Here is a 72,089-nt window from a genome sequence, read left to right on the forward strand (position 1 = left end):
TGGAAGCGCTGTTGGTATAACCATCGAATACAATTATAGTTGTTGCTCCGAAATGGTTTTTCACGTAGTTTATGTACGTGGCGCAAATTGACCGGTACGTCTGATTTTGATGCCAAATTACGCGGTGCAAGAGATACCCACCGTCAATGACATGTCTGCAATCATTGAAATTCACGCAATCGCGCGACTCTTCAAGAATATCGTACAGCGCGGATTTTTTAGTCTTCCGCATACCCGCCTCATTAAATAAAGAAAGTGGGTATGGTGCCAGTTCGTATTCAAGGTAATCGACTAATTGTTCGTCATCTTTCTTTGCAATAATAATTCTTTGAAAGAGCAACAGAGGATCGATTGGCACTATCACGTCGTGGATTTTGATAGCAGAGTTAATTGTACCCAGAGGATGAACTTTATCAACACGCTTAAACTTTACGTCTTTGAAATTATTTCCGATGATTTTCTTAATCCCGTGTACTCCAATTTTTAATGCATTGTAGCAATCTATGGTGCTATCGCCGACAACTCCAGTACTAATCGAAAAAATTTTATCAGAATTCGGGAAAGGATCGTGAGAAGACAGCCAGTGCTGCAGTCGATTTACGTCTTCATTATCTCGTTTCATTCGTGACTCCCTTGAATCGACATGCTGCTCTCCACTGACAAAGGATAAATCGCAGAATTGTTCTAACGTGTCACAGATGTCTAGAAGGGCAGGCATTGCCAAAGTCCATTTGCCAAGAATACTGTCTGTAAAACCTCGACCAGTAAGACCGCCGACAGTTTTCATGCTTCTCATCAAGGTTTGCTCAATAACCATGTCCGACCAAGTTCCAGACCAAAATTTGTCAATCCGTCTGATTGTAAAAAATCCTTGCTCTACAAATTTACGGTATTCTTCAGTATCTATATGAGATTCCAAATTGAACATATCTTGAAGATACAGATGACATGCCTTAGCATAAAGGATGTGGCCACTAGCATGGAAGAATGGCAGCATATTTTGTATAATCTGCAAATGGGTTGTCCAGTCACCTTCTCTCTCAGATTGTATAAATTGCTTGATCAAAGTCACCATGTGGAAATATTGAATCCACAATTTTGCTGTAGGACCTTTGCCTTCTACCTTCTGCAATTGTAGCGTGAGTTTCTCGTGAATCTGTTGAATTACAGGCTCTGCTGTAATTGATGTCAATGTCGGAGGGTTATGATTAAAGTCATGCAAAATATCTCTGATAGCCTCACGTTCTTCGGTGTTTAGATCGATTTCTTGTAAAATAATTTTTGCCAGAGCCAATTGAACCAATAAGTGCCCTTTAATTGCTCGTGCATAAGCATGCCCTGACAGTATTTTTTCGACCGACAGTGGGGCATATATCACACTCAATAAATCTTTTAGGCCGCTACCTGCCATAATAAAGCCAAGAAATGACATTAAAAGATGAAATCCTCTGAGTCTTGGTACGACATTACCCAAGTCTGAATCTTTACCCATCGCCGCGACTATATCCCGTGCTTTGACGTAAAGGGGTTGATCGAAAGTGACAAAAGTAGTTTTAATGCTCAATTTTCGGGATTTTTCGACAGCTGCACATAATACGGTATAAATAGTGTCATAGCTGCTCGGTGGTGAATTTAAAAAAGGCAAATAAATTACTTTGGACCGCTCAAACTTTTGCTCAATGTTCAACGTTTCCATAAACCCTCTCCATCCAGGGATATTAGCAACCTCGCCAAACTTTCCGCACATCCAAAGCACGTCAGATAGTGATGGCAGTTGGACGTTTTCCTCTAGCTTCTCCAAGCATGGCAGATCACCAATGACGATATTCTTCAATCCTCTTCCATTTATGTTTTCGAATGTCTTCAATGATATCACACCGTTTTCCAAAATCGGCGGCCGTTGGAATTTTCGTAATTTTAATGATCGATGGCTTAGGAATAATTGCTTCAGAAGGAGTCACACAATTAATCCCGCCCATACTATGGAATGTGTTCAATCCGTCAATGGTGCAAATGTTGAAATCTGCATTATCAAACACAAATTGGCAAAATACTCCCAGTGACACTTCAGCGACGGGTTGTAAACTTGCTGAAGCTTCCAATAATTGTGCCTCATGATATGATGCGCTGAAGCCTAAGTTAGACAGTAGCGTCACTAGATTTTTAGAGCCAAATTTCCGGCATAAAAAAACAGCAACGCTGATTAAAAGTGGTGACAAGAAAGATCTTGGCCTGGTCGCCAACATAATAACGTGCGCTATTGAAATGCATTTTCGTTTGAGCTGCTGCGATTGGCATTTTCTTCCTTTAGCTATAACGTTTTCCAGAAAAATATCGAGGGATTCCGGTATGCAGTCTTTTACATCTTTCAAAAAATCATCGCTTGAAGGATATACAGACGTGTTGTTGATTCCGTCGGCGTTCTTGGTGTCTTCCCTCGTTGGGACCGGGGTCGCTTTCGCTTCCCCCTTGCCCTTAGGTTTTTGCTTCCTCACCTTCGGGGGAGTGCACTTGGCACTCATCCGATGGTTCGCCGGTCTTCCCGTCTCCGCGCAGAGTGCGCACTTTGGCGGGTTTCGGCAACTCTTGGCTTGATGGCCATCCTCCCAACAATTGTAGCAGGCATTCCTTCTGTCTACTTTGCCACTACAGTGCTCCTGAACGTGTCCTTTTCCCATGCAGCGGTAGCACTGCAGTGGCCTCTCCTTTAGCAGTTCCACACTGGCAAAGATCCAGCCAAATTGGATTCTGCCGACCCCGAGTATCTTTGTGCGGGCACGAGTGGGCATCTCGCCCACACCGTACCCATAGTCTTCTGGGCGAACCTTATGGTGCCCACTTTTATTTCTTCGGGGCTGCATCCTCCTGTCTTGGCCAGACCCGCCTTCACATCCTCCACAGATGTTGCCTCGTCAAGACCGCGGACCCTAATCTCCGCCGTCTTGACTGGCCTCGCTATCTTGACACCCTCCACATCCTTGAGGACTTCCTTGAGCTTCTCAGCAAACAGGTCCGCCTTAGCTCCTCGTTCCTCCCCGGTTACCTCATAAACCATCGCGCCAGTGACGCCTTTGTGCGCCCTGACGCGAGGTATACCTAGGTCGGCCAGATTTATCTTATTTCTGGCCAGACCAATTACATCGCCATATTTACCCGGCGGGCAGGTGAGTGTCACCGCCGCCGACTTCATGGCCTTCTTCCCTCTAAGATCTCCCTCCTTGGACTTCTTCTTGACCGCCTCGACATCTGCCCTCTCCTTGAGAGGGAGGGAGGCGGTAGCGGTCTTACCGCCAGAGTTTCCAGGTTGGGCAAAGAATCTGAAAACCTAAACTAAGGTGAGTCAAATACTCGAGACTAATAATTATATAATAAAGGCGAAAAGGCCGGTATTCTTGCATATCATTACGTAAAGCGATAAGTGACCGATTACACATGAACGTGCGCGTCAGCGGAAGTTACAGTCGGACAAACACGAGGCCGAGCGGTACGTCGAAGGGGCATCCGTTTGGATAAAATTGCATCGACGCAGTGACGCGAGTAGACGCCTTAGCAAAAAGATTCATTTGGTATACGAAGGTCCGTTTCTTATTGTGCGCGAAGTGCGTCGGAACGCATATGTGTTGGCTAATTTCGAGGATAACGTGGTCGTCACGTTCAACTCGAGACAGTTACGTCCGCATCGAGATCCGAAATATAAGAACGAACAAGTGCGGATTGACGTGTTAACGGTGCTGAGAGACACTGCAAGTAAGAAAGCGCGTGTGACGGATAAAGATATTTTTATTCTACACGATAATACAGTGACACGACAATATCACGAGCAAAGTGCGAGAGACAATATCACGCGAGAGGTTAGAATTGACAGTGACAAGGTTCAGATCGAGAGTGTCGCGGATGAAAAAAGAAACGAGTGCCATAAATTTGAAGAGGACTCGTTATCCATTAGACCGGATTTACGAATTTGGAAGCCAGACATGTCGAAGAAAAGAAATCATCAAGACCACACTTCTACATGGAAACTTCCTCAGACGGGAGAACCTATGCCCATCACGGAGAAAGGAATGAGACATATGAGCCGTTTATTCAAGGTCATCCAAGGAAAAAAGCCTATGTTCACCGTTGAAGGAAAAATAAATGAAATAACAGTTACAATTATTTTTGACAAACGTGGAGATTTCGACGTGATGACATCTACAACCTTGCAGGAATTGAAAAAGAACAGTTCTGATATTACGTTTATAGAAAATCCAGATGACATTCCGGCATATTTTAAACAACAACGAAGAATGAAGTTTCGTGCCGTGGAGTGCAAAGTGAAGGTAAATGGATACTCCATTCCTGTCAAACCGATGATTGTACCTGGAAACCTGTCATCCGTTATACTGGGAAGATATTCAACGGAGAAAATTTTTCTTGAGTTTGCGAAGAGTCATGGTTATAATTATACAAGAAGAACAATGTTATTAAAAGGCCAAAAATTAATTGAATTTTGGGCACGTAAATCTTCATCGAAGGAAGGTCCAGTAAGAGAGATCCAACCGAGTCAGCGTATAAGAAGATCAAGAGATAGAGTTAAAATAAGTTACTCTGAGATCAGCGATAGTGACAGCGAAGTGTCTGTCAAAAGAAGGAGAATTTCTTCTTCCAAAATTAAAGCTATCTGGTCATCGGAAGAAGAAGAATCTTGTATAGATATAGATTCTATTCCGCTGTCTCAGAATATTGATGAGTCACAAGAGAAATTAACAGCAAATTTTGTGACAGCGAGGGAAGGACAGCCAAATCTGAAACAAGAAGAGAAAGATGATGAAAAAACAAGTAATAACATTATATCTGACTTACCTGACGTATATGAAATACCAAAAATAGAAAAGAACATCGGTGACTCAGCGGAGAAGGACGAAGTTACACGTGAAGATTCTACTTTTCATCCATCGATGAATCAGAAGGAAAATCAGTCTCAGACTATTGAGGAGGTTGAAAAGGGCGAACTGAGTAATGACGTGTCATGTGGTGAAAGTTTTAGTGCCGGGGTCAATGACGTTGACAGTGAACTGAAAAATAAAGATTTAATAACTAAAAATGACAGTACGAATAAAGTATGTGAACTAATTAGAGAAAAGAAATATAAAATTTGATCAATCTTAGTTGAGGGTTCTCAATCGACCTTGCCGACTGATGAGGAGGTCGAGAGTGAGAAGGTCGACAATGTCAAGCCAAGCGAGGTTAGTGACATGCAGGAGGGGGAAACTGCGTGTAGGATCGTGATCGATGACGGCCATCATTCTTCCACGGAGCGTGATGGTGGCGACACGTGCGTGCGCAGCGAAAATAAAGTGGTTGTGTGAAGGACAATGCAATAATTCAGACGGATAAAGATTATTGTCTGACGAGGGACAAGTCTTTTATATTGAGTGAAGCTTTTTGTCAGTTAGTGAGAGAAAGTGTCGCGGAAATGTCACAAGACAATGCGAATAACCGCGATCGCGATGGATATGTCCGCCGATTCGTTGTCGACGAGTGAAATTTCACGCCTGTCTCAGGAGATTCGAACGCGAATTGCAAGGAGGTTAGAGGCCGTGGAGGAGAGGAGAGAGGCTGTGGAAATGTATAAAGCGCTGTGCTTGGCAGAACGCAGGTTGTCCCAGGCAGTTTCTCAACCGATAGAAAACGTGGATCGTCAGGAATCATCGAAAATAAGTGAGGTTATGGATGCTGTAGTAAATAGTTTTCGTCACTCTGCTGCGTCTAAAATAATTACGGACAATGTAGAACTGAAGGATGAAGGAGGATCTTCGTTGTATTCTGTTTCCTCAGTTATCGCAGTAAAGAATTTGCAGAATCCCAGTGATTATGTCAAACCGTTAAATCTGCAATATTTTTTGAAGGACGGGCGAGTTTTCCGTTCATATAGCACTAAAAATCCATGCTGCGAGAAGGATGAACAACAAGAAAATAATACGAGGATGGAAAATTCACAGCCTAAACCGATAGAGGATTTCCAGTTGGCAGTTGCATCTACACCGTTGCAAAATAAACCGAGAGTATCGAGTAATATACAACTCGATCCTGCAGTAACAGAACCTATATTGCAGGAGATATTTGATGCCGAGGTCACGTCTGAGGGGATCGAGATTCCATCTCCCAGTATGCGGTATGCACATGAATACTCGATTGAGTATTTCATTCACAAAATCCTTCCTCAGGGATCCAGCGTCGAACAGCTGGAACGTAGCATTCATGAGGAGGTCGTGATTGCTGAGGATCAACCATCCACATCTGTAGTGGATTGGAAAAGACCAGCGCAGCAGCAGGTCGAGAATGTTGCAAAGCGCCTTAACATTTCTACTTTGAAAGCGACTAGTCACTCATCCTTGGAGTCACGACAAGCCCCCTTGGCCGGGGAAATGCAACCGGTGCCAAAGATGGTCCCGACGCAGTCTCAACGCCCGTCAACTCCGGGTAGAGATATTCAGCCTTGCGTAAGGCTGGAGAGAACACCATACGCTTCCAAGAAGGAAGGAAGTAAAACGAGGAAGGCATCATCCGGCTAAAACGATTCTTGATGTTTTCTACGGTAAAATGTGCTTGAAGCACGACAAGAAAGACTGAACATATATTGCGTACATTAGTTTTAAGTCAGTTATATACTTTGTCTGATATTTAGATATATCAATTTTGTTATTTTATTAGTTTCTTTAGTTTGTAACGGTGCCTTTCGCGAGCTCGGGAAAACGCAGTCGGGATCAGGGCTCGTGAAGGGTGAGACAGCGAACGCGGTAATTATAATGAAACAAAACGAACTTTATTACATGTATGTGTAGTTATGTACAAGTGGGCGTGTATGGGTGGTGTGAAGATATGTGTGTACGTCGCACGCGTCTGTAGATGTCTTGCGATCAGCTGACAGCTGTATCTCGGGCTTTAAATCGCCGCGGTGTGTGTGTGTTTGTATCGAATCGTACGGTAGTGTGTATCAGTGTCGGCTCGCGGCGCGGTTGTGTTTACACGACAGCTAGGCGCGGGTGTCGGTGCGACGCGAGGGGCGGCCGGAGTTTTGCCGGCGCGTGCGTCAGCGCGTATAGAAAAACCGCGTCGGGCGAGAGCGGCCACTCTCTTCGATATATCGAAGAGAGCGCGGTCGAACGGCACGCTTATAATATGAGGCGGGCGTCGCGCGGTGTGTTCCGTGGCGCGGGGATCCGCGGAGGTTCGCGGATATCGTAGGGACGGCGCTCCACGGCCGTCCACTAATTCGCTTGTGAGCGCGCGAGGCGGGAACGCAACGGCGGCCGAGAAATCTCGGCAAAGGTGGCGGAGCTCCACCTAACTGCCGCCGATGCGCTTGGTGCGAGAGACAGAATTTATATATCTCGAGACAATCTCGGGAGAGGCAGCGGACACGTCTACCTCGGATACATAGGTTTTCAGAAGCCGGAGGTTTGAGTGCGAAGACTATCTTCGCAGAGGCAGCGAAAGCGTCTACCTCGATCTCTATTCTTCGGTTTGGAGGATTCGGTGATACGGCAGAGTCGGAACGATATCTGAGCGAGCTCTCTTTTTATACGGGGCCGGATGCTGGATCGAAGGAGAGGGAGAGGGGGAAGTGGTAATCGGGTTGTTACGGCGCGCGTCGGGTGTCTTCGTTCTCGAGGCCGTTTTCGGTTAACCGTGTTTAACGGTTTGATTAATTTTGGCGCTCGGCGCCTGCTGTCCTGCCCGGCCGGTGTTCGCCGGGCGCAGCCTTCCGACGGGTGGACGGTCGGGAATGACGCGGGGGTGTCGTTACAAGTTTTGACAAGAAAAAATTAGTAATGATTTACTAAATAAGTTTATATGATGTTACGTGCAATATTTTGCAAATGTTATTTGACTACGTTCTCTTATTTTCGTCTAGTATATCTTTCTAATAATCTTTCTAGTCCGCGCCAACAGAATGCGATATGTTTGTACTATGCGTAGAAGAAATTTTATTTTGCTTGAATGTAAAGTTAATATATGAAGGAGAAATACTATTATATAGCAGCTGCACATTAAACCTTCCTGATTTATAATAAAATATATGTATCAATAAAATGTGTGTAATTACCTTGTGTGACTTTGTCGATCCTGACCAAGTGGGGGTTAATTATGTCTATTCTTTTTATCCTAACCAATATTTTAAACTATTAAGGACAGACAAAAAGACAATTGGGGATCAGATTGAAAGAACACAAGAATAACATCAAATTAGACTCTGCGAGACATTCAGTCGTTTCAGAACACATTTTAAACGAAGGACACACTTTTGATTGGGACAATACGAAAATTATAGATTGTAAGAAAAATTATCATAAAAGGTTAATATCCGAAATGATACACATTAAAGAACAAAAAAATAGCATTAACTCAAACAAAGACACTGAGTTGCTCGACGAGAGTTATTTTGACATTCTTGGAAAATTGTCTGAGTCATAGTCCATGGAAACATCGAGAAACAATTCTTGGATAAATATAAACATTCTAACGCTGGTTGTTTTATCACTTCCATGTCTGACCATACACATGTTCAACCATACACATAATACCGCTATACAAACGAACTTTTATAATTGTTTAATAATCTGTAAGTAATTGTATATATATAATTTGACTGTTTGAATTCCTAATATATAAAGATCATTAAACAATTCCACAGTACAATTGTAACTATCTGTGCAGTTGTCAACTTTGGACTCATAGAATTGTGTATAAGATTCATAAGAACAAATTGACGCGATAAGAAAATTGACCAACACATTCTTCGCCTACCAACGACGAATTTTGTTAACAATTGCTCATTTAAACTCATTGTCCAGCGACTGTTTTTTATCTTGACTTTATTCTAAAATAGTATTTGTGATTTAAATTATTCTCGGGCTACAGTCCGTTGCTCACAATTATATAATGTCTTATAATTGCGAAAAGACATTTCGTTATTACTTTTGCTATGTCAACGCATTTTTCTGCTTACCGTTAGTAGATCAATGGTTTTTATTCTTTTAAAGATCACACTTATGTAAGAACATGTTATTTTGCTGTTCCTATTTGCGCAGATTTATATGATTTTTTAATATGTAAATCACTGATTTTATTATGATTCTTGTTATTTTGGTATTGAAGATGACTGATGTTACGTCCGCGCGGAGTCGCGGGGTATAATTCGCGGAGTATATTTTCGCGAACAACGTACTCGGACTATTGCGCAAGACAACGTCGCTTTTCGGAGATTTACTTCCAGGGATTGCCCGCGACGGAGGCTATCCGAATATATGGTCACGCGTCGAGAATGGATAGATACGAGAGTGAGTAGGAAACACGAATTTGCGTTGTGTAGTTAAAGGTATTCTGGGTACCTGTCGAACGAATTGTTAATCGCGTGGAAAACAGTCACTACTGTATTGCCGTCACTGTTCGTGTAGGGAGTTTCTTCTCCGTCGAGATACTTTAGATTGACACATGAGACAGTGGTGGTGTGGATCGCGAGTTTGTGTCAATCTGTTCAAATTACACACGGAACACGTTATTCCAGTGGACAACTCGCCAATTATGAGGAGGTGCTTTACTGAAATTACCCAATTAGATTTTTCGCTTGTGCTTAATTTGAAGTAACAACGTATGCACAACGCGGCGTCCGTACCTAGATGAATGTATCCGGTGGCACGTTGACAATAAATCGTCTCGACAGTCTCGATTGTTTCGTATTCCTCCTCAAAGGGTGGAATAATATAGTTGGAGAAACTACGCGGACACATGAGTAATATATTGTTTAAACAATTACAGCGTGTTAATATTGGAAAATATTCGTTCTCTTATTCGAGCATGAAAAGTGAAACCAGCCAAAGAATTTGGAAAGAGAAATCGCTCCCTTGTTTTTTATGACTGACCCTTTTTTTCTATCAGACCCGAGTTTCACTTTTATGACTGACCTTTTTTTTCTATCATGACCCGAGTTTCACTTTTATGACTCTGTAGCTACGTACTATTTTAGTTTGGTTTGCCCGTTGAAGAAGTTGTTCATTTACAGTTAAAGTAGAACGTTATTGTTATTTTTAAGTGAGACCGAAGGATCATAAGTTGACGAGAGATATTTCTTTCACTTACCTTTTAGTCGAGCTTGTAGTTGGTGGGTGGCAGTTCCATGATGTTTTGGAGTGGCTTCTCGTATTGCTCGTGCAAGGCTTCAGCTCTGCGTTGGAGATACCCGGATTTGCGGGGGTCGTTTTCTGGGATGTCGACTGGCGGGGACTCAGGTTTTTCGATGTTGATTTGCGATAATTTCGCGGGCCACTCTCTTAGTAGCACGTGTTTGGTGAATAATGCCTCGTATTCAGGATCGTTGTAATAATCTGTGCCAATAATAGCTGAATATTCGTTTGGTTTTGCTGGGTGGTAATAACGCGCGATTATTCGACGAAGCTGATTCTTCCTTCCTGCACGGCGTGTCTTAGGCATTATAAATCATATAGAACATTCTGGAGACTGCGTTACTTTCACAATAAGTCGACGTGCGGCGGTCCTCACTGTCGGTTATTGTTTCGGTGTATAACTGTGAGCGGGTTGTCCTCTCGAAACAGTCACTACAGGTTCCAGAATTTAATAGAAGAAGTGAATTGTTTAGCAACGATGAGCGGTTCGTCCTCTCTAAATCGCAGCCTAGAATTCGTAATCGATAATAGTTTATTTAATAAGGAACCATACGACACGTGCACGCTGGAGAAACAACTGAATTTAGAGATTTTGAGAATAAATGTAAGATGTAGAACTAGAAACGCGTGAGGTTAAAGATGAGGTTGTATTTTCAAATAAATATTAGAATTGTTAATATAAAACACACAATTTATTTAAAGTTAACACTAGACGCACTTAATACAAGAAATCAAATCTTAGAGTTAGAGCTTATTATTAGATTTAGAATTAGAGTTAGAATTCGAACTAGGATTTAGAGTTAGAGAGCGTTCGGAGTAGAACTGCTCTGGTTGGAGTCGCGATTAGAACTGACTAAGTTTGGGACTGATCTTAGGTCCTTCGTTTCGGCGGCTCGGCGTTGCGGCGGCCATTGGTGGGGGACGCTTGCCGTAGTGGGAACGCTCGCCGTGGTGGGAAAGTTCCTAGGCGCTACGCAGCGCCACATTTAGGCACTAGGCGGAGTTAGGCATCATGGCCGTCGCTGACGCGCTTTTCAAACAGCGCTTAAGGGACTTAGAATTATTTGTATGAGAAACATAAGAAAATGAAAAATGTTTAGCGGCCGGACGTGACACTGAGTACTGTCGAAACGTTTACAAATTTTTTAATAATAATACAAATTCAAAATAACCAATAATCACCTAAGATTTAATGCTCGTTTAGTTCGCCTAAATAATATTTCACTCCTCAAATAATTTGTTAATTTATACTAGCCTATTATTATTTAATTTTTAAACTATTAATTTCTTTTGTTATATAAAACAAATTTTATTTATACTTACCTTAATATTTAAGTAATTTTGCAAAACATATTTTATCTTAGAATAATATTATACTTACTTTTGGAGAACATATTTTATCTGGGTTGATGAATACTTACCGAAAAATGATCCTGATATTTGTTGGTCATTCCTGTTTTGTTTTGTTCAAAGTGATGCAATTTTTTAAGAGTATTATTGAATATTTATACATTATTTATTGATATTAACCTATTAGTTTATATACGCGGATTTTATGAACGGGCTAGATAATATATATATGAATGTTATGAGATGTTGAATGACGTAAATAGAAAGGCATGCATATGTTTGGAGCGTTTCTGTTTTTCTGCAGACTTATGTATGCGGTTCTGTGGAATAATGATATAACATGATACTTCCAATTTTTCTTTTATAATGATACAAGACTGATTTTGCCCGGCATATTATAATTGACATGTTGGATCGAGATTGACATGACATAATTTATATTGTCATTATTTGTTGTGGGTCATGAATGACATATTATATTTTATACTCGATATTATTTGAGGGGTTATCATTGACATGTAATAATTTATACTCGATAATATGTGTGAAGATCAACATTGACATGGATTATTTAATACTTGATAATTTATGAGAGATCGAGATTGTCAGTGTGAAGGTCAAGACAGACGCGGGTAAATTTTGTCGCGTATTAATTTTGTTCACTCGGATTCAGAGTGTATGCACGATGGCGATGCTCCGTAGCATAATGAGGGCGGAGCTAAACATTATATAAGCTAGGACCACGCGTTGTTCGGGGTCAGTCGGCGTAATGTCTGAGTAGCGGGTCAACCGACGTAAAGTTGGTTCGTACGGGAACTCATAATATTAGCAAGACAGTCGTTGTCCCGAGGATACGTTCTCGTTAAATAAAGCTAGTTAGCTGAACGTGTCAGTCTGGTCGATTCGGAGATATTTTTCTGCCGGTTTCTAACAAAGCTGGATATACTTTCGGGTCAGCATAATTCGTGCAACCGCGAAGCGAGTGTTTGTCTGCCTCGTGCATGGACTCCGTTCTATATTGAATCGTCACGCTTTACCGCGGCGCTGAGCGAACATATTAATAAACGTCGTCATTGTGACGTACGTATACATAAATCGTGATCATAAAACGTGAACTTCCCGTGTGGAAAATAGTGTTGACTGTAGCGAGACGTCGCACAGCATCGTCCTTGGGGTCAAGGTTACCCTGTGTAAACATTGTGGATCCAGTGGATTCATATGAGAGGAAAATTTCCTCATATATAATAAATAATATTATATTTACTGGAATCGAAGTGCGTGTTTGAACTTTTTCTCCCTGCTGAACCTTTTACTGTCCAGTCCTTGTCCGTCGTTAACTTATATTGCGGCATATGGTGAGAGGGAACGACGGTGATCGAGCGAGAAGGTGTACGAGAACTCGGCGCTTATACTCGAGGGGAAATTTGTCGGCGTGGCGCATTGACGTTCCGGTCCAACCTTGCAGTTTGGTGGTCAAAACTGCTGGCGACATAAAGAACCTGAAAGGGAACATTTGTATAAGGTGAGTCAGAGTACTTGATACCTCGTGAAATAAGCCAGAGAGGCAAATATTATAAAATTGTTGATTCGAGTCATAGTCAACCGGTCACAAGGTAACAATAGAATCAGAGAAAGGAACATCTGAGTTGGCTAAAAATCTTCTGCGAATTATTTTAACATATCCAACAGGTTTCCAAACATTTCACATTATTTATACGATATCGTAATGAGCCCGTCAAGTTGGCAGACACTCTCTCCAAACATGCAACTCGACGACAACATCATAAATTGTTTCTGCCTGCTTGTTCAAGATATCGCAATAAACAATGAATTTAATATACAAATTTTCGAAACTTTTGTTTCTGAACAATTAATTTTAAACGGTAAACTGGCCAAAAGTTTCACTAAATGGGCCGATAAAGCGATAAAGGTGTGGAAAACTGATGTATGGCTACTCTCAGTGCACATCCGGCAAAGGTTACACTGGACAATGTTAATTGTTAATTTAAATCATAAATGTTTTCTTTATATTGATTCTTTGCTACAGGAACCGCCGAATTTGCTTCTTGACGGTATTGTCGCTTTCATAGATCATCACTGCCGGCCGCATCGAGAAATTCGGTGGGAAGAGTGGAAATTATTTGCACCCATCGATATTCCCGATCAAACAAATTCCTCTTCGAGAACAGTAAATAATTGCGGCACGCATATTTTAACATGGGCCTATATTATCGCGACGAGTTCCTTTATTTCTTTCGACGAAGATGACATGCCGTATTGCCGCATGGGCATCGCCCAATTATTAAAGCAATGTGAAAAATGTCAGAGAAACAAGGTAAAAGGTTTGAGGAATCTTATTTTCGAAGACGATGTAAGTCACCAAAGCGATAAAATACCGATAATACCAATTGCTAGGGCTCCACCAATGGAATTCCAAAGCACATTGGAATACTGTGCGTTGCTTACACACCTAATGCCTTATGTGAGTCCACATTTCACTCGCAGTCAGAAGAATTGAGGTTAAAATCATTTTTAAAAATTTATAATTTTAAAACTTTTTTAAATACAAAAAATTTTAAAAATATAAAAAATATAAAAAATATAAAAAAACAAAAATAAACAAAAAAAAACAAAAAAAACAAAAATCTTTCTCGATTTACATCTACCTTGACACGGTGAGAAAGCTTTAATACTAAAAGATGTAAAAATATTAAAGTATACATTTTTTAAAATTAATCTGAAAGTGATATGCCCCCCCTGGAAAAAATTCTGCGGACGCCCATGACTATTCGATTCAGAAATCGAAAACTATAAGAAACTATATTTTCCATAATTTATTTTTACTGCAAAAACATCGAACAAGACATGCAAAGATTGATGAACGTGTACATTGGCATACGCCATGTCGGTTATTTGCTAAAAAACATTAATAAATTCGTTCAGCTCCCAATTTTAACATACACCAATCGATTCAGAAGATCGAAAACCATAAGAAACTATATTTTCCATAATTTATTTTTACTGCGAAAACATCGAACAAGACATGCAAAGATTGATGAACGTCTAAATTGGCATACGCTATGTCGGTTATTTGCTAAAAACATTAATAAATTCGTTCAGCTCCCAATTTTAACATACATCATTCGATTCAGAAGATCGAAAACCATAAGAAACTATATTTTCCATAATTCATTTTTACTGCGAAAACATCGAACAAGACATGCAAAGATTGATGAACGTCTAAATTGGCATACGCTATGTCGGTTATTTGCAAAAAACATTAATAAATTCGTTCACCTCCCAATTTTAACAAACACCATTCGATTCAGAAGACCGAAAACCATAAGAAACTATACTTTTCATAATTTATTTTTACTGCGAAAACATCGAACAAGGCATGTAAACATCGGAGAACTGGAATGCCGTTTATTCTCTTAAAACGTTAATAAGTTTATCTAGCACCCGATTTGAAGACTGTTCGATAAATTGGATCCATAACTATAAAAATGTGTATTTATTTTTTTATTTCCTTTAGCTGCAGAAAATTATACCTGCAAATTCAAACATTTGTGACTCGCGATATACACGTTACACGCGTCTGACTCGCTGCGCCGCGCCGTTGCCACTTCAGCGGCGCGGCGGCTACTACAAGGCGGCTAGTTTTAGCGTCATTTCGCTTATAACGCGCTCAAAATTTTCATTTTCGGTTTTCTCACAAATGCTTGAGAGGCGCATCTTATCCTTTTACCCAATATTACTCGACATCAATACCTACCGCTACAACGAATTTCGTTCAAATCGATTGGTATCACGTCGTAATGTCCCCTTGTCAGTCTCCGTAACCCCAAGGTCCTCGCTCCACTCTATAGGTTCCTGATCAAACAACTCGGGAACCCTTTCCGCCATCGGAAAAAGGGTCGAGAGCGTTTCTTCGAGGACCCGAGGGTCCAGAGACTCCGTCACTGAGGGCGCCCAATATCTTAATTTGCCCATGACAATTTTGTATGGGTGCCCCCAGGGGTCTGAGTCTAGGGTGAGCATATGCTCATCCCATGCCTTTGCCTTGGCCTGTCTAACGGCGGCGCTTAGAGCGTTCCTCTCTTCGCGGTGACGCTCCAGCGCCTCCTCCGTGATCTCGGCGTGGCCGCGCCTCCTCGCTCTCGTTAAGCGACGCCTGGCTTGGACGGAGGTGCGGCGAAGTTCCGCTATCCCCTCCGTCCACCAGTACGCCGCTCTGCGCGACCTCGGTCTGGCCCGGGGCATGGCGAAGTCGCATGCTTTCACCATGATGTCCCCGAGCCATTCCACCTGGTCGATTACCTCTAGCGGCGTTTCTGTGCTCGGCCAGGTTACCGAGAGCACGGAAGCCACTAGTCTGTCCGGATCAAGCTTTTTTAGGGCCCACCTTTTTGGCTGGGCTCCATCCCCCTCTTGGGCGCGGTTGAGCACTCACTGGCGGGCAATGTCCACCCTCATTCGGATATATAAATGATCCGATAGGGTCTCCTGGTCCATCACCCCCTAGTTGTCAATCCTGTTTGCCGCAGAGGGTGATGCCCATGTCAAGTCGACAATGGACTCCCCCTGCGGACGTACAAGGGTGCTCCTCGTGCCTTTGTTTATTATACAAAGGCCGAGTACCGCGGCCCAATCCTCCAGGACTCTGCCCCTCCGATTCGTGAGCCGAGAACCCCAATGGCCTGACCAAGCATTAAAGTCCCCGGCCACGATAATCGGTTCGGGGAGTTTCCTCTGGACGAGTTATGCTATCTCGTCGAGGATATCCCCGAACTGGGCAGAGTCCACACTTGGGGGGATGTAACATTCCACCAGCCATAGTGGGCCCCACTCGACGGCTATGTGCCTCCCACTGCTCACTTTCAAGCAAGGGGGAGAGCCCGCCTCCTGCCTCCACGTAATCGCCACCGAGCCGCAGTCGTCCGCCGTCCAACACGGATGGTCGGGGGGGATTTTGTACGGCTCGGCGGCAATGTCGACTCCACATCTCTCCTCTGCAGGAACAAGTCCTAGGCCCTCACACAATGGTTTCAGTTGGTCTGGAGGAGACCTATCTTGCTCATTTTATTTATGAGCTACTGGCCTCCTCCCTGACAACATCCATGGGCTCCACCGTTTTCTCGGACGGGGGAGCCTTGGCATTATTAAGCCCCTCCGGTTTTTTGGCCGGTGGAGCCTTATTCTTCTTCACCTCCTTTTTCTTATCCAGAGAGACTCCTTTCCCTCTGAGTTTTCTCTGAGGTTTAGGAGCCTCCACTTGAACTTCTAAGGAGGACTTGCTGGGTGCTTGCACACCCTTCTGGCCCTCCTTTGACACCTCCTTGGGAGGAACAGGCTTTGCGCCCTTCTTCCTTTCCTCCTTCTTTTTAGGGTGGCAGTTTTGACTGCCCACCCTATGACTGGCCGGTTTTCCGGCCTCTGCACACAGAACACATCTTGTTTTCTGTGTGCAAGTATTGGCCTTGTGGCCGGGCGAGCCGCAGTTGTAGCAGCAGCCACTGCGATCTACTGGGCTACTGCACTTCTCTTGTACGTGGCCCCTCTCCATGCATCTATGGCATTGGAGGGGCCGTGTCTTAAGCAGCTCTATCCCGGCCACTATCCGCCCGATCTTCAGCCACCTTTTCGGCTGCCGTCTTCGGGCATTGGACCCATAGGGTCCCCATAGTTCCCGGTAAAAACCGGATATTACCGGTTTTAATCTCGGAGGCCTCGCAGCCTCCGATTTTGATTATCTTCCCCACCACCTCTTGTGTGGTGATGGACTCATCGAGCCCGCGTACTCTTAGTACGCCCTTTTTTACGGGGCGGACTACGCGGACTCTCTCCTTCTCCTGTAGTACCTCCCTCAACTTGGAGGCAAAGAGATCCGCCTTTTGGATCCTATCCTTACCGGGGATCTCATACACGAGGGCCCCGGTAACGGCTCTGCGGACCTTCACGGTCTCGATGTCTAGCTCCGACATGTTGATTTTCTGCCGGGCTAGACTCACGACCTCCCCGTATTGCCCCTCCGGGCAGGTCAGGGTGATGGCCGCCGTCCTCGCAGTCTTATTGCGCCTCCGCGTTACGGCGCTGGGGCCGGCCTTCCCTCTGTTCCTTTCTTCGAGAGGTGGGGAAGCCTTTTGGGCGCGGCCACTTATTCTCGCGTAGGGTGCAGAGGGCTGGGATGTGGGTGCCCTCTTGGCTCTCGCCTCCTTTCTGCCCACAACCTTCGCCCAGGTCTCCTGGGTGGTTGAAGGCTGCGGGATTGAGGGAGAGCTTTTAGCAGGCAATGTAGTCTGCTGCTTTGCCTGTATCGGCGCTGTCCCTTCCCTTGGAAAAAGAAGGGCCCTGGGTTGCCGCCACCGTGTTGCGAACTTTGTTCGCCTCTGGAGCCGGCTTCTTCTTCTTCTTCTTGCCCTTACTCCCCTCGGGTTCGATGTTCTTTGTGGTTCGTGCAACCTGGAGTTGTTGTTTCGCGGGGGGTGGGGCATTCGTCACTGGAGCGGTTTGAGGGGCCTTTCTGACGCCCCTCATTCGCGTTTGCCGAGGAGGCGCTAAATATGCGCGGCGATCCTCCTCGGTTTTAATTTGCAGGGGGTAATCCCCCAACACTTTAACTACCCCCTTTATGGGGGGTCTAAGTGCAGGCGGCGGGAAAGCCTCTTCCACATGGTCAATTTCTATGGGGACTGCAGCATTATCCGGCGGAGAAGGAGGGGACATGTTCCTCTCCGTGTTCTCCTCCGTCTCTAATGTCTGCAGTTTCTTCAGCATATGAGGGGGGTGGGGTGTCCTTGACACCTCTCGCGCCTCCAACGTTCGCCAACAGACGTCTATTATTTCCTTTGTGAAGTCGGAGGTTCTCCGACCGTAAAATGCGGTTCTGTTTGCGGAGAACCTTGACTTCACAATCCTTCTCGTTGGTCGCCGCACTTGCCTCCGGGCGAGCTATAATGGCGAAGGTGGACACTGCGGCTTGAAGATAACAAACCGCATCTACGAGCTTTTTTCTCACAGTCCCCTTAATTTTTTTCCCAAGACAGTGGCCTGGTCTAACGACTGGGCTGACCCGTCCACCAGTGGGGCTTCCCTAAGATCGTCTAGGAAGTTCGCTACTTTTTCTTCCTGTCGCTGCCAGGCTTGATTGTCGGAGGACGGCAGCTTTGAGTCAAGCATCTCTCGCTCTTCCTCCTCCTCCCTTCTGAGCCGTTCTTCGGCTCGTCTGGCCATTAGCCTTTCGCTATCCCCGTACGTGGAGGAGCGGCCTTGCTTCCTTTTCTTAGGAAGAGACTCTTCCACCACTTCCTGGATATATCTCTTAGGTATGATGACCTCCTCCCTGCAAACCCGAACGGACACTCTGCGGATGTCCGTAACCTTCGGCTTGGAGGACTTTGGGCCTGGTCTGGCCCCTTTACTCTCCTCTCCCCGCTCTTCGTGTTGAGTATGTTATTTGCTTCTGTCATTATGAATCCCACTATTCCGCTACGGCTCCGTCAACCGGGTACACCCACACCGTCCGGGGAGTGCCCCGAAACGTGACCGGCCACACTCCCCAGCCGGGCCCCATGGTACTCCACGGGGGGTAAACATACACCACAGAACGAGAGGCTAATGAGCCTCCCGCCCAGGGTCCCAGCCCCTTACTGGCCCACGCGAGGTTTTAACGCCTCGCGTGGGTTTTCGGGGGTCCCTCACCTCCGACAATGAGGGTACCGTAGCGGGCGGCGCCACCCGGGGGGGCCCACGGACGGGTCAGATAGGGTCGCCGCTCCGCGGCCCTACACTAACCGCCGTAGCGACCAGCCGTCCCCTACCAGTAATCACTTCCGGGTCGGGGACACTCCTGCCGCCAGCTGGCCGCTTCGGAACGGAAGCGGTCGCTGCCAACTGGCGGTCGTACTCTCGCCGCCGGGCTCAGACCTCGAAATACTTTCGAGCGGCCCCGGCGGCCGATCGTGACGCTGAGCCGCCAGAGCAAAGCTCTGGCCCTCGCACCCCAGTCGTAACACCACCGCCCCCGGCCCGAGCTCGGAGAACGTCCGAGTGGCCCGGTTGCGGTCCATAGCGGCAGGTCCGGAGACCTTGGTGCGAGCGGGGAAGGGAAAGGAGCGGGGACGACGAAAACCCTGCCCCAGAAAGGCAAGGCGACACAGCCGCAGAAAAAGACGGTTGTCCCGCAGAAAACGGAACAGCGGCCGTCAACTTCTGCGGCTACTTGGACGGAAGTGGTGTCGCGTAGGGCAAAAGAGATCCAAGCGCCCACAAAAGGGGCGACGGCAGCGGCAGCAGTAGCTGCCCCAGCTGCAGAAGCCTCCAGCGACGGCAGCAAAACAACAGCAGCCAGGCAGGCAACGTAAGGAACCACGACTGGCTGCAATCACCGTGCGAACCAAACGGGAAGAGGAAGAAAAGCTTCCCGAGGGTGGAACTAAAAAGCAGCGCCTTCGGGAAGACATTAAAGATGTAGATCACGCCGCAATGGAAGTAGCGACGGGAACGGATGCCAATGAGCCGGCTTAGGATGGCCTGTAGAGTACTGCAGGCCAACCTTTTTTTTTCGGCAACTGGAAAATGCATTTGCGCATGTCCTCAACCTCGGGGGAGAGATGAGGGGTCTGCTGGACTCGTGGATCCACCAGAAGGGTGGACCCCAGTAATACCAGCTAAAAACCAGTTGGTAGCCGTCACCACGCGCGTGTGATAAGTCCCCGGGGACCGCGTGAGCATTAGCTTCCGGGGACTTGCGCGATCGCATTCGCGTCGTCCCGGTCAGTCATTTATACAGGAGGGATAGGGCTACTCTGCCTCCCCTTCTTCGTCCCTGGGATCTTTGTTGAGGGTAGGAGGCACCCCCGTGCCCCCACCCCAGATCCCAGGGCGGAATGTCGCGAACCGATAAGCGCCCGTCATGCCGCTACGAGGATGAGGGGACAGCCGAGGGAAGGGGTCGCGGGAGGCAAGCGGCCACATCCCCCGCTCCCTCCCGTCATCATCGACTTCTATGTGGACATTCCAACTAGAATTTAAGAGACGCGAGCCCCATAGAGTTATGGGGCCGCGTGCCTCCTCCTCTTCCTTCCTCTGCCTCGTGCACACACTCTTTCGCTCTCTCTCGCTCTCTCGGCTTCCTCCTTCCGCGTGAGTACGCTCTCGCAGAAGTGGTTAACCGTTTGCCACTTCTCTCTCGCACTCACCATCGCCTGGACCACAGCCGAAAGGGCCAGATCCTCGCCTACGACTTTTCGTAATGTTAGTCGCTCTTCGCTCCACGCAACGCAATTCTCCAATGTGTGCTGGGCCGAGTCCTCATCCTATTCACAGTGATGATATCTCTCGGAAGGCTCCTTGCCGATACGACACAGGTACTCTCCAAAGCATCCGTGTCCAGAGAGCACCTGCGTCGTTTGGAAGGTTAGACTTCCCCATTCTCTATTCATCCATTCCTCGAGGACAGGGCGGACAGCTCCGGTAATACCTCGGCCGTCCGCCCTGGCCTCGCCCACACTTTCCTTCCATTCCTCCAACAGTTTGCCTTTGAGGCGCATTTTCAGGACCTCCTTACCCCGCTTAGTGCAGGGGGTATCCTTCCCCATCACACGCTTGACCTCTCTGTACAGTGCAGCATACATACCCGCAAGCACCGTCAGCGGAGGTGTTCCCGCCAGTACATTAGCCGCCCCGTAGGATATGGTCCGGTACCCCCTAATGATACGGATAGCCATTCTTCCCGATATCCTGTTTAATACAGCAGTAGCCCGTCGCGATCGCTCCAAGTTTGCTGCCCATACCGGGGCCCCGTACATTGCAACAGAGACAACCACTCCTCGCAGGAGTCGCCTAGTTCTCCCCCCCCGGTCCCCTCAAATTTGGTAAGAGTCTGCTAAGGGCCGCGATAATTCTATCCGCTCTTGGGGATAGTCGCGAGAAGTGGGCCGTGAAGCTCCAGGAGCTGTCCAGCGTGAGCCCCAGATACTTCATCTGCGAGCCCACGCTGATCAACCCCCGCCCCACTCTAATGCTGGATCGCGGAGGGGGCCTCTTCCTAGCCTTGTGGAATCACAGTGCCTCAGACTTCTCATGTGCCACCGTGAGTCCCACACTCTCAATTCTTCCTAACACCAACTCAGTCGCTATCTCCGCTCTAAGGAGTGCGTCCCCCCAGTCGTCACCCTTTGCGATTACCAGGGTATCATCCGCGTAGTGCGACCGACAGGCGCTCACAGCTCGAATATTCCCGTTTCAGCAGCAGAGCCGAGACCTGGATCTTCCAAGGAGTGAAGCCAAGGTACCTGTAAATAAAAAGAGAGAAATGTATATAGTTAATTATAAGTTTATGTAAAATAATAATTATAAAGTTTAAAAGGAAAAAAGAATTATGATTAAAATTATAATTGGAAAAGGAATAAAAAGTTAAATAAAGTTAAAATGTAAAATAATATAAATATTTAAAGATAGAGCAAAACAGACTTAAGTTTTAAAGATAGAGTTTTGAATAAAAGAATAAGTTGTTTTTATTTTGTTTAGCAAACTTTAGGTTTGATAAGATTCTAATTATAGAATGCGCAAGAGTAATAGTTAATTTAAATAATAAGAGCGCAAAAGGAATAATTAATTTTGATTTAAAATTAAAAGGAAAGATAAATCCTAGAGTTATTTTGAGTTGAAACATTAATTATAATATACGCACGATAGAGCGTACGAACAGAGGTTCGTAATATAATTAATAATAATCTTTTAATAATTAGAATAAGTTTGTAACGTTGGAAAATATGAAAACAAAATAAAAAGAAAAGAATTAGAGAACGATCCGTATGATCAGTGCGAGGTCAATAAACGAAAGTTGACGAATCGTTATAAAACTCTAATGACGTAATCTTATAAATATTTGAGACACATTCCAATCATTAATTCAGTTAGGAAATTAATTTGAGTTAACGTAATGAAAAATCAATCATAAACAGGTGTTGAAAAATAAAGACACTGATTGGAAATTATTTTATAATTTAAAGCAAGCAGACAGATGATATTTATTTTTAGTTTTATTAGAATTATTAATTGACGTTATTTTTAGTTGTGAAAAATAATCACGGTTTGTAGTCAATTAATAATATTAATTTATCAGCATTATGTTCAAGGACTGAATGATTGAAGTGTGTAACTATGTAAATATATATGTACAGTTAGTTTTAAGTATTGTAATATACGCGAAGCGTCAGCTAAGAACGCGAAAAGGGAAATGATACGATTGGCTAGCGCGAGCGTGGTGGGGATAACTAGGTGACTACCCAGCGGCGAGCGCGGACCATAACGAGACGCCTGACGCGCGATTGGCGCTGAACGACTGCCAGCGCGGAGGACACGGATTGGCCGGTGACCCAGTAGTGGGGAGACATAGTATAAGAAGCGGCGATCCGAAGACTCGAGAGCTTTAGACTCTCCGAATCCCGACGCGTAAGGATCGCTCGGCGATGGGGGCTTCCGCTCACACCATCGTACCGCGTAGAAAAAACACGTTCAAACTCGTTGACGCGAACGCGACAAAACTTGTAACGAAACGTGACGTGATATAAGTGCGAGAATTGTAACCGCGTTATTACCTGCCATAGTAAAACAGCGCGAGTTAATTTAATTGAGATTCCCTGTAATAAATCATAATTTCATTAAATATATATAACGTGTTAGTGACAATAAAAATCAAGTGTTACTTACCTGTGATACTTACCCAATCCTAATCGGTTGAGTTGACCATCCTTGTGAATGGTTGTCCTGTCGATGAATCCGGATCCTACGGGCGGTGCATCGATGTCCAACGGCGACCTGAAACAGAAAAAGAAGGAAGTCCAAATCGAGGAAATAGGGAAATTGGCTCGAAGAAGGATCTTTGGCCAAAGTTGTCCATCGTTACTTACCAAACAACCAAACCTTGGTATTTCCACTGGTTAAAATACCTGGCGACTGATGAAACTTGGCGAAAGCGTTGCAACCTGGGGACTGGTGAGTGATACGTACCACGCGTTACTCTCTAAAGACCGGTCACAGTAGCAGATGAGTCTTACCCCGGTCGGAAGCGCAGCCCTAAGTATCTTATCATACGCTAAGTTCCACAGGATAGGTCCAAGAACCGATCCCTGCGGAACCCCCGCCACAATCGCCCTCCGCGCAATGGTGCCTTCCTCCGTCGGGTACTCCACCCAGCGGTCCGACAGGTAGGAGTCGATAATCAGCCGCAGGTATGCTGGAAATCTAAAGAAGCCCATCGCCTCCCTAACATGGTCCCACGGGAGGGAGTTGAACGCGTTCCTGATGTCCAGCGAGACCGCAATCGCAACGCTCCCATCCCCGATGAATTCTTCCGTGATGCTTCTTGCCCGGGAAATGTCCACAGTCGATCGGCCAGTCCTAAACCCGTACTGCACGTCAGCCAGATCCGGTCCCCGCAGGCAGAGGTGGGAATGGATACGCTCCACCACGATGCGTTCAAAGATTTTTCCCACCTCGTTGATCAGGCAGATCGGACGGTAGGCCAACGGTAAGTTCTCCGGTTTGCCCTCCTTTCGGATCTACACGAGCCTAGTTCTCTTCCATTCGGAGGGGAAACATCCCTGTCGGAAGCACTGGTCGAAGGTGTTCTTCAGTGACTCTTCTATCACCGGGAAAGCCGCCGCCCATGCCCGCCCCGGAATCCCATCCAGGCCTGGAGCGGTGTTCTTGGCCTCCATTCTTTTCCTCGCCCGTTGTAGCTCCTCGCTGTTAACACTAGCGAAGTACATCCGTTCCCTATGGGTACCTCCTTCTTCTCTTGCCTGCTGCTCCTCCCGTCTCCCTGGGAATAAGGTGTTCAGGGTTTCCTCGAGAAGCGCAGTCTCCATTGTCTGGGTAGTTGGAGGGGCCCAGCGTTTTAGTTTGCCCATCACTAATTTATAGGGCTTGCCCCAGGGGTCGTCCTCCAGAGTGGACAGGAGGCCCTTCCATGACGTCGCCTTAGCTGCTCGTATCGCCGTACTCAGCACCCGTTTAGCCTCTCTCCAGGCTTCCAGGGTCTCTTCCACGTTGACACTTCTTCTCCTCCTTGCTCTGGTGAATTGTCTTCTTGCTACAACACAACGCAGCTACGCCTGTACGCAGCGAGTTCCTCGGACCACCAGTGGACACTCCTCTTCCTTGGCGTACAGCTCGTCCTTGGCATAGCGTTGTCGCAGACCCCAGTCATCTGCCTCCTCCACCAGTCAGCCATCTGATCCGCATCTTGGGAGCTAAGTTCTCCTCAGGTTGCTGCGCTAAGTGTCGCTCTGAGCTCTGTCACCTCCATACGCTTAGAGGACCATCTCGGGAAGTGTTCTTTGTCCACTTCCGGGGGTCGCGGGACGTGGAGGCCTATCCGGATGATCCGACAGTGTCTCCACTCCCGCCTCCACCTTCCACTTGGTGATCCTTCCGATGGCCGCAGGGGTGGCAAAGGTTAGGTCCACAATCGAACCCCCTTGGTGGCGAACACAGGTATGAGTTCTTCCCCTGTTCACCAGTCGCAAGCCTAAGTTAGACGCCCAATCGCCCAGGATTTCTCCTCTCGCATTAGTTGTGGGAGACCCCCATGCAGCCGACTTTGCGTTGAAGTCTCCCATCACCAGCGTCTCAGTTGCCATCCACTGTCTTAGTAGGGCGCCCAATTCCCCGATTGTTTCCTCAAATTGTTCGAGATCGACGTTCGGGGAGATGTAGCACCCAGCGATGATCCGCTTCTCCCATCTACCGATGACGTAGCCCCTGCCCTTGGATACAGGGCGGCAAGTCTGCGTAGCTCCAGCAGAGCAAATGATTGCCACCGTGCCCGTGTCGTCTCCCAGCCAATCTGAGTTTTGAAGGATCCTGTAGGGTTCCGCCGCCACTATAAGACCTGCACCCCACTTCGCTGCGCTCTGCAGTGCGAGGTCCTGCGCTCGCTGGCAGTGGTTAAGGTTCGTCTGTAGGATGCAGGTCATGCTTCAATGATCATTCTCTCCACCCCGATTTCCTCCATTATCGGGTTGTCCTCTACGGTCGCGGTGTTGGATTTGGGGTCCGCGGAGGGTGAGCTGTTTCCCCGCCGGTTCCTTTCCTGCAGCCGTCCTTTCCCTTTCCTCTCTCCTGGGGGGTTACATTTGTCGCTCCCCAGTCGGTGTGAGTGAGGTTGTGATCGGACGATACACGGGCGAGAACTACAGATTGAGATAATATTGATATCTCTTACCTTACATACACGGTCGCCAGATCATATCACCTCTAATGATCAAGGATGCTTTGTTTATTCCGGTCACTGCGCATCAATCCTTTGTCGGCTGTCGACGGTGTCCAAAATGGCCGCCGTAACTACGCAGTTCCTTTGTGTCGACCAACTGTTTCCAAGATGGCTGCCTCGACACGTCGTGACACGTCGTAATGACGCAATACTTTTTCCCAGCTAAGTATGCTATATGCGCGCTCACTTTTCCCTTATTACCTTTATTAAACGCCCTTTTCCTTTTGTTTCAGGTCTTCGCGGGATTCCAGGATCACCACAGACGCAGGATTTCACGGACTTCCAGGATATCGGGATTTCACCAGGGTAAGTAACTTCACTTTTAGTTTAGTTTAAAATATAGAATAAAATATATTTAACAAATATATATATATATATATATGTTCACAGGTTTTGTCTTTGGATTTAATTATCACAATACCAAACGATGACGCACGTCGCACGCGTCATTCAGTCCTCTCAGGATTACGCCTGGATTTATTCGCGACAAAATTTCGCCCGAACGTTTCTCCTATCACAACGTACTTTCGCTCGCGAGAATTATCTATCTCGCTGTTATTCGAACAAAAGCTGCTATACTCGACTTCCGATCATGAGATGTATACTCGATGTTACTCAACCGAAAAGCCTTGTTCCTCTCTCGGTTCTTCCCTATATACCTTTCCCCCACTATGCTCGCTCCATCGGCGGCTCAACGCAAGCGCACTCTTCGCCGCCGCCTCGCGCTTACGCTCAGGGTAACCAGGTTGATTAAATAAAAGTTCTACGCTAATATCGGGTTTTTACCCTTTCCGCGTGTGAAATAAATAAAATAAATGGATACATTTCCAATGGTAACGAAATAAATCAATAATAACTAAATGTGTAGGAAAGTGCAAGTCCTACAAGTATAGAAAGTGCAGTGAAGCTACACTTTCATGCACTACTTGTATTTTCGAGCTCTCTCGCTCGCGCTTTACCGCGATTAACCGTAAGTTAAACATGTTTCTAAATATATAAAATAAAAGAAAAGAAAGAATGCTCGCAGCATTCCATAGGCATCTCGCCTTTAAGTGCACTTTTGTGTTACCTATAACTAAATATAACTAATTACTATTTATTTATTTACAGGTGTTGCAGTAGGCTCCAGCCCGCTGTCATCGCTGTCGTCGTCCTGCTGGCATCGTCCCAGGATTACCACCCTGGACTGGCTTCCGCTGTCGTCCACTTTCAGCTCGGTCCTCAGGATCTTGAGACGCTTTACCACCTTGGGTGTAGGTGGCAAGGATTTGTCGTCAGCTGTCGTGTCCTTGCTGCCTCCCCGCTCTGTGTCGTGTTTTGGCGTTGCGGGTGTTTTTTCCTCCGGCTTCATTACCCCAGCCAAGGGGCTTCGACGAGACGTCTCGGAACGTCTAAGCTCCTTTTTTGATTCGGGTTGCTCGAGTGTGTTCCGTCTGCCCTTTTTTGCACTCGCAGATGTTTCTTTATTTGTTTGCTTCTGTCTCTTAGGTTCCGTTTCCGGCAGTTGTTTCTTTTCCGCTGCTGTTCTTTTATTGACATGTTTGATTCTGTCGGCTAAATTAATAGTTTCTGTTGCGTTTTCTTTGTTCTCATCTTTTTCACGTAGCGTACGTGCTTTGCATATGTCGATGAGATTCACTGCCACGTTATTGGTTACTCGCGGCTTTCCTTTTTTAGAGGAATTTTTAGTCTCTTCTACTTTTTCTGATGATTGTGACATACTTGAAGAAGGCCTCGCGTCATCCTCGAACGGTATGTCGTTCACGTTGAACTTGGCTTTTTTATCTCCGTCCTCCTGCTCCTCCAGCGTTTTTTCAGGATCATCTTGGTAAGTATATTTATTTTCAGGAAGTCTTTCTTTTTCGCTCCCTGTGGTTTGTTCGTTTCTCCATTTTGTCCTTTCGTATTGGATTACTAACGAGTTGTTGAGTTTTTTCTCGATTTCCCTGCGTGTTAGTCTTCCTATTAACATGCATGGTTGTTCGGCTTCAAGGATCATTGCTTCTATTTCCTTGATTTTGTTAAGTATCGATACTCGTACTCGTACCGCTTTAAATTTTGTTTTTCTCTCCCTTTTGAGATACATTGGAATGCTGTTTGAATCTTTGATTCTTTCTAATTTTTTCCCTTGTTTTTCTATCTTCTTTACAGTTGCTCTGGAGATTATGTTAAACTCTCCTCTGGTATCTATTATTATTTTCATTTCTGCTCCCTCTACGTGTCCAGTAACGTAAGGTAAAGGTTTTTTCCCTGCTATTAAGTCCGTCAATCTGGAAATGTGTCATTCCTTTCTCACTGACGCGTTGACTTCTTCTTTTGTTGGATTGTTTTTCTGTTTCAGCACTCGTATCCGGCTCTTCAGATGTGTGCTCCTTCCTCTTCGGTGTGGAATGTCCTTTCGGATCCTCCAAGGTAATTATTTCCATTTTTGCGTCTTTTATGTATTTGTCGACGTCTTTATTTGATATGTTTTTAATTTCCCTTTCGGGTATTAATACGTTTATTCGTATTTCAGGATTCATCTTGGCTTCTCGGTTGGGTTTCAGCTGTCTCGAATTAAAAGAACCTATTACGTTTCCGTCTTCGTCCGCAATCAGGTATGCGTTTCTTCTTATTTCGCGCTGCACCGTGTATGGTCCGTCGTACACCAAGTGAATCTTTTTTGTCAAACGTCTATTTGCATCACTCCTCCGGTGTAGTTTTACCCAAACTTTGATTCCAGGCTCGTACACTTCCGCCTCTCCGTGTTTGTCCGCCTGCACTTTTCTCTGACTCGCTCTCTTCCGTAGGGTCTCGGTAGCCTTGTCGATCTTCTCTTGTAAAACTTCTTCTGGATCTCGGTCTTCCGGGTTGTAATTCTGCCCTTTGATTGGTTTGAGTCTGTCGTCGATTGGTAGTTGATCTTCGTTTCCTTCGTAAAAATCTATGGGTCTGCAACCGGTACTTCTGTGTGCTGTACTATTTATGGTATTTTCAGTACGCTTTATGACTTTATCCCATCTTGTTTGGCTATCATGGGAGTATACGCGTATTATTCGTCCCAATTCCCGCATCACTCGTTCCACGGGGTTGGATTGGGGATTGTAAGATGAAGTTTTACGGATAGAGAAACCTATCTCGTCTGCAAATTCTCGCCATCTATTTGTTATGAATTGCCCGCCGTTGTCTGACAATATTTCATTGGGAACTCCTACTTCGCGGAAAAATCGCGTTTGCAAGCTGTCCATGATTGTCTCTAATTTTTGATTTTTCAACTGGTATAATTTTGTTAATTTTGAGAATTGGTCCATTACAACCAATATGTATTTGAGTCCGCGAGATGTTTGCGGCAACGGCCCGTACAAGTCTATCGACACTATCTGTCCCGGTTTTTCCGGTAACTCGAAATATTGTGTTCCCCGGGTCGGTTTTGTGTAATATTTTGTCATTTGACAGATCTCGCACGACGCTACCACGTCTCTCACTACACACTCTAAATTTTTAATCGCAAAATATTGTTTCGCGAACTCCGACACTATCCGTACCGAAATGTAGTAAATAATCGTGTACGCGGTGCAATAGTTTCCACTTGATTGCTTCTGGCACGATTATTCTATCGTCGTTATTCTCCTCTATGCGGATTAATCCATCGCGTTCTTTAATCTCTTCCGGTACTTCTTCCGCATCGCGTAATATTACCTCGTCTCTTTGTTGGGCATTTCTTATAAATTCGACCCAGTTCGCCATTTCCCTGTCGTCGTCCGGTAGAGTTATCGCTGCGATATATTTCGTTTTGCCCTCTTTTTTCACGTATCCGTTTTTTACGTTATTACGGGACAATGTATCGGCTATCGTATTCTCTTTTCCGGGTATATGACAGATTTCCAGGTCAAATTCGTTTAAGAACTCTATCCATCGGGCTATACGCGCGCTATCGTCCGCGCACGCCGTCATAAACTTTAACGCTCTGTGATCCGTGTGTACGCGCACGTGTCTACCTAATAACGTAGTGTGCCATTTCCGTAACGCCCATACGAGCGCTAGGCACTCCATATCCGTAACTGTGTAATTTAATTCCGCGCCTTTCAAGCTACGACTAGCATAAGCTACCGTATATCGTTTTTCCGGCTCATTGTCGCTGTATTGATACAATCGCGCTCCTAGTCCGTATTTAGACGCGTCCACGTAGATACCAAACTTGTATCCCGGTCGTATTACGTATAAACTCGGCGCATCTCTGAAAGCTCTCTTAACCTCATTAAACGCGTTCTGCTCTTCGTCTGACCAAACGAATTTTACGCTTTTCCGCAATAGTTTTTCCAGAGGCTTGACCATTCCGGCCAAATTTTTGACAAAACGTCTGTCCCAATTCACGAGACCTAAAAACGCTTGTACCGCCTTCTTGTTTTTCGGTTTTTCAAAATTTTGAATCGCGAGTTTCGTGTCCTCGTTCATCTTTGCTTGGATCTGATTAAAAGTGTGTCCGAGAAATTTGATTTCCGTCTTTAGAAATTCACACTTTTGTTTATTTAGTTGAAAACCTACTCTCGCTAATTTTTCTAGCACGTAATTTATATGAAAAAGGTGCTCCTCTAGCGTGTTCGACGCTATTAATACATCGTCGAGATATATTATCGTAAATGGGTCACATTCGTCCCCTATCGCGTTATTAATCGCTCTGGTAAATGCTGAACCTGCGGTTTTCAGTCCGAACGGCATTCTTCGAAAAACGTATGTTTGATTATTGAAGATAAATCCCGTATACTGTTTACTATTCTCGGTTAACGGAATTTGCCAGAATGCCTTCGACACGTCCAACGTCGTGAAATATTTCTTGTTGCCAATGCGCCTAAATACCTCGTCGATCGTCGGTGATTGATCGTGTTCGTTTGTCATTCTTTTGTTTAGCTTTCGCGCATCCAAACATAGTCTTATCTCGCCTGTCCGCTGAACGACTACCACTAACGGGTTCACGTATTGAGTCGATGCTCTCTCGATTATTCCCGTATCCTCTAATTCGCTCAAGTGTTCCTTCACCCGCTCGCGATGTGCCTCGGGCACTGGGTATAATCGCGTTTCATACGGTCGATTCACGTTCATCTTTATCTCGTGAGAATAATGTGACACGCAGCCAACTCCGTCCTCGAATAGCTCGTAATTGTTCTTGAGTATATTAGCCAGCTGTTTTTCTCCGTCTCTTATCTCTATCGCGTTCATCTCGAACCGCATTTCGCTATTCTTCGGGAATTCTAACTCGAATTTTTCGCGTCCGCATTTCAACGTCGCTATTTGTTCCGTTAGGAAATCTAATCCTAATATCATCTCGTAAGATAAATTTCGCACTACGTATAATTCGTACGTAAATTCTTTGTTCGCGATTGTGAAGCTAATCTGGATTCTATTCGCGATCGGATGTCCACGATCCGAAAATGCTCCCACCAACGAAAATTTGCGGATCGGGATGATTCTCATCTGCACTCCGCTGCTCGTCAGTTTGTCGTAAAGAGATTTCGTTATCGCGGATATTTGCGCGCCTGTGTCTATCAGTGTTTTGACTTCTACGCTCCCGATTTTCGCTACTACGAACGGCATTGCTTTGCACAACGCTCTGCTCTGATCCTCCTTCGTAACTTCATCCACGTCTTTGATCAACTGTTCCGTTCTCATAATCGCGATGTGTTTGTCTGTATCGCGTTCTTGTTCGCTTTCTACCCGACGCTTTTTTTATCGCTTTCTCAGCCACGTCTTTGTCATAAGGAACTATCTGTTTGTCGTTATCGCGTTTCATCTCGTCATCGTCATCTACCTCCCGTATGACCGCTCTACTTTCCGCGTGCTTCGCGTTATCGCGCTTCGCGTAATTGTATGCGGATTCTTTCTTCGCGCTCTGATATGGTTTCGCGGATCGTTCGTTACTCTGCTTTCCGCTCGCTCGCGTCGCAACCTGTCCGGATGCGTTACCGATTCTTTTCCCGAAAAATTTACTATCTTTTCCGGCTTCTTTTCCTTTCGGATTTTCATCTCGAAATTTCGCCTTTTGGAACTTTTTCCTTTCGTATTCGAGTTCGTCTAGCAATTTGATGAACTCTTCGATATTCTTAACGGTCGTAGGGCGGATTTCTCGCATCACGCTTACACCAAAGTGTCTCTTTACGCACCGTATAATTTCCGATTCCATCATCGGCGGATTTAATAATTTAGCCTGTTTAGCTATACTCATCGCGTACTCGGCCATGGAAGTATTCGAATCGAACTTATAACTACCGGTATATACATTCTCTCGGAAACGAGCTTGCTGCTCTTCCCCCCAGAAGTAGTCTATAAACGCGTCTTTCGTCTCTTCTATATTTTCCGGCTTTCTAACGTCTATCCAATTCATCGCGCTTCCCTTCATGCACTTTGTGAAATAGTGCAACTACTCGCCTATTTACACCTTCGTACTCGGCTATTTTCGCGAATCTTTGAATAAATTTCATCGGGTTTTGTACGTCGTTTTTTCCCGTGAATTTTAAATCCTCGAAGGGGTTTTTTAACCAACCTCCGCGTGACAATTTTGCTACTATATGCGCGCTCTCGTTTACCGTCACCGTATCTCGATTCGCGATACCCGCTTCTCCGTCGTCATCGGACATTCTACCGCCGGATTCCCTATCTCCGTGCTGTCCGCTATCGCTCGGGTTTTTTATCACGCGTTTTTCAATCGATTCCATACGACGGCATAACTCACGCAGCACTCCGCCGAGCCCTTCGTCTACCACTCTTTTTTCCTTTTCCGGTTCCCTACTGTAAACCGATTCGTTATCGCGCGCTTTCGTTGCTTCCGCTACGCGCCTTTTCATTTTCTCTACCTGATCACTCAACATTTGCACTTCCGCGTTCTTCGCGATCAATTCCTCTTCGAGAGTCATTTTCTTTGTCGTCGCACGCGTAGTAACCTTTTCCGTGTGCTTCGTTGGCGATCTTATTACGGGCGGATTTTTCGCGTAATCACGTCCTCCCGTCGCTTCACTCGCTTTGTCCGATTTGTCGGTCATCTTAAACCGCTTTATCGATTTTTATTTGCGCTCTAACCCCTCTCGACTTTCACTCCGTCGCGTCGCTGCGTTTCGATTCGCGTCTCGTTTTTACCGAAATCGCTTTCGCGTTCGCGCAGACACTTTATACCGAAACTAACGTCACTTTTAATCGACAGAGTCCTGTCACGGTCGCCAGATCGTAAAATCCTACAGAATAATGTTGTTTCTTTGGTTTCCGGGGAAAACACCACGGGTTACCGGGCTCCCGAGTTAACGTTATCAGACTTCGTTCAGATTACAGAACCGCGTTGTCAGAGAAGTTGTTTTAGCGTCTTGCTTCGATTTCCGCAGTAATTATACTGTGATCGGACGATACACGGACTAGAACTACAGATGGAGATAATATTGATATCTCTTACCTTACATACACGGTCGCCAGATCATTTCACTTCTAATGATCAAGGATGCTTTGTTTATTCCGGACACTGCGCATCAATCCTTTGTCGGCTGTCGACGGTGTCCAAGATGGCCGCCGTAACTACGCAGTTCCTTTGTGTCGACCAACTGTTTCCAAGATGGCTGTTTCGACACGTCGTGACACGTCGTAATGACGCAATACTTTTTCCCAGCTAAGTATGCTATATGCGCGCTCACTTTTCCCTTATTATCTTTATTAAACGCCCTTTTCCTATTGTTTCAGGTCTTCGCGGGATTCCAAGATCACCACAGACGCAGGATTTCACGGACTTCCAGGATATCGGGATTTCACCAGGGTAAGTAACTTCACTTTTAGTTTAGTTTAAAATATAGAATAAAATATATTTAACAAATATATATATATATATAAAAAGTGATTCTTAAAATCGGCCACAGAGCCAAGCCCGAAAATTAATTCTAATTTTTCGGCACGGTATCTCGAATTGAGATTACAACGTTCCATCAAATTAATAATCCTCGACTTATTACAACGGGAACATAGGCGAGAAAAATATTGGTCCGAAAAGTCGCTGAAGCGGGTTTCAAGAATCACATTTTAGTTATTAAATACTGAGAGCCGATAAAAAGATTTTTCTTAATATATATATATGTTCACAGGTTTTGTCTTTGGATTTAATTATCACAATACCAAACGATGACGCACGTCGCACGCGTCATTCAGTCCTCTCAGGATTACCCCCAGATTTATTCGCGACAAAATTTCGCCCGAACGTTTCTCCTATCACAACGTACTTTCGCTCGCGAGAATTATCTATCTCGCTGTTATTCGAACAAAAGCTGCTATACTCGACTTCCGATCACGAGATGTATACTCGACTCAACCGAACAGCCTTGTTCCTCTCTCGGTTCTTCCCTATATACCTTTCCCCCACTATGCTCGCTCCATCGGCGGCTCGACGCATGCGCACTCTTCGCCGCCGCCTCGCGCTTACGCTCAGGGTAACCAGGTTGATTAAATAAAAGTTCTACGCTAATATCGGGTTTTTTACCCTTGTCGCGTGTGAAATAAATAAAATAAATGGATACATTTCCAATGGTAACGAAATAAATCAATAATAACTAAATGTGTAGGAAAGTGCAAGTCCTACAAGTATAGAAAATGCAGTGAAGCTACACTTTCATGCACTACTTGTATTTTCGAGCTCTCTCGCTCGCGCTTTCGCGATTAACCGTAAGTTAAACATGTTTCTAAATATATAAAATAAAAGAAAAGAAAGAATGCTCGCAGCATTCCATAGGCATCTCGCCTTTAAGTGCACTTTTGTGCTACCTATAACTAAATATAACTAATTACTATTCATTTATTTACAGGTGTTGCAGTAGGCTCCAACCCGCTGTCATCGCTGTCCTCGTCCTGCTGACATCGTCCCAGGATTGCTACCCTGGACTGGCTTCCGCTGTCGTTCACTTTCAGCTCGGTCCTCAGGATCTTGAGACGCTTTACCACCTTGGGTGTAGGTGGCAAGGATTTGTCGTCAGCTGTCGTGTCCTTGCTGCCTCCCCGCTCTGTGTCGTGTTTTGGCGTTGCGGGTGTTTTTTCCTCCGGCTTCAAGGTCTTCCTAAGTCTCGACACAACGGACAACTAACCGGTGCCGCACAATCCCTCGCAAGATGTCCTGCTGTTCCACACCTGTAGCACCTATCGCTACGATCAGCAGCATCACCGCAATTGCTCCTCACGTGTCCGGTTTGTAGGCACCTGAAACATTGCAGGGGTCTCGTATCCAGACGCCCCACGGTAGCTTTTGTCCATCCTATATGGATAAAACCTTTGTCCAGTACTCTGGTAGCCATGATTACCGGGCAGGAGATCCATAGGGAGTTTACCCCATTATACGACCTGTTTATTTTCCCTGTCTTCACGTCGCTAGGCCGTCCTTCTCCCTCTTTTGCGACCGCGGCAGCTACTTCCTCCGTCGAGACCGAGTCCTCAAAGCCTTTCACTCGCATCTCGATTCTCTTTGCTGGCCTTGCAATCTTAACTCCCTTTTTGCTGAAGACTTCCTCCAGTTTGCCTGCTAGGAGGTCCGCTTTCTCGCTCTTTTCATTTCCAGAGATCTCGAGTATGATAGAGCCGGTTATTCCTCTCTTGTAGCTGACGTCCTCTATGCCTAATTCCTTCAGGCATATTTTCTTTCTTGCTTCCGCCATGATTGCCGCATTATCCATCCCACTATCCGTGGTCGTCGTTATAGTGACTGCCGCCGTGTTGGGCGGACGGGTAGGCGGGGGAGCTGCCTTACTGGCACTTGGTTTTATGGGCGTTCTTCCTGCTTTCCTCCCAATCATCTTAGACCAGGGTATTTCCTCCTTAGCCGGAGGATCTTTTTTCCCTTCTTCTGGTTTAGCCTCTGTTTCCGTGTTCATCCTATTGGCCCCCGTTTTCTTGTCCTTCCTTGCCGGGGTTCTCTCTACTGCTACTTGTTTCTTCCTCTCCCTCCTCTTCTCAGCTGCATATGTTGACGCTGGTGTTCTGGTTTCTTCCCCAATAGGTCTCCTCTCTTTCAGCTCTGCTTTTAGCCCCGTTATTTTGAAGTCTATCATGCCTTCTATCCTTTTTAAGAAGGCCTCCATGACGTCCTCCTTAATCCTTTCTTTTGGTGGTTGTTCTTCCTCGTTTGGCGACGGCATCTCAGGCCACCTTAGTTCAGTCTCGACTCCCTGCATGTCCACTTTCATGCAGTTTCGATCTCTGCTGGCGGGGGTTCTTTGCGGCAGGGGACTTAGTTCGCGTGCCTTCCTGAGCGCCTCGACTTCCGTCCTTAATCTTGCGGCTTCCTTATTTAACTCCCTGTTCATTATTTCGAGCTCCTCTTCTCTCCTATTTGTTTTTTCTCCATCCGGTGCTTTTGCCCGCCTAACTAATTCCTCCGTGACCATGTTAACAGTTATGGCTGCCTTCCATAGAGGTTTCTTATAATTGCTCTTGAGGCCCTCAGATTTTTTTGTGATCCATTTGACCTCGGCCATTTCCTTGATCACTCTACTGCTAATTTCCTCCAGCGACCACATGGGAGCAGGGGCTCAAGGAATTTCCTTGTCTCCCTTTCCGCAACCGCCTGTGATCTGGAGACTGGAGGCTCAGCGCCTTCTCGGCTTTGGCTTCCATCTCCTCTCTTTGCAGTTGAAGCAATTTTTGCTTAGCAGCTGCCGGCCCCACATATTCCCCGGTAGTCGGGGCCCTGCCGCGCTTCCTCTTGAGCTTTTCACCCACGTTGAGAGATTTGGTCGACATCGCCATGGAGTCCGATGATACCGCATCCTCTTCCTCTGCGGAGAACGTGTAATCGACTGTCGGCTCTGCGTTCTTCTTCATGGCTTCCTTCCTGTTTCCACCGCTTTCGATTCTTACTGAGTGTGCTAGCTGTTCGACTCTGGTAATTTGTACCGTTGGCACTTTAATCGTAGTTGCCTCTTCCTTCCTCGTAGTTCGCATCTTCGCTTTCTTCACTTCCGTGGGAGATCTCTTGACAGAGCCTCTTCGTTCAAATGGGTTCTGTGTCGTCTCGTCCTGTTTGTTGCCGGTCGGAGGGCTAAACTTCTTCTTTATGTTCTTCCACAGAGAGTTGTCCTTGTGTGTTTCCGTGTCGTCTCTGATCGGTGGTGTGCTAGTCCCTTTTCCTGCCATGTCCATTGCTGAGTTATATAATTCCATTTTTTGGTTGCTCCCGGGTGTGTTGCGGCTCCATCCACCAGGATATACCCCCATCGGTTGGGATCTGCCCCGAAACATGACCGGATCCTTTCCGGGCCCCGAGTTCCCCCGGGGAGTGGACAAATGTCTTTGACTGGGGGGAATGCGCGCACCCCATCCATGACTCCCGCCCCTTACCGACCCGTACGGGGGTTTGACTCCCCATACGGGCTTTCAGGGGTCCCACGCCTCCGACAACGTGGGCACCGCAACACAGCTCGCCAGGCTTGGTTATCCCGGGAGTGGTCCCATGGACGGTTGGGGCGAGGTCGCCGCTCCCCGGCCACACCTTGCCCGCCATGGCGACCAGCCTTCCTCTTCGTTCTTCTTCAAGGGGGGCTCCATCGATGAGGCGGTTGTGCCCCCGTGTGTTCCCAAAAGGGGAACGATGTGCTCTTAGTCCAGCGTCAGTTTACCCAGAGACCCGTCCGACTTGGGAGACTCTGCCAGGGACCGAAGTCCCCGCCGGCATGGCCCTCCGGGATCATCACTGACGCCTTCAAGCTCTCTCGCCACGTCAAGGCGACACACCACGAGAGAGACTGCAGGCCAACCTGAATCACGCGAAGAACGCCCAGGACCTCTTTGTCCATAATATGGTGGAGAGGGACTGTGGCCTGGGGACAGTGTTGTGAGACGGGCCGGGTTTTCTCGCGCATGCGCGGCCATAATGGCTGTTAGCAGTGATGTATCTATCTGTAGTGAAGAGGTGGTAGGAGATAGGGCGCTGACGGTTGACACTCTTGGCGGGAAGACTGAACGGACAACACAGGTTAGGTATTAGTTGATAAGTTAATATTAATATAATTAATATAATATGGATAATGAAATTGGAAAAGGAGTTATTAAAAAATGCAGAATTAGAGACTTCCAAAATTCTTGGTTAGATGAGAATATTTTTAAAGGATGGTTAACTCCTCATCCTACAGATAATAAAGCGCTTTGTATTGCATGCAATAAAACTATCAGATGTTGTAAAACAGATTTAGTTCAGCACTCACAGATGGTCAAACATAAAAAATTTTAATTTTTCTAATTATAAAGCCACCGATAATAATAATAATAGTACTTTAACGCATAAAAATAAAGTAAAACGCGCGGAAATTAAATTATCAGTTTTTTTTGCAGAGCATAATGTAGCTTTTTATACCGCGGATCACCTTATTCCATTGATAAAAGATATTTGTATAGAACCCAAAGTTATGCAAGATCTTACACTTGGTCGAAATAAGTGTGCAAATATTGTTAAACACGTAATTGCGAAACGCGAAATTGACAAAATTGTTGAACATTTAAAAACATGTAAATTTTCCATTTTAGTTGACGAAAGTACAGACATAACTGATAATAAAGTAATGTGTTTGCTTGTTAAATGTATCGCCCGTAAATAAAAAAATTATAACACAATTATTAGAATTGTTACCTTTAGATGCTACTGATTGTTCCGCGAGTAAAATTTTCCAAATATTTAAAAATTTTTTAGAAGATAAAGAAATTACGATTAAAAATATTGTTGGAATGGCGTGCGATAATGCATCCGTTATGATTGGATGTAATAATTCTTTTATGTCTCATCTTAAAGTAGAAGTTCCACACTTAATAACGTTAAATTGTATTTGCCATTCCTCCGCGCTTATTGCTAGCAAAGCTTGTTCTAAATTACCTTCTTCTTGCGAAAGTTTGATTAGAGGAGTTGCCATTTATATTTCGGGCAGTGCAAAAAGATGTGCAATTTTGGGTGAATTTCAAGATATTTTTGAAGTCCAAAGATGTAAAATATTAAAATTATCAGAAACGAGGTGGCTTTGTTTGCATAAATGTGTTGTCAGACTTCTCGATAACTGGGAAGTTTTGAAAAATTATTTCGTTTTAGCATCAATAGAAGATAAAGTCAAATCTGCCGGACTTCTTTTAGAGTACTTCAATGATAATTCTGTTAAAGCCTATATGCTATTTTTAAAATATTCATTAAATTTTTTCAATAATTTTAATGCCTTATTTCAGTCGCGTAATATATTAATACATAAATTATTTGAAAATAGTCTGCAATTAATTAAACAGATAGCTCAAAATTTTTTAAAAGTTGATCTTTTGAAAGATATTATTAATTTAGATATAAACGATAAAAATAATTATAAAAATTTAGAAAATGTTTATGTAGGACCCGAATGTGAGAGCTTTTTGGAAACGTTATCTTTGGAATGCGCGGAACAAATTAGAGTCAAATGTTTGGATTTTTACATTACTACAGTTCGAGAAATGCTTAAACGTTTGCTTTTTAGAGATACACTCTTCCAGCAATTAACTTTTTTGGATCCTAAAGTTGCTTTATATGACGAAAGTAGATTAAAAAAAAAGATTTAACTTTTATCGCGAAACGCATAAATCATGTTGATATTACAAATTTAGCTTTCGAATGGCGAATTTTACCATCAGTTTTTAGTGAAGAACAAAAAAAAGAATTAGCTTGTTTAGAAATAGATGAAATGTGGAAAAATATTGTAGAATTTAGAAATTTTGATGGAAAAAAGATGTTTCCAAATTTAGAATCATTAGTTGAAATAGTTCTTTCTTTTCCTCACTCAAATGCCGAGGCGGAACGAATATTTTCTATCGTAATGGACGTAAAAAATAAAAAAGGAAATCGATTAGCGAATGAAACAGTTTCATCAATTTGTATAGTTCAGTCTAGTTTTCAAGCTCAGAATATCAATTCTATTAATTTTGAAATAGATTCTAGACATCTCGAACTGCATAATGCACTAAATTTATATCGAGAAAAACACTAATCTGATAGTGTTTAATATTTGCTTCATTATTTTTATTTTTGCTTTTTATTAATTTTATTTTGCACAATATGTTTTAATTTCAAGGAAGTCAAGTAGATATTTCATAATGCATGCTATATGTATATATATTTTATTATTAATAATTATTTTTTGTTTCAGATATATCTTATTTGTTGTATAAGATTATAAAAAATGTGCAATATTTTTATTTTTAAGTTTTTTAAATTTTATTATTTAATATTTAAGTTGTTTTATTTTAATAATTAAAAATTATTTAATTATATAATATTTAAATATAATATAATTGTTAAATATAATATAATATAATTGTTGTGTATAGTGATTATTAATTTTATAATACAATACTTTTATTTTTTTTAATAATTATAGATATTTTTTGTTTTATTGTAATATGCGTCTAATTAATGTGTAATTATTTTATTGTAACATGTGATATTATTTTTTTTTATTTTAATATTAATTAATATGAATTATATTTTAGTATTTAATATAAAATTATTATTATTTTTTTTATCTAAAGAAATTTATTTTTAATTTTATAAATATATTTTTGTTTCACGAATACTGATAAGGTTTTTGACAGTTTTCCTTATCCTTGCAACAAATGTTGGTAGTCGTTAATTTTTTCTGCCAAATAAAATATTTTATTTTGTTTATTATTAATTTGGCCTAAAGTTATTTTAGTAACCTTCCCGCATTTACTACACACATACGTAAATACATATAAACATACGTGATTTTATTTGTAATTTGAAGAAAAATATGTAATATATATTTAATAATACAATATATATGTATATATATATATATAATTGTGCATATGTATTATTAATTATATATTACAAATTTTTCCTTATATTACAAAAAATTTTGCAGAATTATGTGATCATGGTACATCTTTTTATCTGTACATATACCTCACTGATGCTATGTCCGCCGCGCATGCGCGAGAAAACCCGGCCCGTCTCACAACACTGTCTGGGGATCGTGGCCGAGCCGTATCGTGTACCCGAGAGAAACTGGGTACAGAGCGCGGACGGCTTGGCCGCGATCACCCGGAGGAATGCATCAACGTCTCCCCCGCTGGAATTTCTACAAGCGGGGGAGGGATACGTTATGGCGCAGTGGGGGCCCATCATAGTTGTGGGCGTGTACCTCTCGCCAAACATCGATAAGAGAAAGTACTGTGAGAGGTTGCACGCCCTTGAGAGGCAAATAATCGGTCGCCATCCCGCTCCGGTCGTGGTAGCGGGGGACTTCAACGCTAAGTCTAGCGTCTGGGGTTCCCCGCGGAACGACTGGCAAGGTGGCGAGCTTTTGGAGTGGGCGGCGCGATGCGGACTCGCTCCCTGCAACACAGGGGGCGAGGACACATGCGTGAGAATGCGGGGCAGGTCCATAGTGGATCTCACATAGACGACCCGCCCCGCACAGAGGTTAGTGAGCGGGTGGAGGGTGGCGACGGAGGCGGAAACTCTATCGGACCATAGGTACATAGAGTTCTCCGTTGCCGCCCTCCCCCGCGAAGTGTTGGAGTGCCGCCGGCTCCGAGAGAATGCCTCTCGCCGATGGGCCCTAAGAAAACTGGACCAGGAGGCGTTCCTGTCCGTGATCGAAGCCGTGCTCATGGCAGACGGAGGGGAACCTAAAGAGGATCTGGACGAACACCGGGCATGGCTGCAGAAGACCTTGGAGAAGGCGTGCGATGCAGCCATGCCCAAGGTTAAGGCCAGGTCCCCCAGAAAGGCGTACTGGTGGTCGGAGGAAATCGCCGAGCTTCGGCGAGCCTCCGATCAAGCCAGAAGAAACGTGAGACGACGGAGAAGGTTCGCGCAGTCGGACCCCGGAGGGCTACGAGGACGCGTGGGATGCGTACCGTCACGGGACGCCCTACGCGTCCTCATCAGGAAGCCCAAGGCCCGGGCCTGCAAGGAATTGCTCTCCTCCCTGGACGAGGACCCGTGGGGGCGTCCCTACCGGATGGTCCTCAATAAACTCCGGGTAGGGACAGCCCCTATAACGGAGACTCTGGACCCCCACTTCATCGGTCGAGTCATCGACGCCCTGTTCCCGCACGTAGAGGAAGAGGAGGATCCGATTCCTGTGCGGGAATGGGAGTGGGATGGCGAGACGATAGGGGTCACGGAAGGGGAGCTTCAGGACGCCGTCAGGAAGATTAAGAACGGGAAAGCTCCCGGTCCTGACGGCGTTCACGGAAAGGCCTGGGCTTTAGCCCATCGGGATTTGGCAAAGCCCATGCAGCACTTATATAATGAGTGCTTCCGCATGGGCGTCTTCCCACTGGAATGGAAGGAGGCAAATGTGGTCCTCCTTCCTAAACAGGGCAAGCCGAAAGATTCGCCCTCGGCGTATAGGCCGATATGCCTATTGGACGAGGCGGGCAAGATCTTGGAAAGGATCATTGCCGACCGCCTCGTCTATCATTTGTCCCGGGATGGTCCCAATTTAAGTGAGGAACAATACGGCTTCCGGGTCGGGCGATCAACAATCGACGCAGTTCTGCGTGTTCGCTCGATCGCAGGGGCCGTAACGAAGAGGGGCGGGGTATTGTTGGCGGTGTCCTTAGACATATCCAACGCCTTCAACACCCTGCCCTGGCGTCGGGTCGGGGAGGCCCTTAAATACCACAGGGTACCCCCGTACCTGGTTGCCATCCTCAGGGACTACTTCCGGGACAGGGTACTGGCCTATACGGACAGAGATGCCGAGAAGCAACGGCGTCGTATGTTGTGCGGGGTTCCACAGGGGTCCGTGCTGGGCCCCATTATGTGGAACCTGGCGTATGATGTCGTACTTCGGACTGCCCTGCCCCTCAGATGTCATGCAATCTGCTACGCAGATGATACGTTGGTGATGGCTGGGGGAAGAACGTGGGAAGAAGCGACTGCGCGAGCCAACACGGCGGTGGCTCGTGTCGTGCGGCTCATCAAATGAATCGGGCTTGAGGTGGCGCCCCGAAAGACAGAGGCTGTGTTTATGCACAATGGATCTCATGGGGCGCCGCCGAAGGCCCGGATCGTGGTGGAGGACACCCCTGTGGAAGTGGGGACCCACATGAAATATCTGGGTCTACACCTGGATGGCAAGTGGAGTTTCGGCGAGCACTTTCGTCAAATCTCCCCAAGAGTTGAAAAGGCAGCGATGGTGCTGTGACGCCTGCTGCCCAATCTCGGGGGCCCTGATGAGAGTGTTCGAAGGCTCTACGTCTATTCTATGCTGATGTACGGTGTTCCGGTATGGGCGGAGAGACTGGGAGCCACCCGCAGAGCAAATGATGCAATGCATCAGCTGCAAAGACGGGTGGCGAACAGAATCTGCCGGGGCTACCGTACAGTCAGCTGGACGGCTATTGGGGTGCTTTCCGGAGTACCCCCAGCGGAACTGCTCGCCCGCATGTACGCCGAAGTTTATCGGCATACAAGGGCGTACCAGCGGGCGGGCAATCCGGTCACGGACGGTGTGCGGCGGGCCTTAAGGGTCCACACCCGGCGGGCGCTGATTGAGGAGTGGACTGAGAGTCTACTCGACCCACGATTGCCTGGTCAGCGCACCGTCGGGGCCATCCAGCCCTGTCTAACAGACTGGTTGGACAGAGCGAAAGGGGGTGTCACCTACCATATGACCCAGGTGCTCACAGGCCATTGATGTTTTGGCGAGTACCTGGGTCGTATACAGAAGGAGCGCACGACACGATGCCACCATTGTGGCCACGAGCGGGACACCGCCCAGCACACACTGGAAGAGTGTGTTGCCTGGGCGGGTGAAAGAGCCGAGCTTGTGGACACAATAGGAGGGGACCTATCACTGCCCGGTGTCGTCAGGGCGGTGATAGGGAACGAAGATGCCTAAAAGGGATCCTCCTCCTTCTGTAGCACAGTTATGCTGCAGAAGGAGGAGGCCGAGAGAGAGAGAGAGAAAGAACAGGACAGAGACGGAGAAAAATGGAGGGAACGGAGGACAGTGAAAGGGAAGAAGAAGAGGACGGAGAAGAAGAAGAAGAGGAGACATACGGGGGCGTTCCCCCTCCTGGTCCCTCGGTTGTGGGCACGCCTGCTGGCGAGGGACTGTGGGAGGGGGACGCCCCAGTAACACCCGCATCAAATTCGAATGCGAGATGAGGTCACCGGGGGGTGACGGAGACACCTAAGTCTCCAAAATCCCCCCCGGTGGCCTCTCGGGTAACTGGGGGTCTGGGGGGCGGGGCCGCGCCCTCGGGCGGGGTTTCGGTCGTCCCGACCCCCAAACGGGCGGCCCCCCCGGCTGGGGCCGAATCCCCAAGGGGGGCGGTGGGGGCCGCGGCCGGGGGGCCGAGGGGGGGCGCGCGCCCCTTCCCTCACGGACGAGATGCGGTGAGGGGGGCCCTCGCACCGGGAGCCTAGTGCACCGGAGCGGGGGCTCTCCCGCCGTAGAGACGACCTTTCTCCTTATGAGGGGAGTCGTCTGGAGAGGACCTCCGGGGCTGATTGCCGGATCCGCGCCCCCGTAGGGTAGCGGGGGGCCCCGGCTCGAACGGGAATACCCGGGACCCCGTCCTCCAAACTCCTTGGGAGGGCGCAATGTGGGGTCGGTGTCGCCCTGCATTGCAACCGCGAAGTCCGCACGATGGCGGAGGGGAAGGCCGCTCCCGCGGCCTCCTCACGAGAAGGAAAAGGCGGGAGGGCGTGGAGTCGGCATGGGTTTCCAGCATCCTCCGCGCCCCCTACCTAAACGCCCGAGAAGGACACACGCTGTGGTTTTAGTGCGGTCCCCTTCTGTGCCCCATCACAGGGAAAACTGCGGTTCTCCCTGGGATGGGGAGAAGGAATCCCACATAACCCTTGCTCTCTACCCGGAGGGCAGGGGTACCTCTTGGAGGTTTCCACAGCGTCAAAAAGAAAAAGGTCCGGAGACCTCCGGATGTCCGCATATCTGCGGGCATATCACCTTGCCGCCCGTCATCTCCCCAGCCTGCGCGCGTACGGAATGGACCCCCCGCCGTTTGCGCAATGACGGGGAGATACACCCCCTTGTGGGACGCCGCTTCCCCCCTAGGCCAGGCCCCTGCAATAAGGCGGAAGACCCCGCCATGCCGCCCCGACCCCAGGCATAAGAAGGACCGGCACTCCACATCCCCCCAAAAAACCCGCAGACAAGCCGCGGGAAGAAACCCCCCGAAACCCCAAGAAGGAAGCTCCCAGAGCGAGCCCCAGAGGCAATCCCCCCAAAGCCACGAAGGGCAAGACCGCCCACAGCCCATCCGCAGGGGAGGAACCCCCCACAACGCGGGCGTACTTAGCACGTGGGTACGAAGCACTATTAGCACCCAATCCTCCAGCGGATTGGGTGAGCCCCCTCGCCACGACAAGGCCGTGCTCCGCGAGGGAGGGCGGCCCTTCCCCTATGGCCCCGATCGCCGTGACGCTGGCGAGGAGGACGATTAAGTAAGTATTAGTTTTCTATAAATAGTTTTAGTCTATTCGTATGCATGAGCACTGCTTTTCTTCCCTTTTTTACTGTGTAGTTTACGTCGGAATTCTTTTCGGTTATTACATACGGTCCTGTCCATAGCGCGTCTAATTTTTTCGATCGTCCCCGTCGGAGCGTCTCGTCGTATACGAGTACTTTGTCGCCTATCTTAAATTTTATTTCTTTTGCGGATTTATCGTAGTACCACAGTATATATATAACCAGTAGCGGCACTTGATGAAAATAGCGTCGGAGAAATGCTACAGCGCATGCGTTACATTACTACCGACAACATGGCGTAGCAGTGTAGGATCTAGGCACGGGCGCATCTGGCCCTAAATCCAGGGCCGCGCTCTTACAAATGCCCAACAAATTTTTTATTTAAAAAAAATGTTTGAAAACAAAAATTTTTTTAAAAATGTTTACCAAATTTTAAATATGTACAAAAAATTTAGTAATAAAATTTAAAACATAATCTAAACAATTTTTTACACTTATTTATACTAGGACTATTAATTTTGTTCGAAGTTTGATAACTTCGACGCTTCGAAGGTTCGAAAGATTTCGAAGGAACGAAGGAATCTTCGAAGGTACGAATTTTCGAAGGATCGAAGCTTCGAAACTTCGAAGGAACGAAGGAATCTTCGAAGGATGGAAGGTTCGAAGTTTCCAAAAATGTGTTAAATTGTAAACTATCACATTTATGCCCTATTTTTTTAGTTATAGCCATGTACACTTTGGTTTTCTCAAATTTTCGTTAAACAATGACTAAAATAGTTGAAAATTTTTATTTTAAATAAATGGTGTCCCCGTAAATAAAAAGATTTCAAAATTATTTATTTTTTTTTACTATGTAGGTTTAGAAAATGATAAAAAACTTTTCGAACCAAAACAATTATCATTTAATAACAAAATCGAAGACAAAGTTAACAATGTATATTATATTTCGTATATACGTATGCAAAACATTAATAATACAAATATTTATTTTGAAAAATGTAAATATATTATTGTAAATATTTTCTATTTTGAAAAACAAATACATACATGCTTAGCAACGTTAGACAACGTTGCGCGTTGTCCTTATAACAGTTATAACCAAACTTCATAAAGCAATAGACGTGTCTATATGTTCTAGGACTACGATACATTTTATATAATTCTGGATTCTACGATAAATAAAGGTACGTGGATTCTTCGTCAATTTATTTGACATCAAACATTTATTTGACTTCAAAAGTGATTTATTCGATTGTATATTAAATATATTTTTTAATCGGTTTTTGTTACCAAATATTTTAGGAAAAAACATGAAAAGGAGTTGGGTATGGGCTGTGACATTGCCGTCACGACGCGCGTCCCTCCAGCCGAAATCGCGGGGCAAGGGCCGAGCGGGTGCGCCACGCGAGAGAGAGAGAGCACGAGAGCCACCGATTTTCCCAGGAGAGACGGCTTGCGATACCGAAATTATATTATTAATTTGCGTTTTTTTTTATTTTTTTATCGTACACGGAGCGTTGTCGAGAGGACCGAACGAAATAATACAGACAACTTGGGAAGGACATAAAAACCGTCCGAAACACTATTTACAAAAATTGGCATTTGGATGACTCAAGGGCACGGCCGTTACAGAGCGGATCACGCCAATCCTCAAAACAGGGCAATGACATACATCGCAGGGGCGAGGAAGTCACCCCGGATCCACGAGGGCGGATCTTATCGAGCTGCAGTTCGGAGGGACCGAAAAGTAATCTCGGACACCCCTCCGGATATTACAAGGGCCGAGGACCGGTGAAGCCGCCAAGAACACGGCGTAATTGACGCCGACAACAGTTATCGCGAATTCACGATAAGGGCGCTGTTGCCCTAAGTACGGCCGTGCGTAAACCGCGCGACGGCGATAAGTCGTGCGATACGATAATTGGGTGGGCGTCCGCGCAACCCCTGTCGCGCAGGATTGAATCCCGATATCGATTCGGGGCAGTAGATCCGACACTCTTGTGCTGCCTGTCCGACGTGGTGCGTGCCCGTTACCGAGCGTCAGCTGATCTCGAGGCTAACGGGATTTCGAGTTACCGAAGACGCAGAGGTGCCCACAGGGAGAGAATCTCGTATCGGTGAGGCTACCCGTGTGCGCATTAATAATTACGTTCTTGTACGTCCGAGCCTTACCACTCTAGCGTCATCGCAAGGTTTTGGTGTGACTTTAGATTAGAGGAATTTGCGAGGGCTCTGCCCGACCTTTAGTGCTTTAGCGTTTGCGAGCGATCGGCGTTAAGTGGCGAAAGCTTCCGAGACCGTCAGTCCGTCAATTAAATGACGCGTTATTATCGTCTCTCCGGGATTCGGTCGTGTTGGCGTATCGCGACTGTGCGTTATCGCGTCTTTGTATAATTGTGTCGTGCGATTGAGTGAGTACCGTCGTAGGGTGAGAATCTTGTCGCGGGATTCTGTATCGATCCGAAGGAAGAGCGTACAAAAAGAGTTCGCGAAACACATTTAATCGTAGAGAGAGAACCGAGGATACCCGCGACCTTCGGCGAGAGAGCGCGAACGAGGGAGAGATCACGCGAGAGCGCGCACGCGGAAAAGAGAGAGAGAGAGAGAGAGAGAGAGCGAAGACCCGACCCCGTGCCGTCGGAAGACTATCGGATTGCGCCGCGAGAGATTATCTCGCTCTTATTGTTAAAGTCGTAGGTCGTGCTAACGAATTTCGCCTAATTATTATTATTTTTATTACGCGTCACTATTGTTAGTCCATTAGGTTATTATTTTCTTATTATTTTTTGTAAGTTAACATTACCGTTAATATTATTTGAAGCCCTAGCGTCGTATTTTCTTTATTACATTCTCGTACCGCAAAATTATCATTACTGTTGAACGGATTGATGTTTCCGTCGCATTCGGCCTATTACTTGTTGATTTCTTTTATTGTTTTTATATTTCTGTTTCATCAATTTTTCTTTAACAAATTTATGTTATTTTCTTTTTACAATAAAGTCCTATTATTAATCGTATTAATCATCTCCAGTCATTTATTTCGTGTCTCGTCTCGTCCCGTAAATTGTAACTCCTGCGTTTAACATTCGCGATTTTAATATTCTCGAATCTATTGGTTTCGCGGCAACACTACCCTGCCCCTCTACCGTTAGGATAGCTGACCGGCTCGTAGCGGATTTTCGGCCAAGATTTCGCGTCGGATTATTTCGCGGATTGACACGTGAAAGATCGTGTCTGGCGCCCTAAGCATCGTTTAGTAGTAATTACGGCCTTTGTCTCCGCTGCGGTACGCGCAGAGCGACCGACACCTTAGCTCACACGCGCGAATTAATTAATCAACATATCTGTCTCGTTTTTGGCAGACGACTCGGCTCCATTCTTCCGGTTTGCCGCGCGCGAAGGAAAAGTCGTCACAGGGCACATTGTGATAAAGCTGCAGATGCAAAATCGGCGACGTGCCTAATTTGCGATTCGGTGCTGCAAACTCACGGATCTACCCCAACATTGATCGAACATTTAAAGAATGTTCATTTAATTAGACGTCCATCAACCGAAGCGACAAAACGTCCGCACGATTACAGTATAAAGTAAATAAAAAATATTTTTGATTTTTCGTCAATAATTAATTAGAAACAAATTGTGTGGCAACTCAACTGGCAAAACATTTTATTATAATAAATATTACTACGTGTTGATCATATGGATTGTAGTCCTTTTCAAGTACAAAGTACAAAGTCGTATAGAAATAGAAACGTAGAAATATTTATTATAATCAAGCGTTTTGTCAGTTGAGTCGCTACACAATTTGTTTGAAATTGTTAACTTATTTATTTATTTTTATTTTTTGTTTTCTTATTGTTTTTCTGTGAAATTGTTGTCTATGTGAAATTGTTAATTTCCAATTTTTCACAAATTTTTTAAATCGAAATATTTTTAATTTTACTTTTTTAAGAGCAACGTAATATTCAGCAAATTCTTCTATGGTTTCTAGATTAGTACATCAGGAATCAGATATCTCTCAAACAACGGATAGTACAAAAGATTCGCAGCTAGAAGGATTCTGAAGAAAACAACAATATATTAACAATACCAATAAAACGAACTCGTATAGCGTCAGCTCGCTCAAAAAAATTAGGATCAATTAGCAAAGAACGTAGTGAGAGGATAACACAAGCTGTGACGAAATTGATTGCATGCAGTCGATTACCGTATAGTTTTGTTTCTAGTTCTTCCTTCAAAGATTTTATGAAGGAAATAGAACCAAACTATATCTGTCCATGCAGCCAAACAATAATTCGTCGACTACGCGTTTTGGAAGACGAAATAAAAATAAAAATGCAACGAATGTTCGTCGGAGTGCAGTATATTTCTATAGACACGGATTGCTGGACCTCAAGATCACAAGATGGATATATAAGCGTTAACGCTCATATAATTGATGATAATTGGATACCGTATATTTTTACTCTTTGTACAGAAGAACTTGAAGAACGCCACAATGCTGAAAATCTGGCCGACAGATTATACAATGTGATGGTCCAGTTTGGAATCGACGAGAAAATAGTTGCCATCACAAACAATAACGCAAGTAATATCGTGAAAGCTGTGCAGATGATGCATAATATCCCGAACGACGTAACTTGTGCTGCTCACAAAATTCATTTAGCAGTGCAACATGCACTTCAAGAAGGAAACGTATCTGATACATTAAATAAGGCAACTAAAATTGTTTCTCATTTCCGGCATTCTACAGTAGCTTCCAAAAGTCTTGAGCAAAAACAAGAACAACTTGGCTTGCCAAAATTAAAACTAATACAAAGCGTATGTACTCGTTGGAATACAGATCTACAGATGGCTGAAAGGCTCATTGGAAATCGCAATGTTATAATGAATGTTCTTGCAGATAGATCCGTCACAAGTCAAAAACAGGCACAAACTCTGGAAATTTTTGAAAGAGACTGGAATGTATTAGAGGCTCTGGTGGAGGTTTTGAAACCTTTAAAGTCGCGACCGCAATTCTATCAGAGGGAACACTTTCTATGGTGAATCCAGTTATCCGCACTTTAATTGATAATCACCTCAGCAATGCTTTGAATAAATATGAAAAAGACGAGAATATTTCTTCTGTGATTGAAAATTTATCGATGCAGCTATCGGATCGCTTTTTTTCGGAAAAATATTCAGACTTAATACATTTAGCTGGAAAAGCTTCTTTCCTCGACCCACGATTTAAAATGTTGCAATTTGAGACGTCTGTAGCAAAAATTAAAATTAGAACTGAAATTGAGAAAGAGTCAAAAACTGTAAATACCGCAGAAACAGATGAAATACCGCAGAAACAGATGAAATTGTGCAAAAAAGTGCGAGTGCTTTGGATTTTCTTTTTAAACGTACTGACGAGAGTCAGCTTTTATCAGCAGCTCAACAATATAAAACATATCTAGCTCAACCAGAAATTGACATGAATTTGGACCCACTTGAATGGTGGAAATCCCACGAAAATAGATTTCCGCTTGTAGCACAGTTGGCTAAAAAATATCTGTGCATTCCTGCCACTTCCGTAGCTTCCGAAAGAACTTTTTCAACGGCAGGAAGCATTGTCACACCAAAAAGAAGTTGCTTGGCCACTGAAAATGTTGCAACAAATGTATTTGTTTTTCAGAATAGAAAATATTTACAATAATATATTTACATTTTTCAGAATAAATATTTTTATTATTTATGTTTGCATACGTACGAAATATAATATACATTACCAGGGCTACATATGCGTATCTATATTGTAGTGATGGGATTTTACCGAGGGCTTATGGGCTCCCGAAAGTACACAAACAAAACTGCCCTTTTCGGATAATAGTATCATCTTTAGACAGTCCGTTATATAATTTAGCTTCGTTCATTCAAAAAATCATGTACACTAATTTCCCCAAATCTAGTAGCCATATTTCTAACAGCTTGGAAGCAGTGAATAAATTATCCAATACATTTATCAACGACAACATGAAGTTAGTATCTCTAGACGTTATATCTCTTTTCATAAATATGTATCCCCATAGATTTGGCAATGGACAGCATTTCAAATAGATGGCCTTTTATTGAGCATAAATGTTCTATCCCACAAAATGAATTTTTATTAGCAGTTAGATTTATATTGGACTCAACCTTTTTTATATTTGACGAAGTGATTTATAAGCAAACGTTCGGAACACCGATGGGCTCTCCACTTTCTCCGATCATTGCGGATATTGTTCTGCAAGATCTGGAAAATAAGGCCTTGGAAACACTTAAATTCACACCGGGTTTCTTCCTTAGATATGTTGATGACATCGTACTTACTTTACCCTCCTCTGAATATAATCACACTCTAAATACATTCAACTCCTTTCATCCGCGCCTCCAATTTACGATGGAAATAGAAGTGAAAGGCATTCTGAACTTTTTGGATTTGACGCTCATTTTAAATAATAACTATATTAATTTTGACTGGTTCCACAAAAGTACGTTCTCAGGGAGATATTTAAATTTTAATTCACAACACCCGACGTGCCAAAAACGGGGAACTATAATAGGTTTAGTGGATAGAGCAATCTCCTTGTCTCATCCACGTTATCATCAGAAAAACTTGGAATTATGCATCAAAGTTTTATTAATGAATGGCTATCCTCTTAACTTTGTTTTTGAAACGATAGATAATCGGCTACATACTATATTTAAGAAAAAATACGATAATAAAGATAACATCATTTGTAAGCAGAGCGAGGAACAAGAGTTATTTTTCGTCATACCGTATGTCCACTCTATTTCGGAAAAATTCAAAAATATCGCTGAAAAAATAAATCATAGAATTGCATACACTGGCCTTAATAAAATGAATAACATCATTAAGGTCCACAAAGACTCTCTCAAAAATAATAACAAATGTAACGTTATTTATAAAATAGACTGTAAAAATTGTGAGGCGTCTTATGTGGGCCAAACGAGTAGACAATTACAGACGAGAATTAAAGAACATCACAATCATATAAGGTGGAACTCTGGAAATCGCTCTGTCATTACCGAACACAGACTAGAATTTGACCACGATTTTAAATGGGATGATGTGCAATTATTAGACAAGGAACCCATATTAGCAAAGCGATTAACTTCTGAAATGTTGTCCATCAAGAGACAAGAAAATAGCATAAATTTACAAACGGATACAGAACTTTTGCCAGATATTTATTTAACTTTAATTAATAAACTTCCTAAAATATAATAAAAACAATACACAGTGTCGACATAGTTGCATAATTATAAGTAACTATAATGCGATAATTGTGTTCATTTTGAAGTTATTCTCAGTGTTAAATCTTACTTCAGAAGAAATTTTATTTCAATTTACTTGTTAATTTTACAGTAGGATTATGTGGCTTGCCATTTTATGTCAACACACGCTTTTTCATATTATTTTTATTACACTTTTAAAGTCTTTGTCGACCTTTTTAGATATTTATTATGTTTAGTATACTATTTGATACCGTTTGGGTTAACTCTGTATGGCCGAGATAATAGATTAGTACATTACCACCTTGCGTTGCGGTCGAATCGATGTCTAATTCGAATATTGATGGTGCTTCGCTGATATGGCTACCAAGTTTTTATTTTGTAAGTTATCTTTAGTACTTGCACATTGTACACCAATTATTGTAAATTACCCATTGGTAATAATATTCCTTAACCTCAGATGCAGCCACATAGAATATAATTTATGGTTATTTGTCAAGAAACGGAACACCACTTTGACATTCACTGCACCCCAACATGCGGTCTCTTAAATTTACCGAATTTAATCCATATATTACTGTTTAATGATATTTCATGCGCTGTTAATTTTGTATTGCGCTGAAGAAGGCTCAAAAAAAGAGCCGAAACGTACGTCTCATATGTATCGAAACATCTAAATAAAAATTTAAAAAAAAAATTTTTTTAAACATATACCGCGCCTAACACACCGCGCTATTACTCTCATAGCCAATCATACCATATTGATATTACGTTATAATATACATTATTAATTTTGTCTTCGATTTTTTTAATAAATGATAATTGTTTTGGCTCGAAAAGTTTTGTATTATTCTCTAAACCTACATAGTAAATAAAAATAAATAATTTTTAATTGATTTTTAATTTGCGGGAAGGGACACCATTTATTTAAAATAAAAATTTTCAACTATTTTAGCCATTGTTTAACGAAAATTTGAGAAAACCAAAGTGTACATGGCTATAACAAAAAAAAAATAGGGCATAAATGTGATAGTTTACAATTTAACACATTTTTGGAAATTTCGAACTTTCGAACCTTCAAAGATTCCTTCGTTCCTTCGAAGTTTCGAAGCTTCGATCTTTCGAAAATTCGTACCTTCGAAGATTCCTTCGTTCCTTCGAAGTCTTTCGAAGCTTCGAAGCTTCGATCCTTCGAAAAAATAACAGTACTAATTTATACCCGAATTTGTATTTGTATCCGCGATAGAAAAATAGCTTAAATATCGTACAATATTTGCATCGCGAAAAAGAAGCAATTTCACAATGATTGCATTAATCTGCTTCGCTATAACGCAGCGGTTTTGTCAGGATAAAATTTTTAAATTTATATTAATTATTATATATATTAATATTATATTAATTAATTATTATACTAATATTTGCCTAAAAATTGATATATTCAATTTAGAATATATTCAATTTAGAATATAAATTATGCACACAATAATTATTGTGTTATATTTATTATGATAATATATTTATTATGATATAATTATTATGATAAATATGTTTATTTTATTGATAATGATTTTTTGTAATATTTTATGTTATAAATTTCTAAATTATAATTTTAGAATAATTGTACATTTTTTTAAACACATATTATTAATTTTATTTATAGAATATTCTAAAATAATGAAATTCAAATACATTTTTCAATTATTAGTTAATTTCTTTCCAAATTTAATTTTGCAAATATTTCATTAAAATGATTTGCCATAACGCTACTGTTTTGCTGAAATATTATTTAAAAATAAATTGTGCTAATATTTATATATATTTGATCAAAGATTTAAATTTCTACATTGTTTTAAATATATAGATACATAATTGCAGCATTTCAAATTTCATTCAGATTTCGTTATATAATTACAAATGTTTCTATTCTAATTTTGCGAATTCTAATATTTAATATTTATTTTTAATATTTTCTCTATTGTGCAGGGTCTAATGTGATTATATTTATGAAATAATTATATTAAAAAACTTATTAATAAAAAAGACCGATAATATTTTTACTTTTGAAAAGATTTTAAAATATTATATGTAGAGATCGATTTATTTCAAACAAACGTATTGGTAATTTATGGTTATGTGGTAACGTATGGTTATTTGTTTTTATTGTTTTAAGTAAGCTGTTATATGTATAAAAAAAAAAATCAAACGATTATTATTAAAACAAGGCTGTTAGGTCGAGCGAAGATTTATGACAGTGATTTATTACTTGACATGTCAGGACAGACAAACAAATAATAATAGATATAATAATAGAAAATTCGAAATGAGCTTGAACAGAAAAAAGTAAATAAATTCGGCAAACCGCTCGCGACACTGAGAGTTCTCGTTCATCCGTCGTTATAATTAATATCTTGTGATTTCATATTTAATATATTTTAACATTTTATAAGACAAAATTTTTAATTTTTGTTATTGTTAAAGTATATATATATATATATATAGGTATATAATATGGAACGTGTAATTGTTGGTGGTTTTATGTGTGCAATGAATGACTGTAATAAAAATTCAGGAGCAAATCGTGATTTAAGCTTTTTTCGTTTTCCATCTAATCCTGAAAGGTATCAATTATTTAACAATTTCCTATACGTACGTATAAATATTTAATTATTTCTAAAATTACAAATATATTTTAGAGCAAAATTGTGGCTATAAGCGTGTGGCATAAAGAAGGATATTTTATCAAAAAAGTTATACAATAATTATAGAGTTTGCTCAAAACATTTTGCTCCTCATATGTTTTTAAATGATTTACGAAATCGACTTCAGCCACATGCAATTCCAAGTGCAGTTTCTAATATTACTAATTCTACTAATGAAGGTGCTACTACGCAGACTGAAAGCAATGGTAAAAATTTTTATTCTAATATAAATAACAAACTTTATATTTACATTTGTTTGTTGATTATTTAATGTATTATTTTTATTACATATTAAATTTAAAACAAATATTTTAGTAGAAACTTCAACTTTAGTAGAAACAGGAAATTCTATGATAGATATAGAAGCAAAAAAGTTCAGTGAGGCCATGAAATCGACAAGCAATTTTACAGGTAGAATATATATGTATATTTTCAATTAGAAAAAAATTAAGTAATCTGCATTTTGTTATATTTATTTCAAAGATTTTTCATTTTTACTTGTATGTAATTTTAGATGTGGCTGAAAGCACAAATTCACGTGAAATTATTAATATATTAAATAATAAAGATCAAACATTTAAAAATGATAAAGCTACTCAGACGGAATTAAAATTATCGAACTCTACCCCAAGAAAAGTAGCTCTTAGAAGAAAATTAGATGCTACAGAAAAAAGAGCAAAACGCGCAAAATTGAAATATAATAAAGAAGAAAAAAATTTAGAAGATATCATTTTCACCGATTTCCAACAACTTCTTTACAAATTTTATCCAAAACCGATAGCTGATTTTATGAAAGCTCAAGCAAATAATCTAAATAAGAAAAAAAATGGTAATAGATATACAAAAGAATTTAAAATGTTTGTTTTAAATTTATATTTTAAAGGGCCTAAAGCGTACAGATTATTAAGAAATACTTTTATTTTACCGTCAAAAAGAACACTTAAACGCACAATACAGGGACTTATAATTTCTCCAGGTTTACATGATATTATATTTGAAAGACTTAGAATTAAAACTGAGAATTTACATGTGCTAGATAAGTATTGTTGCATTAGTATTGATACAATGTCACTAAAAGCAAGTTTATTTTATATGATTAATAGAGATATGGTAATTGGATTTCATGATACAGGTTATACTAAAAGTTTTTTATCTGCATGTAGTGCAGCGATAATCATGGTCAGGGGTTTGACAAATAAATTTAAACAACCACTTGATTATTTTTTTCTTCATTCATCTATGGATGCTGATGAATTACGTATTATTACTATTAAATGTGTAACAAAGCTTCAGAACATAAATTTAAGAGTTATCGCGGAAATCACAGATATGGGAACAGATTATCAAAAGGCAGCTAAAAAATTGGGCGTGACTGCTAAAACTCCTTATTATATTGTACATAATCAAAAAATATTTTACTTTTTTAACCCACCTCATCTTATTAAAGCAGCTAGAAATAATTTATTAACCAATATTATAAAATCAGGAGATACAATTATATCATGGCAGTACATAGAAAAATTATATCAAATAGATAAAGAAAATATAAATAGATTAGTACCTAAACTGGCTCAGGACACACACATTTATCCTAATAATTTTCAACGGATGAAAGTAAAATATGCTACTCAAGTTTTAAGTTTTTCGGTTGCTTCTGCTATTAATACAATCATTTCACTTGGACATTTGTCGGCATCTGCTAAAGATACATCCGAATACGTTGAAAAATTAGATGTTGCGTTTGATATTTTTAACTCATCATCTATTAAAGGAAAGAAACCAAACAGAAACGCGTTTGTAGCTTCAGAAAAACAAGTGGAATTATTAAAAACATTAAAAGCATACTTCTGTAGTCTTAAAGTATTTACAAAAGATGGTAAAGATATTACAAACAAAGTTAATGTATTTAGATATTGGAATCAAAACATAAATAGTTTAAATCAAATGTGGGAATACTTAAAGGAAATTAATTCAGAATTTAAATTTTTATTAATGAGACGTATCAATCAAGATATAATCGAATATACATTCGGTGAGATTAGAAATTTATCGGGCAATGCATTCAATCCAACTCCAGTACAATTTTATTACTCTTTTAGAAAATCATTTGCTACTAACCATTGTTCAATTCAGACAGGAAATTGCACATTAGATGTTGAGGAATCAGAAACAAACATGGTGACTGCAATAGCACAATTTGAAAATAAATTTGGGTAATTATTCAGTTTAGCGGCCTCACTTCAGATATCAATAAATTTGCACTCATTCGACGCGTTTTTGCTTAAAATGAAAGAATCTGGCAGAAAAAAACGTCGCTCTGCCCCTCAAAGCGAAATATTTACAGTTAAAGTTGACTACTTTTGGGTTAGGAAATCTGTCATACCGATGATACAAGTACTCTCTGCGGTCACATGCACATGCGTTTTGGTTACTTTTGGCTACAGTGCACGAAATTTAAACGCAACAATGCATGATTATATATTTGTAATAATAATAGTTATTGTTCTAAACGCGTATGCACGTGCATGCTTGTTAAAAATGATAGGCTTAATAGAATTTGGTCATCTGACATACGATAATGAAAAATTAGTAGATTTTTTAATTCAGCACGATGTTTTAGCACCAACAATTAAGTGTGATAAATGTGGTAATGAGTTATATATTGATAAAGAAACATTATTGTATCGATGTAGAAAACGGCACTACTTAAAAAATGTGCACAAGAAATATGTCTCCATGCAGTGTGATTTTAAGAAAAGTGCTAAAATTGATACTTGGTTCGAGCGAAATCATCTTGACGTCGCAACGGTGTGCAAAATTGTTGCTTGTTTTTTGATGTTGCGACACCCCCGTCAAGATGACACGCAGGACGAGACTGGCGTTGCGTCGGCCACTATTGTAGATTGGTTCAATTTTTGCCGAGAGGTAATTATATTTTATTATATTCTAACACATCTGTGTGTATACTTAAGAAATATATTATAGTAATATATATAAAAATCAAAATATTTCTAATTACAGGTCTCTGTGTTCTGGGCTGAGAAACATAGTGAGAAGCTTGGAGGCCCAGGATGCATAGTCGAAATCGACGAGGCAAAAATTGGAAAACGGAAATACAATCGTGGCCGACTTGTTAAAGGTCATTGGATTTTTGGAGGATACGAGCGAGACACGAAGAAGGTTTTTATTTGTCCAGTCGAGGATCGAACAGAGAAAACACTCCTGACCTGTATAAAGGAATGGATATTGCCAGGAACGACCATCGTGTCAGATTGTTGGAAGTCATATAATTGTTTAGACAATGAAGGCTTCCAACATCTGACAGTAAACCATTCCTTTAATTTTGTCAATCCTGAAACTGGTAAGAAATGTTTAAAATTTAATATATGTATATTAATATAATAGTTACAAGTTTGAATCCACACATATTATTATTATATTTTTAATGTTCCGTTATGTTAATATATTTTTTAAATTTACAGGTGCACACACGCAACATATAGAGCGTGTTTGGAGAGAGGTTCGTGGAAATATTCCAAGGTACGGAACCAGAGAGGAACACATCCTTGGATATTTGTCCGAATATCTCTTCAAACGCGCCTATAACCGACTGGAACGAATAGAAACCTTCTTTCGTATCATCGCGGAAATATATCCTCCTATGTCCAATGACCAGTCAGGAACGTCCGACGAACCAAGTACAAGTACTGCATGAGGACATATTTCATATCGATACAATATTCTTTAATATATAACTCATTACCACATTTATTGTTACACTTAATTGTTGATGCTAAAACACCGTGCTGGATTTAAAAATCTACTAATTTTTTGTACGTGCAATGCTATATATATTTTTATATTTTTATATTATATTATTATTTTATTATTAATGAGTTATTTTGTTTGTGACTACATATGCATGCGTTTTCCTTACTTTTTATTAGAGTGCGAAACGAGATCTATATTTACAGAATTTCAAATAGGTTTGCATAGTAGAACAGTCTTACACACAACACACACATACACACACACACATACACACACACACACACACGGGGGGGTGCAAGGGGGTCCTTCGGCCCCCCTCCCGCACCCTCCCCGCCGGTAGGGGACGCATTGAAGTTGTAAAGCGAGGTCCACCCTGCCTACCGGCGGGGAGGGTGCGGGAGGGGGGCCGAAGGCACCCCTTGCACCCCCCCTCGTGTGTGTGTGTGTGTAGACTGTTCTACTATGACCACAGAGCATGCGCATGTGACCGCAGAGAGTACTTGTATCATCGGTATGACAGATTTCCTAACCCAAAAGTAGTCAACTTTAACTGTAAATATTTCGCTTTGAGGGGCAGAGCGACGCTTTTTTCTGCCAGATTCTTCCATTTTAAGCAAAAACGCGTCGAATGAGTGCAAATTTATTGATATCTGAGGTGAGGCCGCTAAACTGAATAATTACCTAAATTTGTACAAAATACATCACTGCAAAACAATATACCTGTTCAAATTGATGACCATGATTATCGACAAAAAGACATTTGTAACGACGCCCCCGCATCGTTCCCGACCGTCCACCCGTCGGAAGGCTGCGCCCGGCGAACACCGGCCGGGCAGGGCAGCAGGCGCCGAGCGCCACATTTAATTACTCAAACCGTTAAACACGGTTCACCGAAAACGCCCGACGCGCGCCGAAATAAGACGAGGATTATCACCCCCACTCCCTCTCCTTCGATCCAGCCGCCGATCTCGTTACTCGACCCATATAAAAAGAGAGCTCGCGATAAGAGCTCTCTCAGATACCGTTCCGACTCCGCCGTACCGGAGAATCCTTCCGCCCGGAATAAGAGACCGAGATAGACGAGTACGCTGCCTCTGCGGAGCTATTCTCCGTACTCCAAACTTCCGGCTTCCGCTTCCACCGTTCCCTCGACTTTGAGGTAGAGTGTCCTCTGTCTCCCCCGAGATAGTCTCGGGAGTCCGGGGTTCCGAACGCGCCCCGCAAAAAGCGCGCTGACGTCAGCGGGTGGAGCTCCGCCGCCTCCGTCGAGGGTTCTCGACCATCAGTGCGTTCCTCCCCCGCAACCCATACGGCCGGCCGTGACACGCCGAGTCGTCGCGAATTCAGAAATTACGGTCCGAGAAATCCTGCCGCCAAAGCGGCCGACTAATACGCGCGCCGTTCGATTGCGCTCTCTTCGATATATCGAAGAGAGCGGCCGCTCTCAGCTGACGCGTTTTTCTACCCGCGCCGACTCGCGTCGCGACAACACTGAGCGCCCCGCGCGCCGCCCCGACCCCGCGTCTAGCGGGCGACGTAAACACTCCGAAGCGATTTAAAGACCCGCATAATACACGGGCTTTAACGACAGGCGTTACACACACACACACACCCACACACCCACACACACACGAACACTTGTACATACAGACACCTAAATTTATAAACTGCATATGTTATCACTAAATGCTACGTTCGTTGTCTCACCCTTTTTACGAGCCCTGATCCCGACCGAGTTATTCCGAGCTCGCGAAAAGCGACCGTTACACATTGTTGAAGATAATTCATTTTATTATATTTGCGGTTATCTTATGTCAAAAAGTTTAAAGAAACATTCCTGTGATACATGCGAAACATTTGCCAAAGACATTGACAATTTTAATAATAATACATATTACACATTATTTAAAGCATTAAAACCTGAAGAAAATCTGTATGGCGGATTATGTGCTCCAAACCAAATATTTGTGACCTATATAGAAAAGTTAGATAACATATTTTTTAACCATTTACGTACTCTTATTTTAAATGAATCTGTTCTTAATACAATTATTATTTTCTTAGAGAAAATTTCTTGTCCTCACCCATGTGCAAATTTTCCAAAAAAATATTTTATTAAATTGTATGCTAGAGTTCGTCTTTACTTTATATTAAAATTCACTAATAGACGTTTTAAAACTAAAGACAAAAACAGAAAGATTATAATTTTGACTCATAAATAATTTATTATTTATTATTTATTTATTATTCCGGTTCCGGAGTGAGAGTGTGTGACAGGTGTGAGAGTCTGTGGTCAGAGTTTTACGGAAAAAAGGTGGTTAGAAGGAGAGGAGTGAAGAGAGGTGTGTATGGGTGATAAGAGAGCAGAAGTGGAGTGAAAGAGAGAAAGGGAGGGCGGTGAGTAGTGATAGTTGGGACAGGATAGGAGGAAGAAAGTAAAGGAGGTTAGGTGAGAGAAAGGCACGAGGCGTGGAAGGTGCAGAGAGAGTAGAGAGTGTAGACGGGTGGTACGGAAGGTGCGAAGGCATAGAGTATAGGCAGTGGAGAAGGAAGAGTCGAGTGGGTGGGACGGAACGGTAGAATACGGACAAAGAGTAGAGAAGATAGCCCAGGGCAAGAGAGAGTAGGACGCGGAGAAAAGAAGGGTGACGAGAAGAAAGTAAAGGCGGCAATGGAAGTAGAGGAGTTGGTGACGGTAGGAGACGGGGGTGAGGCGGTGGAGGCAGGAAAGAAAAAGGTGGGGAGGCCAAGGAGGATAGAGGAGTTAGGGAAGGAAAGGAGAGGGAGTACGGGGAGCACGGGGTGCATGGAGGATTTTTTCAAAAGGAAAAGGGATGTGTTAGGAGAGGAAAGAAAGGATAGAGAAGAGGGGGAATTGAGATACAAAAAAACGGAGAAATTACAGGAAGAGGGGAAAGAAGATTTAGGCTACTTAATTAGAGGAATGGAAGAAAGAATAACGAATAAGATTAGTGAGAAGATCAGTGAGGAGATAGGGAAGTTGAGACTGGAAATATGACAAAGGGAAAAAGAATGGAAAAAGGAAAAAGAGGAAATGGGAAAAAGGATTCAAAATTTAGAAAAGAGGGTAACGGAGATGGAAAATGAAAAAGGAAAGGGGGTGGACGGGGGAGGAGGAGTAATGAGAGAAAGGGGGATGGAGAGGGATAGGGGATTGGAGGAGACAATGGTAGCTAAGATGATAGGATGGGATAGGAAGATGGAAATGAAGGAGAGGGAGGAAAGGAGGAATAATATTGTTATTCGTAGATTAGAAGGGGGAACGGGGGAGACGAGGGAAAAGGTGAAAAAAGTGTTAGAGGAGATTGGAGTGAAAGCTGAGATAGAGTGGACTAGAAAGGTGGGAGGAAAGGAAAGGGGGGAAACGGAAACGGTGGTGATAAGGTTAGGAAGTAGAGAGCAAAAGAGACAGGTAATGGAGAGGAAGAAAGGATTAAGAGGGAAGGCGGTAAGGATTGAGGACGATTTAATGTGGGAGGAGAGGAAAATAAAATGGAAGCTGGGGGAGATTGCAGACGAGGAAAGGAAGAAGGGGAATAGAGTGTGGACAGGATATGGGAAAATTAGAATAAATGAATGTTGGTGGAGATGGGAGGAAGGGGAAGGTAGGCTTAGGAACTGGAAGGGAGAGATGAGAGAGGGAAGTGAAGAGAAGGGGGAAGAAGGGGACCGGAAGAGAGAAAAGGAATAAGGAAATGTAGAGAGGAGAGGAAAGGAATAAGAGGGGAGGAAGGAGCAAAGGAGAGAAGAGAAGGAGATTGGAGAAGGAGGTGGAGGGAAAGGAAAGCGGAAGGATAAAGGAGAGGGAGGTGGATGGAAGGATTTTGGAATGTGGCAGGGATAAAGAATAAGGGGAAGCAATTTTGGAGAGAAGTGGAAAAATGGGAAGTGGTGGTGATGATTGAAACATGGGTAGACAGGAAGAGTTGGGAAGGGGTAAAAAATAGGATGCCGAGAGGATATAGATGGGAGAAGCAGTGGGCGAAAAGAAGGAATAGGGAAGGGAGACCGATGGGAGGAATAATTATTGGGATAAGGAAGGAGAAGGGGGTAACAAAGATAATTGGGGTAGAGGAGAAGGAAGAAGGGGTGATGGCAGTAGAAGTAGAGATGGGGGAGGAAAGATGGAGGATAATTGGAGTATATGTGAACGGAGACATGGAGAAAAAGTTGGAAACAATAAGGGAATGGTTTGAAGAGCAGAGAGGAGACAGATGGACAATGATAGGGGGGATTTCAACGCGAGGACAGGTAGCTTAGGGGGAAGAAAAGAGGGCGGAGAAGGGGAGGAGGATGAAAGAAAGTCGAAGGATAAAAAGAGGAACGCGGAGGGAAGGAAATTAATAGAAGAGTTAGAGAAAGTAAGTTGGGGGATACTAAATGGAAACACAAAGGGGGATGAGGAAGGAGAGTTTATTTATACGGGGGGGAGAGGAGAATCGGTGATCGATTATGTGATAGGGGAAGAGAAAATGAGAGATAGAGTGGTAAGGATGGAAGTAGGAGATAGCGTGGAGTCAGACCACCATCCGCTAATAGTGAAGATAGAGAGGAAAGGGGAAAGGACAGTGAGGGGAAAGCGGAGAAGGGAGGAAGAGAGAGGGGGAAGATGAACAAGAAGGGGAGGAGAGAGGATTAGGGACATGATAGAATGGGATGATAGGGAGGATAAAGAGATAAATGAGGAGATAAAGATTAAGGTGGAGAGAATTGACGAAGAGCTAAAGGAAGGGGTAAAGGAAAGTGGAGGGAGGAAAAGGAGAGGCTGGTGGGATGAAGAGTGTGAGGGGAAAAGGAAGGAAGTGAGGAAAGTTCTAAGGGATTGGAGAAGGATAGGAGGGGGGGAGAGGTATAGGAAAGAAAGAGCGGAATATAAACTGATATATAGAAGGAAAAAGGAAGAGGAAAATGAAGAATGGATAATGAAAGCGAAAGAAGCAAAGACAGAAGGGGAGGTGTGGAGAATAGTGAACAGGGAAAGGAAAAGGTGGAAGGGAATAAATGAGGAGATAGAGGAGAAGGAATGAAGGGAATATTTTATGAGATTGTTGGGAGGTGTGGAAGATAGGGTATTAAAGGGGGGGAAGGGAGGGAGAAAGGAGGACGAAGAGGAGGAAATAGGGAGGAGTGAGATAAAGAAGGCGGTGGAGAAGCTTAAGAAGGGAAAAGCGGCAAGGGCAGATGGAGTGCCGAATGAGGTATGGAGGTTTGGTGGAGAAAGGATGGAGGAATGGATGGGGAGACTCTGCAATAGGATATGGAGGGGAGAAGGATGGCCGGACCAATGGAAGGAGAGAATTATAGTGCCATTGGTGAAAAAGGGAACGGGGGATAAGGTAGAGGAGTATAGGGGAGTGACGTTGATGCCGACACTGTATAAGGTGTATGTAGGAATTTTAACAGAAAGGCTAAAAGAGGAGGTGGAGCAGAAGGGAATGATCCCACCGAGTCAGACGGGCTTTAGAAAGGGGATGGGGGTTGTAGATAACATATATGTCTTGAACTATCTGGTGAATAAGCAAATAGGGAGGAAAGGGGGATTAGTGGTGGCTACGTTTATAGATTTAAAGGCGGCGTTTGACTCGGTGGATAGGGAGGTACTAATGGAGGCTATGAGAGAAAGAGGGGTTAGGGAAGGAGTGAGGAATAGGATTGAAGAGGTGTATAAAGAAACAAGGAATAGAGTGAGGATAGGGGGGATGATGGGAGAGCGTTTTTGGACGGCTAGAGGGGTGAGACAGGGGTGCCCTATGAGCCCTCATCTTTTTAATATGGTATTGGCGGACATGGAAGTGTTAAGGAAGGGGGGATGGGGGGAGTGAAATTGGAGGAAGAAAAAGTGTATTGTCTGGCGTATGCGGATGATATGGTTCTACTGGCGGAGAATGAGGAGGGAATGAGTCATATGTTAGGGAAGCTAGAGGGATATTTGGATAGGAACAAGCTGGAAATAAATGTAGGAAAAACGAAGGTAATGAGGTTTAGAAAGGGAGGGGGAGGATGAAAAGTGTGAAATGGAGATGGAAGGGAAAAAAGATGGAGGAGGTGAAGGAATTTACGTACCTGGGATATAAGTTAATGAGGAACGGAGGACAGGAGGCTCACGTAAGAGAAAGAGTTAGGAAGGCAGGGGCGGTGATAAGGCAAGTTTCGGGGATAGGTAAAAGGAGGTTTGCAGGAGATTGGGAAAGAAGAATTTGGTTGTGTAAAAGGCTGGTAGGGACGGTAATGGAGTTCGCGGCAGAAATATGGGGTTGGAAAGAAAGGAGGGAAGTGGAGGCGATGCAAGAAAGATGGATAAGGTGGACGTTAGAAGTGGATTGGTGTACGCCGGGATACATGGTGAGGGAGGAGATAGGGAAGGATAAGTTTAGAATAGGAGCAGGAAAGAGAGCAGTAGGGTACGAAAGGAAACTGGAAGAGGGGAGGGGAGGAATTTTGGCGAAAAAATGAAAAAAAGGATATGCGAAGGAAGGGATTTATCAAAGTGGGAAGAGGAAAGGAAAGAGTTTTTTGAAAGCAGGGGAAAAGGAGTGTGGGAGATGGAGGAAAGGAGAGGGAGAGAAGAGGAGGTGTATGAAGGGTGGGAGCAAAGAGATAGGGAATTGCAAAGGGAGGAGAGATGGGAAAAGATTAGGGAGTCGAGTTATAATAGATGGTATAAGAAGATAAAGGAAGAGGGAGTGCCAGGGTACTTAAGGAAAGGTTGGGGGGAAAGTAGATGGAGAAGGGTGACCAGGTTTAGGCTGAACAATGAGATGAGAGGAGCGAGATACTGGGAAGAAGAGGAAAAGAAGATGTGTAGGATATGTGGGGGAGGAGAAGAGAAGTGGGAGCATGTGTTGGGGGAATGTATGGGGGGAGGGGATAGGAAACTGGTGGGAGAAAATGAGGGAGATTTTAGAACAAGGGGGGAAATGGAATGGTGGATGAGGGAGCTTGAGGAGAAAAGGGAAGGAAGAGGGAAAGGGGAGGAAGAAGGGTAGAGGAGGAGGATGGAAGGGTGGAAGGATGATTGGTGAATGAAGAGAATGTATGTTGGAACTGGAAGTCGAAGCGAGGCGGTAGTCAGGAGGCAGAGCTCTCTCTCTCTCGACAGTTAGTTAGGGTAGTTTATAAGTTTAGTTAGGGTAGTTTATAAGTTAGGAAGATAAGTTAGTTAAGTTATAGAGTTAAGTATAGAATTAAGGTAAATGTAAAAAGCGTTGCGACCGGCTAGTGTAAATTTGTGTGAGAGGTTCGGGCACGCTCCTCGAAAAAGCGCCTTCAATCCCCAAGGGGAAGAATAAATATATACATACATACATACATACATTATTTATTTATTATTTGTTTTATTAATGATTATAATTTTGACTCAAGTTATTTATTTATGTTTTATTATTTATGATTATATAATTTTGACTCAAATAATTTATTATTTATGTTTTATTCTTTATGTTTTATTACTTATGATTTTAATTCTGACTCAAATTATTTATTATTTATGTTTTATTATTTATGTTATATTACTTATGATTTTAATTCTGACTTAAATTATTTATTATTTACATTTTATTATTTATGTTTTATTACTTATAATTTTAATTTTGACTTAACTTATTTATTATTTATGTTTTATTACTATGATTTTAATTCTGACTCAAATTATTTATTATTTACATTTTATTATTTATGTTTTATTACTTATGATTTTAATTCTGACTCAAATTATTTATTATTTATGTTTTATATTATTTATGATTTATTCAATTAATGTTTATTATAGTTAATATTTACTTCTATAAGAATTTATTTGTAGTTTCAATTATTCATGTCCAGTTTATTGATTTTATATAGTTTTTTACTGTTTGTTATTTTATTAGTATTCAAAATGTATTAATACAATGTTAATGTAATTTGTAATTTTTTAAAATTATAATATTGTTTAAAATATCAATAAAAAAATATAATTAATATATACAGGGTGTCCCATTTTAATCTCCCCAGGCAAACATCTCGAAAAATATGGAAGATACGGAAAATGTTTCAGACAAAAGTTGTAGGATTTGAAGGGGTTTTCAAAACACTACCTATTGATGTCTCTTGCGCAAGCCGTTCCAAAGATACGAAGCTTCAAAGTTGACATATCATCGGCATTCGCATTATCCAATGTACACCGCGGGGAGGTTGTTCAGTCAAATTTGTACATCAAGTGGCCCTAAAAAGGACAGATTTTGTGTGTATGTGTGTGTGTGTGTGCTTCTTTAGTAAATCTTTTCTCTAATTAATTTTCTTCTGGTTATTTTAATGTAAGGATAAGGATAAGAAAATGGTAGAGAAAGAGAGATAAAAGTGTTACTAAAGAAGCACACACTCTCTTTGAAGTCCACAACAGCAGAATTTCTCTATGGTATTTGCGCGAGGGGGCTTGTCCGGTTTGGGGAAAGCGTATTTACTGTTGCAGCAATCGCGTCCATAATGCCCCGATTTCCCGCATTTATAACAGTGCGCGGTCGTACATTGACCTTGTCGCTAGGAGTTTTTCTTCCTCGCTTGCGACGGTTATCGCTTCTTGGAGCGTCGCGTATCGCTGTGAGCGAACGAGGATCTTTAAATCGTCACGTAATCCGAGTTGGTAGTTGAGTAGTGCTTGCTTCTGTATGGTCTGTAGTATAGCGCGTTTGTGTGTGACGGTGTGATTTTCGCCTTCTATCATTGAGTTATATAATTTCATTGCGAGTTTGTCTGCACGCTGTCCGAAAATTTGGGCCGTTTCGCCGGGTTTTTGCTTTAATGAATTGAACTCGAGTTGTAAGTGCGCGGTGCTTTGCTTGCTTTGATAAGAATTTTCGAGCTGTTGCTTTAATTCTTCGAATGTTTGTATATCTCTTGTCTCGAAATCTTGCATGGCTTTACCTTTTAATTTAGTATATAAGATTGCTTGTACTAATGATTCTTCTTCCGCGGGATTAATGTTGTTTATAGCATAAGTACTTGTGTTTAGGAATTCTTTTAATCGGTTTCGCGAAGTTCCGTCAAATTCCGGAATTATCAATCTAGTTTCTTTCAATGGTAAAAAATTTGGTGCGGTACTCCGTCGATTTCTTATATCGCGTGCGGTCCGCCCGTATATCATATCTTCGCCCGAGCTATCGTTTTCTCGGGTTTCGCGTCGTCGTGTTCGTGTGGTCGCGTCTTCCACTCGTGTTATCCGTCGATTATAGTGGTGTTTGTTTGTTGTGCGGTAACGTCTATTTGTTTGTGTAATATATTAATCTCCGTTCGCATTTCGCGTATGCTTTGCATTAATTCGCGCAATAGCCGGTTATCTGCACGTGTATTTTGGTTCGCGGGTGGCTCATGTACGTCGACTTTTATGAGTTGCTCATTTCGACGGGATAGATTATTTCTAAGCTGGTTTATTTCCCTATCGACGGCGGCGTCGGGTATGTTCGCTGTTTCGTTCGGGGGTGTACGCATTATTGACATATTGCTTTCGGATGAATCGAAATCGCTACTATCGTACGTAGTTGACCATCCGCTTCTCTGCGATGCGTTGCTAGGGGTTTGGCTTGCGCGTATTTTAATTTCTTCTCTAGTTTCGTTATTACTGTCAGTTCGTGTCTTTAGTACGCTTTCGTCAAAGCTATCGAAGAGGAACTCGCGTTTAACGGTGACGTTCGCGGGTAATTCGACTACGCTTTCGTTTGAATATTCACTCTCTAATTTTCTACGAACTCGCTCAAGATTTTACAAAGTTATTGGTAACGCTTGAATCGCTCGCTTCGCGGAATCGTTATATAACCACGACTTGTTTAATATCGGTTGTCGGGGGATTTCGTGTCCTTCCGACACTCACGCAGAAATATTATAAGGATCGGACTTACAGTATTACGGCTCGCATCTTTACGCTTTATATCGCTCGGTACAGCTCGGCTGCTGCTGATGCAACTCGATCGCTCGTGGGCTGATAACGGCTGGCGGCTCAGTGCTCGTGCTCGATACGGCAGGTCGTCGTTCGGTGATGTCGCGTTGTCCGTGAAATTGTCGCAGGTCGGCGTTGTCCTTGGGACGTTGGCGATCCTACTCGACTCTCAGCTGCTTGCTTATCGCTCTTCGTACTGCTTGCGTTGTCCGTCCTTCTCTCTCACTGTACTGTGGTTTCTGCTTATTTCCGTCAGCTGTTTTTCTAACTGGCGTGCCTGCTTCCACACGTTGTGTATGTGTGTATTGCGGGTCTTAATTTTTAATATACTGCTTTCTGTGTTGTCCGTCGATTATTTCGACGTGCCTGATTTTTCTAATACGGTTGTATTGTTTTTCAGGTCTTCAGGTTCCTGTTGGTCCTGGCGGTCCGTCGGCGCAATCCCACCGCTGCCACCAATTTTGTTGTGTGCCGCGTAACGGCACTGGGGTTGCGCCGAATAAAGGATGGGGATCCTCGAGTGGCACAGGATATTGCAGAGAAGAAGAGTGTAGATTTGGAGAAAAATACACTTTTGATTTTTATTTAATTTGGTTTACACTTTATTTCTCGTCCTTTTTTTCTAATTAAATATTCGCGTAGTATTCGGTGGTTAGGTAGCGAACGTTTCTTAGTAATTCTTTTTAATTATTCGAACTTTTATTAGCGATTCTCGTCTTGATGTTTCGGATTCTTATTAGCGACTCTCGTCTTGATGTTTAGGAGTTTTATTAACGACTGCCCTCGCGGACTGACTCTCGGTCTTATATGTTCTTTTGTTTTTGGATTTTCAACGAGAAAGGCCCTTGGAAACAGGTCTCCGATTGATTAATAATATTCACGCGTTTTTTATCTAAGTGCAAGCGAAACAGGTCGAAGTCGCAGGTCTTCGCTTGCATCTCGCGATTTCCGGTGCTTCGCGTGTGTCTCGCTGCGTTAACGTTTTCGCGCGACGAGCGTTTGGCGAGAGCGCTCTTTTATAAGTAAAAATATTTTATAATGCTTTATAATAAATTCTTAGTTCTAATACTATTTTAATATTGGTTATAGTTCGGGCTATAACAAAAAGTAAATACAAATTAGTATAATGAAATACAATAAAATATATAATATATTTTCATACAATAATTCCTTATTCTAAAAAGTAGTCATGAGAATCATCGATATCATCAATATCATCTTCAATGTTAGGATGACCTTATATCAGGTTTGGATAAAACTGTTTAGCATCGCCTAATATGAGATGCATTATAGACTTCAGATCTTGTAATTTTGGCTGCGACACAAATTTACCATTTGGCCATAAAGGTACCATGAGTGCTACTAGATCTATTGAGGATTTAGGTCGACGTCGAATTGTGAATAATTACTTCAACAAAGTTTTCATCAAAGTTTATGTTCATGAATATTGAATCAGGATTGTCCTTTATAATTCTTATTTGACGGAGTTGCAACCAGTTAATTTTCGTGTAATCTGTGTCATGTTTTGTGTTGACTATGCTTTTCTCTATCTTGGAAGTGTCAAAGAAGTTCTCTTCTATTATCCTGGACTTGAAACGTACGTTTCTTCCTGCATTTTTTCATAACACTGATATAATCGTCTGGGATATAGAGCCTTTCTTGCATATTTAGTGCAGATTCTATATCATCAAAGTCACTGTCATTTGGCAAAAATAAATGACCGGAAATCAGATATTTTAAGGTTATTATTTTTAGGCGCTTATGCTCCTGTAAAACATTTTTTAGCATCAACATTTTTTTTATGTTTCGGTTTTGCACACCACAAGAATCCGACCATAATATCAAATCTTTCACTTCTTCACCTACACTGCCAAGGGTTTCTTAAACATGATCCTATCTTCTGAACTCCACGACTAGAAAATTCTTCAATCCAGACATAACGGAGAGTTTCATTGTTTTTTCCTGTATGGACTCCGCAGTTGTACAACCAGTTGCCTTTTGTAAAAAATGATATTAGTTGAAATTCGTGGTAAGAATAAAATTATTTCCAGTCAAAAGTAATGGTTTCCTTCTCTTTTCTGTTACGTCCTGCGGACTTCACGATTCTTTTCTCTTCCCCGATTTAGGCAAATCCACGTTTTACGAAAAGATTAATTATAAGACTCGAAATGGAAAAACGTGAGACAGTAATTGCAAAAGAGTCCGACGCCAAACCGATAAAAAACAAGTGAGATTAAGAAACTTGAACAAATAATTGATCGACGCATGATTGTCAACAAGTACAAAGGACTGAAATTAAAAAACTATTACTCATGTAAGTGAGTAATACATGTTGTGCAAGGGAATAAACACCAAAACCTGTGACTATGAGTCACAAGAAGCATCCTTGCCCAAGAATTGCCCTTTGGACTACAGGTGGAGCAGACACACCGGCTCGAAAGGAGGGAAAGAAAAAGGCCAAGGAGGTGAATAAAGTCGTAGCCGCCACAACAACATTAAACCCTCCGGCCAGACCGGTCAGCAATGCCAAGAAAGGCGCACAGAAAATTGGCCCGGGAAGCGGAAAAAACCAACAGAAGGGATCTAGAAAATTGGACGCACCAAAGCAAACGGCTGGAAAGGAAAGAACACCACAGAATGCAACTCCCGTAGTGAATAAGAACGCGGAGAGCTGGGCGACGGTGGTAAAAAGGGGAAAGGCCAAGGATGATAACGCGGCCAAACCGAAACCTGCGGCTAAACCGCAATCCGCGACCAAGTCGCAGCCGGAGCAAAAATCCGGGGACAGTAAGCCAAATCAGCGGGCAAGGAGTAAGGCACAGGCACCAACCCGAAGGAAGGAACCTAAATCCGCTGCCGTCACCGTGACCTGTCCTCCTGGGAAATATGAGGAGGTGATGAGGGAGGCACGTAATAAAGTTAGCCTCATGGACCTAGGAAACGAGGGTACCAGAATAAGAAGGGCCATAATCGGCGCCTTGATTTTCGAAATTTCCGGAGAAAAAGGAAATGAGCTGGCGGATAAACTGGCAGCAAGGCTGAGGAACGCTCTCTCTGGAAGAGAGAGAGTGAGGATAGACCGGCCATCTATGATGGCCGAGATGAGGATACGCGGACTGGACGAGTCTATAACGGTCCGGGAAATCACAGAAGCAGTGGCTAAGGAGG

General features: G+C 43.2%; 4 protein-coding genes and 2 pseudogenes across 4 annotated transcripts; 4 read left to right on the forward strand and 2 right to left on the reverse strand.

Moving 5' to 3' along the window:
* Positions 1-20,833: 20,833 nt before the first annotated feature.
* On the reverse strand, positions 20,834-21,244 carry LOC145943002 (uncharacterized). The gene has a single exon (XM_083050178.1). It carries the CDS (start codon positions 21,242-21,244, stop codon positions 20,834-20,836), a length of 411 nt encoding a protein of 136 aa, XP_082906304.1.
* A 3,591-nt stretch (positions 21,245-24,835) lies between these two features.
* Positions 24,836-25,501, reverse strand: LOC145943005 (uncharacterized). Its single transcript, XM_083050179.1, has one exon. The coding sequence runs from the start codon at positions 25,499-25,501 to the stop codon at positions 24,836-24,838; it is 666 nt and encodes a 221-aa protein (XP_082906305.1).
* A 12,300-nt stretch (positions 25,502-37,801) lies between these two features.
* On the forward strand, positions 37,802-39,004 carry LOC145943006 (protein FAM200C-like; annotated as a pseudogene).
* A 1,714-nt stretch (positions 39,005-40,718) lies between these two features.
* LOC145943007 (uncharacterized) lies at positions 40,719-41,210 on the forward strand. The gene has a single exon (XM_083050181.1). It carries the CDS (start codon positions 40,719-40,721, stop codon positions 41,208-41,210), a length of 492 nt encoding a protein of 163 aa, XP_082906307.1.
* Positions 41,211-43,034: 1,824 nt separating this feature from the next.
* Positions 43,035-43,460, forward strand: LOC145943008 (uncharacterized). Its single transcript, XM_083050182.1, has one exon. The coding sequence runs from the start codon at positions 43,035-43,037 to the stop codon at positions 43,458-43,460; it is 426 nt and encodes a 141-aa protein (XP_082906308.1).
* Positions 43,461-55,031: 11,571 nt separating this feature from the next.
* On the forward strand, positions 55,032-58,937 carry LOC145943009 (uncharacterized; annotated as a pseudogene).
* The last annotated feature ends 13,152 nt before the right edge of the window (positions 58,938-72,089 follow it).

This window comes from Prenolepis imparis, unplaced genomic scaffold, assembly GCF_030444845.1.
Source record: "Prenolepis imparis isolate NDT839.2.m4 unplaced genomic scaffold, iyPreImpa1.0 SCAF_11, whole genome shotgun sequence".
In the NCBI taxonomy this organism is placed as follows: Eukaryota; Metazoa; Arthropoda; class Insecta; order Hymenoptera; family Formicidae; genus Prenolepis; species Prenolepis imparis.

What these genes read in the sequence shown, in the direction of transcription:
- LOC145943002 (XM_083050178.1), bottom strand. Translation starts at nt 21,244, where the DNA reads ATGGCTATCCGTATCATTAGGGGGTACCGGACCATATCCTACGGGGCG.
- LOC145943005 (XM_083050179.1), bottom strand. Translation starts at nt 25,501, where the DNA reads ATGACCTGCATCCTACAGACGAACCTTAACCACTGCCAGCGAGCGCAG.
- LOC145943007 (XM_083050181.1), top strand. Translation starts at nt 40,719, where the DNA reads ATGCTATGTCCGCCGCGCATGCGCGAGAAAACCCGGCCCGTCTCACAA.
- LOC145943008 (XM_083050182.1), top strand. Translation starts at nt 43,035, where the DNA reads ATGTACGGTGTTCCGGTATGGGCGGAGAGACTGGGAGCCACCCGCAGA.